The sequence below is a fragment of the Cryptomeria japonica genome, chromosome 8 (genome assembly GCF_030272615.1).
Source record: "Cryptomeria japonica chromosome 8, Sugi_1.0, whole genome shotgun sequence".
In the NCBI taxonomy this organism is placed as follows: Eukaryota; Viridiplantae; Streptophyta; class Pinopsida; order Cupressales; family Cupressaceae; genus Cryptomeria; species Cryptomeria japonica.
Genome location: NC_081412.1, coordinates 710,528,249 through 710,594,456, shown reverse-complemented (window position 1 = coordinate 710,594,456; position 66,208 = coordinate 710,528,249). Strand labels below are relative to the sequence as shown.

Below are 66,208 nucleotides of genomic sequence, written 5' to 3'. Positions count from 1 at the left end.
ATGACAATGAAGAGAAAACAATATTTTTTTATTAAGCATTCTTGCATCCATAACTTTGCTCATATAAAACGATAATGTCCTTAAATAAAAATAAATAAATAAAAATTGGAAGTACCTAACAAATATGAAATAAGAATCATTCCTATGATGCATCTAGGAACAATGTCTATGTTTGACCATAAACTTGTCTTGTTTGCATTTAAATTGTGTTGCCTTATGGAACACAGTTGTAGCTACAACTCTAATGAATGGACCCGACCATAATATCTACTGCAAAATAACTCATCATTTCAAGCAATGGTCTTAACAAAAATTAAAAGAAAAAAATCATTACAATGGAAGCTTCTTCATCTTACATGGTCTTCTCAATATTTGTTATGACCATAAATAATAGCTACTCTAAAGATCTTAGCAAGGTTGATACTTGTACTGGTAATTGGAATGGTTGTCAAATGAACTAGGAATACTATGAATATTATTGAGAGGGGAGCCAATACACTGAAACAAAGGTTTGACTATAGTACACCTCTAAATCATAGCCCCAACATTTTGTCTTTGTTCTTCTATGTGCAAATTTGTTGAAGGGAAGCATTGCATTGGATGGAAGCTTCACTAGTTGGACCCCTTGTGAATTTCTTCCCCTTCTTCATATTTTTGTTGTTTATTTTTATTTGGTTATCTTTTTGTTGTCATTTTATCTTATTAAATACTTAAACCCTGGTATCTAGTCACTTTTGCATTTTCTAGTACGACCTCTTCATCTCGTCCATACAGGATGCCACCACATTGCATTGTTGTCTTTAACCTGCGCATGCATCCTAGACAGAGAGCTCGTGGAGTTCACCAGACAATCTCTATGACTAGGTCTTTCATGTTTTGTTGTTAAAATGTTTTTATCTATCAACAACTTAATTAGTTTTGTGCTTTTCATTTTACTAATATAGTGAGTAAACTTAGATATCAAAGGGCTTCGAAGGTTGCTCCCAAAGGAGAGGAGGTTAGTGAGTCCTCGAGAGGTTTGACCACGTTTCATAGCAGTTCACTTTTCTTACCCTATAGAATGTCTAAATTTATGCTTTATTAGTTGCTCTCACAACGAAGTCATTTCATGGATGTGATACTTTCTTACCTCTTCTTATGACACTTCATCACTCTCCTAAATATCCTCCTATCTATAAGGACATGTTGAGGCAAAAGGATGATTATTCTAGCACATTTCTCAATTCTCTCCCTTCTAAGGATGAAGTATTGATGAATCATGCTTATCCCTCTCCCAAAATTTGTCCTAGTCATAAGGATATTTTGGTGCAAGAGGAGGATATCACTAGAAATGTTTGCAATGCTCTATCTCCTAAAGATGAAGTTTAGTGGATAAAGAGCCCAATCAATTCAATGTTATTCATGTATATTTAAGTCACGAGAAGCCTAAAAATGTTCTCCATCTTCGTCAAGATGGCCATCATCCTCAAAAGAAACGTGTGATCATTGCTAAAGGTGTTAAGAATCCAACTAGACCTCCCAACTACATCTTGAACTATGCAAAACAACTCACCCAATGAGATAGGATGAATCATAAACCCGATTATCATGTAGTAGGTCACGCATATAACACTTGAAACAAAAAACAAGATTCATATGTTCTTCCTACTTCTCAAACTTTTCTTCCTCCACCCCCTTGTCTTTCACAACATGTTGGTAAGGAGTATGATCTTGTTGAGTAGCTTTGTGATAATCCAACTAAGATCTCCCTTTGGTATTTGATTCAAAATTCACTTGCATACCATGAGATGCTCCAAGAAGCCTTACAGAAGGTGGTTGTCTCACCTTCTTCTAGACCAAATGATGTAGCGGCCTTACTTGATTGTGTGCATGAAACAAATCTAGATATTGTGTTCAAACAATGTGAGTTGCCACCTTTGGAAGTTCAAAATCAATATGATCCCCTCTTGATTAGGGTGCTCATCAATAGTAATAAAATAATACATACACTAGTTGATAATGACTCGGGTCTTTTTTAATAGCATTAACTTATTAAATAAGATCAAAGTGGATACCTCCCCATTCAACCTGATTCACTTTGTATTTGTGAATTTGATAATGTTGGTAGATAGTCATTAGGTACAATTGTGTTGCCTATTAAGGTAGGTCCCATGATTTTACCCAGAATTATCAATGTCATGCCCAATACCCTCACATGCAATCTTCCATAAGGTAGACCATGGCTCCATGCTATACAATCAGTCCCTTCTACTCTTCATCGCACACTCAAATCCATTCATGCAATAACAAAATGTACACCCTAGAAGTTGATAAAAACTTGAATAGTGAAAATGTTGAAAAAGGAGGAGGATGCATATCTTCCCTTAACACTGTGGTTCCCTCTAAAACATATCTTCTATTCATGATGCTTTATGGTTCCCTCTACAACATAGTCTTCTATTCATGATGCTTTTTTAAAATATAATTGGGGTCCTTAGACTTCACACCCTCCTTTTGTGCAGATTACAAAGTCCCCAAATTTAAAATTGAATCCTCGAATGAGCTTAGTGTGTCATTTATCCAAGCTTCTTCTAAATCCATTCCAGCTTCTTCTTATAACACATGCCTTGAAGATGATTGTGGCTCTTTGCACTTCAACCCAGTTGAAACTAATAGTGAGCCCTCTCCTCCTAGCATTCTAACACCCATTAAAACTCCTACATTTGGTTTGGAAAAACATTATTGATTTATTTTCAAAATCCTTTCTAAACATGGATACAATTGAAATGGTTTAGGATGTATGCAACAAAGTATTGAGACTCGTGAGAAATCTACATCACACTTTTTTAAAGAAGGTTTAAGTTTCCAACCTCCTCCTTTGTTGACATCACCTCCCCATTGTCTAATGCATCTATGTCTTCTCCTAAATTTTCATCTAAACAAGAGAGTATTTTGTTCAAACTTCTTCAAGCCAACTTGATCAATCTCCCTTGGAAAAATCAAAGAAAAAAACATAAACAAATCAAGGAAATCCTTCTTTTTGTATGTATCATCATATTCATGCCCACTCCACTAATGAATGTTAATATTTGAAGTGTAAAATTCAACAACTCATCGTAAATGGTATCATTTGTATCACAAGTGACAACAAGTGACGCCTTTGTCATGTCCCCTCTAAATAATATTTTTTTCATATTATGTTGCTCATCATTATGTGACACTTGTAGCTTGCCTTTTGGGTGCTCATTGTCATTCATGGCGGTACAATTTCATGTACAATTATACTTGGGTAGAAACATAATAGCCTAATTATTTTTGTCCCTATACTAGGGGGAAATAATAGTTTTCAAACATCTCTCCTTCATTGGGATCCACTTTATCTTTGTAGAGTTGTATCTTTTCTAACATTTTTTCTTTCTTGCATAGAATTGGTTGTCCTTAATGATAATCGTATCCTTGTTTGGAGGTGTGTATTCCTCAATTAAGACCTCTTCCTTGCTTGAAAGTATATATCTTTAAATAATATCTCCTTGGTGTTGAAAGTGTGCAATCCTTCATCAAGAATTCTCTATCCTAGCATTTGGGAAGGTGTGTATTCTTGGCCTTTTTACCCTTTCTTAATTTTGAAGATGGTGTCTTTATTAAAGATCTCTTCTCTTTTTGGAGGTAGATATCTTTAGGCAAAGATCTCTTCGTCCCCCTTTGATAGTTATGTATCCTTTATAAGGATATTTTTACACTTGTTGAAAGATATCTCCTTTACACTATTTGTTCTTTGCTTTGTAAATTGTATCCTTTGTAAGGACTTTCTTCCTAGCTTGGAACACATGCATTTTTGTTGAGGATATCTCCTTAGTGTTCAATTTATTTTATCCTTGATGTGGATCTCTATCTTCCTTAAGATATCAACATGACAATATGTTGACATCTTAAGGGGGCCATACAAGGCCTCCTTGTTGCTCATAACCTTTGTTTTGATCATCTAGATTAATGTAGCTTACTAGTTTGAGGCCTTGACAAGCATATTTTACACTTTCTATGGTGTTGCTCAACTAGCATAGTGTGGCTTACTATTTTTATCGTTGTTGTTGTTTTGCACTTCCTCAAGTGTGGGTAACCTTAGTGTGAATTTTTAGTGTGATTGTTATTGTTTACACCTCCTCAGGTGGTGATTACCTCGTATAGCGTGGCTTGCTAGTGTAATTGATTTGTTGCGCTACATGAAACACCCAACGTAACATACCTCATTAGCTAGTAGAATTCATGCCTTCTCCTCTCATTAATCAATGTATGCTCTCGTCTCTTTCTATAAGTTTACTTGTACTCTTGCAATAACATGTCGAGAATGATATTAGCAGTTGAGACATTTTTGGCATTGAGGTCTCTTCAACTAGTTAGCTCGAAACCTTTTGTTTGATTTACTACTAACATTGTTTGTTATGTGTATATTTGAAAGTGTATGCATGGATTGATAGGATCATAGCTTGGGGGTTTGATCATCCCTCAAAATTAGTGTTATTCTATCCCTAGATTGTCTTGCTCTTAGTTGCTCTTCTCTTCATCTCTACTTTACCATGAGTATGAGCATAAGTTCATACTCTTTCTAAAGTGAGGGCTAACTGTAGTGTTGAATTGTAACCTCTTACAATTTCACACTCCTTTTTGGGCCCTTGTTTTAGTGTGCCTCCTTGTGGCCTCCTTCTAGGTCATTTTCAACCTATTATGACCTTTTTTGATCTAAACTATTGTCATGTGTTCATAATAGGACCTGATCCAGTGTCCTAATCTTGTGCACTCTTGAACAACCCTCAATTCGCCCTTTTTTTAGTGGACTAGGGAACCTACTAGCATAGTCCCTCCAAAAGGGGCCCAAATTCAAACATGTCGAAGTGCCAATTCTAGCCATTTGTGATCCAATCCTGATATTCTAATATGACCATTGTAAGTTGACCTAAATGTAAAAAATACCTTAAGTGTTAGAGAATTTTATCTAAAGTTATCATTTTTCATCTAGAGTCGTCCTTTTTTAGCTTAAGTTCACTTAGTCTATCTTTAGTTGAGCTTTTGGTTGAGTTTAAGTTAACTCCTCGTGCTTTTTCTTTAGTTTTCATAATTATATATTATCTCTTGCTTTCTATAAAGCAAGTCATTATGCATTGTAATCTTCATTTTGTAATCTTTTCTTCAAATAAATATAGCATATCTTTCTTGCTACTCTCATTTATGCAAAATGTTCTTGTTTGTTGTTTGATATTGCAGACTTGTGTTGCAAAATTCAACATGGTATAGCAAACCCCTTCTCAAACTTTAAGGGTTCCTTTTCTTAGAAGCATTGTAGCATCACTAGGTCTGACTTCTTGCGTGGATCTAGAAGTGGACACATTCATCGAGGCAAGTTTTGGAGGTCAACAAAATATTTCGTCACTTTGGAAAGAGAAAAATCGAGGTCATCATCGCACTCCAAAGGCTTGAAAACCCTAAGATCTCCTGTCAAATTGTCAAAATCGGAGTTCAAAAACTTTTTGCATTTTTTTTAGGGTGTGAACTTTTATCTTGTAGTCTAAAGCATGCTTCATTTAATATGGGTTCATGATTTTATCTAGTGGTCTAAAAGGTGCTTTATAGGGTTCATCCTTTTATCCAATGGCTCAAAGCATGTTTTGTCTGATTTGGGTTCACCCTTTATCCAGGAATCCAAAACGTGTTGTCGGATTTGGGTTTACCTTTTATCTAGTAGTTTGAAAGGTGATTTGCACGGTTCGGCCTTTTATCTAGCGATCCAAAGTGTGCTATGTATGATCTAGGTTCACCCTTTTATCTAATGGTTTGAAGCATGTTGCATCTAATATGGATTCACCCTTTTATCCAACAATTTGAAGTGTTTTGTGTTCAATCTAGGTTCACCCATTTATCTAGCATATGGATAGCTTGTGCATACCCTCCAAGCCCTATAGTTTGCATTTTGACCTGCAATTGGTTTTTTGGTCATAACTTGGTCATATGAACTCAAAATTGCACAAACAAGATATTGTCGAAAAACTGATTCCAACCCCAATCTAATAGTGTAAGTTTGGATTGTTGATCTTGCTCTAGTTTTTTGTACTAGATTGTTGGAGTTGGATCTTCTCTTTTGCACTTCTAGGGCCATATCTTGCACATATAGACTCTATTTTTGGCAAACAAGTAGGCATTGGAAAGGTAGTTCAATGCTCTTTCCAAATCTACTAGTATTTTTTCTAGATTTTGCCCTAGGTATTTTTATTCAATCTTTTGTGTTTTCACTTTATGGTTGATTACTTGGCCATTTTGGTTCTCAGAAACTTTCTGTTTGCATTGGATGGATTCCCTTGAGCTTTTCTACATGTATTTCTAGGACTATGTCCTATTTGGGCATTTTGAGCATATTTTTCATGCACTTCTTTGTTTATACACGTTGAGGTAAAGTGTCACTCTTGTATATGGTTTTTGGGGATTTTGCACATTCTCTTGTGCCTTATTTTGTATATGCACTATATTATGAAGTGTCATGGAGGGTTCTATATTGCTTTTTTTTTTGTCATCACACTTTTGTCTAGTGAGTGTCCCTCCACAATGACATTGAATCCTAGAGATTCTTGTCACATGTGTGTGTGCATTAGTTGCATGCCCTTTTTCCAGTTGCAAATACTTTCTTGTGCACATTTAGATATTTGTTCTCCTTCATGCACTACTTGGTGATACACAGTTTTCGTGGACTTGTCATCTCTCTTAAATGTCAGCATTATGGGGGGATTTCTACTATTGGTGCTAATGCTTCCTTGGTTTCTCTTTGGAGTGAGCTATGTATTCGGTATTTGTTCCCATGTACTAGTTGGATGTAGTGGTTGTATTTCGGTGAGAATTTTTTTTTACCATATAGACACTCACATTCTAGTTTTGTGTAGGTGACTAATCCTTAGTTTATCAATTTTGTGGAGGTGACTTAACAAATGTTTAGTTCATTTAATGTTGGAGAATGTGCATGGTGGAATAGACATTCATGTGCAAACTTTGATTCATAAGAAATCAAGCTAAAAGATAATTTTCTAACTTCTATAGTGAATTTGCTAGAACTTGCCAAGAAATGAACAAGAAGTTTGCCCTAACAAACTTGTCTTAAGTGGCAAATTTTTTCCCTACTAAGGTGGCAAAGTCATTCTAAGTGATTCTATGTCTTTTGGTATTTTAAAACTTATTTTTTAGCTTCTTTTTGTATGGTGGTTGTTTCAATTTCCAAATTTTATAGAAATCTATGTATATCATATTAGAGTGGGGTCATGTATTGGTAAAAATCGAATTTTGAGCCATGTATCTCTTACATTTGAGAGCATTGGTGATTTTGAATGTGTTGGATTAAACTTGATACGTGATCCAAGTCATTCCAATGAATAGGCGAGTCTTGTATGCATGTTTAATATGTGTTTGTGCTTGGTATACATTTGTATTTGGTGTGTTTTTTGTGTAGATTTATTTGATGGTGTATTACTTGTATTAACTACACTGGAAATTTTGTAAGTGAATACATGATCTATTTAAACTAGTAAGATTTAATCTACTTAATGAAACCAATGATATTGTTAGACCATGGACTAATGATTTGACCATTTTAAGCTAAGTTGATGATTGAGTAGATCCAATTTCTATCAATGGTGAATTCATGTTACCTACCTCACACCACATGTACCTAGGCAAGTGGAAGACAACACTTAGCATGTTTCCATTGGTATTGTACTTGCACTTGCATAAGATCATTGATTTTACTATAATTTATGGAACGTCATAACCATTTGGTAAATTGACTAGTAATATAGGATTGTGATGATTCATAACTAGAATAGAATTCTTAAATACATTTGTCTTAAAAAATGTTGAGAGATATATGTCTCGAGGCCCCTATATTTAAATTATTATTAAGAATAGATAGGTGCCCCAAGACTGATATTTCTCAACGTTTTTTTAGATAGATGTATTTAAGATATCTACACTAGTAGCATTTGCAATGCAACATACAAAATGTTAATTTTGTATCCCTTTCTTATGTCTATGTAAAATATTATTATCCTTTGCAAATAAAGACCTTTTGCTTATTCATTTAAATATTTAATATAAATTCCATTTATTGAATATTATTGAAGCATTTCATGTTTTTTCCAAATATGCAATCAATATTTTAAAAGACAATTAGTGAGACATTTCATATTCATCCATAAATATGATATTTATATTTAGAGAGTATAAATTACATGATTATTATATTTTCACATATTTGAGTCTCTCTTCCTCAACTTTCCTCTTGGAAAATTTATTTGTTGTTTTCAATTTTCATAATGACTATATGAAAATGGTGGTGAGATTCTAATTCTAGCCAAGGACTTTCCCCACCTTCTTGAGGACAATTGGGACTTGCCTTACATTGAATTTTCTCATTCATGAGTGGGGGAGGCGATGTTTGCCCCATCTCCACACCCATGTGCATATCCCTATATCCTTACCAACACATTCTCTATCTTATTCTTTGGGTGGGGAAGTAACCCAGTCCCCCTCGACCCCCATACATATTTCTACAACACTTGTGGTCATCCAATTTAAGCTACCTTGAGTTTTCATGACTTTAAACATGGCCTCCTTCCACTCTTCAATAGATTTGTTAATTGGTAAGAAATAGATTGGGTTCTATGTTAAGGAATCATTGGGATTCTACTCTCTAAAAACCCATATTTTGATCCTTAAATTCCTATTCTCTTCTTTAGCAATAAACCTTTTGGTAGTATGTCCTATCTTTCGATACTTGAACCATCTAACAGGCAAGCACTCATATTTAAATTTGTAAATCCAATCCCATAGAGATGATATTAACCTTTAAAGAGTGTTAATATGTTTTCTTAACTTTCACATAGATCCTAGAATAGGTGACAATTTTCTTCCTTCTACGGCACAAGATCTACACAAATTCCTCAAGTGCGTGCGTTATTGATCTAATATATCCTCTATCCAAAAACCTTACAATAATTTATACAATGAATCTAAAGGGAGGTTTCCTTAATCATTTTTGTGTGGGGATCAAATCTTGGCATCCATGTTCTTAAGAATAAATTCCTATTTCCTCCCTTAAGGAAATTATCATTCAACTTCAAATTGGAAGACCGTTTGTAAAAGTCCTAAGGTCAAAAAAACTCACCTCTGGATTGAGGCCAAACCCATCATGCCTTATCCTTGCCTTGAACCATAGAAATCCATATCCCAATAAATTTAACAATAACAATATTTTTCCTTATTTTTTCCACCTTGGACATAAGGAGTTCATATCGGATATAAATAATTAGAGTCTCCTCCAAGATCTCCACATTAACATTGTCAACAAATATTCACTTTCACTTCTTGTCCCCCCTTCTTGCTTCATCTACCTCTAAAAAAATCATTCTCATGTCTTGTACTCCTATGTACCTCCACATCAATCTCCCACACTTCTTTGCCTTTGATCACAATAGACCTTCTTGACTTGCAAGATTCATCCTACCTTTTGTCACCCATTGTTGCCCCATAACATTTACTTTTAAGAACAAGAAGAAAAAGTGAAAATTAATGGTTCAAATACACTTGCTCTTCGAATATTAATGACTAAGACATTAATATTAATATTTTGTTTTTGATATTAAAAGGAGCAAAACAAGGACATGTTGACCATGTATACAAACAATCCAAAGGTAGCATAAAAGAAAAGGCAACAAAACAAGGGTGTTAATCTCATACAAACTCAAGTCAAATAGGCCATTAACAGTGGGCCTGAAGACCACTGTTAAAAGGCCAAACAAACCATCAACAACATAATAGTAGAAAGTTAAGATCCCAACTCAAGAGTGTGAAGAATCACCCACAACTCGATTCAAAAGAGTTTGCGAGGGGAGAAGAATTACCTTTTTGCCTAGGACAAACAATAGTCCAGGCAATACTACTATTAGGCACATCATTGTAAGTGAGATGAAGAGGGGAAATCCCCTCAGAGTGTTTGCTCGTGCCTGGAGCAAACTGTTCTTGGAGAATGGGAGCAACAAGAGTAAAAACCTCATGGTCATAGGGGGTCACATTAGTAGGAGTAAGATCTAGGGGGCAACAAAGCCCACAACAACAGTAAGAAGCACAACCTCGTCTCGAGAGGAGTCATTATCAACATGTGAAGAGTCATAAAAATTGGAAGAATCGGCAGTCAAATTATTAACATTCACATCTTTCGACCAAGTTGCAGTAACTTTATGGCACGAGAGAGAACAATTTGTAGATAAGTGACCAATTGAGAAGCATCTATGACAACCAAAGGGGAGACCCTCGTGATCTTTTGTTGATTCAATTACTCTTGAAGTATATTTTTATAATTCATGAATTATATTAATTTTAATTTGAAAATATTTTTTTTGCTTGAAGAGTTATTTATTGACTTTTAAAAAATATATATATATTTTTAAATATATTACGATTATATTTTGATTTTTATATACACCTCCTAACGAAGACCTCTCAATTAATAAAATAAATATAATTATACTTTTACCATACCATAATTTAACTTAAAGTATTCCCTTGCCATATTTTACCCACATGGTTGTTAATGGGCCTTGATGGGTTAAACCATCTAATAAAGAGAATGTAGAAGTTGTATTGGAACCATCAGACGAGGGGTGAGTCAAAATTAATTTTGATGGGGCCTCCAAAGGAAACCTAAGACCATCAGGGGCTAGATGTATTGCTTGAGATTGGCACAGTAACACTTCAACAGGGAGCACTCAAAGGCTTCTGAGGGGACAAATAATGAGGCAGAAACGAAAGCGACCTTGCTCGTCGTCAAACTTGGAAGTAAATTGTTAGTGAATTGTTACACCCCATTGTGATATTACTATTTACTGCTATTTGTTTTAGTTAAAATTCTTTAGCACATGAATATGCTTTGAATATATTTATCTTGATTAGAAATTCAATGATTGAATATGCAATCAATGTGATATTTTGAATATTTAAGACGAAATATATGATATTAATAACAGCTGACTGTTGTTGTGATGTGCTAAGTTGGATGCAGGAAATGAACAAGCCTTTGGACGGAAGGAAGAGTATCACTCAAGAGAGGAATTTGGTTCGGTAATCTTATATATGTGCCTTATTGAGCTATCACACACTCACGATTTTAGTGGTCGAGTTGAGTTAAATTAGTGGGCATAATGATAAGTTACCTCATGTCAACTATTGATGTTCTGTAATGTTTTGGTTTGAATACCCTTGTTTGGAATGTTGGATTGAATCTCTATGATAGGTTTAAATCTTTATGCTTTCATATCTATCTATATATTAATCGATATATATATATATATATATATATATATATATATATATATATATATATATATATATATATATATATATATATATATATATATATATATATAGTTTAGATTAAATACTTTATCAATCACACACACACGGTTGCATATGGTTTGATAGCATACCAAGTAGCGGTAATGCTAGTAATTACTTTTAATTATTAAAAGTATCGAGTTGCTTTTTAATAACAAGCTATCATCTTAATTACACCACATAGTGGTGACAACCTCTATGCCACAATACCTACGTGGAAGGAGGGAGGAGGATGGGAGGGGTGCCCACCATAAAAGGTGGTGCACCCTACTCCAAAGGGGGGGGGCGATGGTAATTAAACCCGCCACCCTTAAGAAATACTTGGGAGGGAAATCTGAATGTCGTGGAAGAAATATAACACCATGCGCACCCTATCAATTTGGATACAAGTACTCCCTATCAACCATGTGGATTTTGACTAGGTTGGGCCACTTTGCAAGCTTAGCAAGTGGAATAAATATAATGCAAATTCTATTCTTTGATTTTAATAAGAGTTATAAACCTATTTGTTTAGGTAATTTATAGGTATGACTAATCATATTTGACTTAGTAAATTTGAGTGATTCGTAGTAGAACTCTGTAGGACTATTTATGTGTCAACTTTGTAGTTTGAAGAGAAGCCACATAGTATTAGTGGTGGCGATGGGAGAGAGAGTGGTGGCAATTAAGAGAACTTAATTATAGCATTAAGTCTCTCAAACTTATGTATAAATAGAGGAGCTCTCTTGGAGCATAGATCATCTCATCTCATCTTTTCGTCTCCATATTCTCTTTTCATTTTGCTTATTGTTCATTGTTTTTCATTGAGAGAAAGAGAATACTTCAAGTATTGAAAGGAAGTAGGCTAGTTGATATCATTGAGAGCTTGTGAATATCTATGTTAGTGGATAAGTTGTGAAGCTAGTGCGATTGTGAGAAGGAATCGATATTGCGTGGAATCTATAAACCAGGCATGAGGATTCTATCTTTCCATTTATATTGAGATATGTATGTATATAGAATAAGTTATTGTAGAAGCTTAATTAAAGCAATGATTGAGATTGTGTTACTTGTAGAATATGTATTCTTGAGTTGATAGAAACTCGATAATCTTAATGAATAGATTTGCATACATGTATGTAATAGCTAAGCTAGTGCTATGTTATGATATGCTTCTTTAGTAAATAGAAATGATTGATTTGGTTAATTCTGGCCTGTTAGGTCAATCCGTGGATGGGAATAACCTAGTTAGTCATTTATTTATTAACCTTATGGGAATGATATGGTAATAGAATAAATGGTCAATTTACCAAATAGAGCAATGGAGTGGGTGGACATACGACTCACACTCGAAGTACTGGGTAATGAATTCTTTGGCCAAAGTAGTGTAGGTTGCCATTGTCTACACTGTCGGTTCACTGTGATCCAAATTTACATACTAGACAAGGAACATCATACATGTAGGTTGTAGCCACTGTATGGTAGCTCTAGTTATGTAGGACACAACACTATGCTCATAAGGCTAATATTATGTGGTCACCAAACCAAACTCTTCATCGAAGAGTCAAGTTGCTTCTATTAGAAGAGGCACGAGGGACTGTAAAGTCTTGGTTGGGTGGAAAAGCGCTTGAGTGATGCTCTTCCTCATGCAGTTGGCAGCCGATATTGGAGGATGCATGCCAACAAGGACATCTAGACCATTTGTTTCTCTTATGTTTCATTAAGCTCATAGAAGCTTTGTATGTGTTCAAATATTTTTAAAGTAAATTGAAATTTGAAAAGGAAAATGTAAATACTTTCATATGTTTATAAATATGATATTGTATTTTCTTTATGATGAAATGAAAAAATTGAAATGGGAATTATTTCAAATATGTATACAATTTATGAAATGGAAAAAGGAAAATTTTTATTTCTTGTATGTTGGAAGTTTATTTCTTTCACTTGTGGGATAAAAATTAGTAAATTGTATGGATAGAACAATGGGCATGTTACAAGAACAATATTCACCTGGAAAGCAACTCTTAAATTATAGTCAATGCTTTAATTAAAGAGGAGATTTTTTTTGTGAAAATTAAATAAAGTTATTTATATTATTAAATGTCATCTTTCCACCTTTCAAAATTTTAAAATTGCTCATATTAAATGGGTGGGAAACACAAAAGTCGACATTTTGTCCAAGTGGGTGGCAGGCCTTGCGTTGGGTAGAGGGCAGGAAATTTGGGACAATCTTAGGGATGTCCCTTAGGAAAATGATGACGTACAAAGTGCAAAGCCATTAATATGAAAGAATGAGAGTAGTAAATGTTGCACAACCCAAGTTGATTACCGTGTGAGGAGTTAATATGAGGAGTTGGTGGGTATTTTTTCATCCCAATGACAGTCAACAAACAAACTTAGCAGGACAACAATGATAGTAGAACCATGGAAGACAACTTTTTGTTGCAGACAACAAAATAAATGATTTCTTTCTAGGGAAGGATCTTGGACGAGAGGCTATGCAGTATCTTCAAGATAGAGGATCCCATGTTCCTACAAATGGTCAAAACGATGCTCGATGATAAAGTTTTGAAAGCAAAATGCAAGTATCAATCCAATATTGACATTGCATCCATATTTCTTGTCTAGTACCTTGAATTAGGCAACAAAAAGACATCCACTAGTTGATGAATTGGTGTGTCAAGGATGAGTGTTGTTGGGGAGGGAGTTGGCACCTTTGTTGCAATTGCTAGGCCAGGGGATGGTTTCATCGCTCTAGGAGGCAACTGGCTTCATGTGGTGAAGCGATAAAAGGTGACTAGGAAGTGCTTAAAGTTTGGAAGGCGACATTACTGGAATGGAAGCATGACGGAGAAGAATAAGGAGAAAGTTGGATTCATGTGGTGAAGCGATAAAGGTGACTAGGAAGTGCTTAAAGTTTGGAAAGCGAGATTACTGGAATGGAAGCATGAAGGAGAAGAACAAGGAGAAAGTCGGATAGAGTCCTCGACGGTGTATGTGTGTGTGGGTGTGTGTGTGTGCACTCATGTGAATACTATTATATTACACTTATATTTTGAAATTTTATATACGCCTCTTATGAAGGCCTCCCATAAAATAAAATACAAATTAATTAATAAATCTTATTTGTTTATAATGTATAACTTAACCCTTATAATTTTAAAAAAAAAAGAGTTCAATTCATTTTTTTAATAAAATAGAAAGTAAAATTCTATTTATAAGTTATTTTTTAGATTTTCCTTTTTTACTCTTAATTTTTTTTTCTTTTAAATAATACATTCAAAAAAAATATTTATAAGTTATTTTTTAGATGTTCCTTTTTAACTCTTTAAAAAACGATTTAAAAATTTATGTTGGAGGTATTAAAATTTATTCATAGATTACATTTTAGATTTTCTCTTTGTAACTATAAAAAATAAAAATAAATCTTTGAAGTATTAAAATGAGTAAAACTGACGTTTTTTACCTTTCAAAATTAATTGTTAAAAAACATTACAATGTCAGTATTAAAATTTGCTATAAAATTAAATTTTAGATTTTCTCTTTGTAATTGCAAAAACATTTATTTTTTTAATCTTTGAAGTATAAAAACTTGTTGCACCTTTTTTTTTTTCACCCTTCCATTTTTTTTTTATAGTTTTTGTATTCCAATTCGAAATTATTTTCTTCTCCAGCTTCATCCACTCTCAAATTATATAATTGTTCTTTTAAAAAGTATGAACTGATTCATATATGCATCTTTTAATTGTTAATATTTTTTTTGTCATCCATGTATTCTTTATATATCTTTTCATTATTAATTTAAAAAATTGATTTGTAAATTGTTTTTGTTAACACAGCTCACATTCCACTCCACCCGTGCTGCCATAGGTTACGCTATGCCTCTCAGTTAATAAACTGTTGTATTGAAATGAATTGTGTTGTATTCATCGTTCTTGAGCTGCACTCACTCTATATTGTATACTTATTCCTAATGGGTTACATTGCCGGGGTTATAATATGATGTGCTTATATATCCCCTCCAAGATGAGGTCTATTCGCATTGTCTTGGGTATAAAATTGTTGACATCTTCGTTGATGTTACCCACCATGTGGAGGACTACAGGAATATCTTACGTTTATTGAGTTTTTTGAGGTTTGGGTGAACTTTGGTTTCGTGGTGATCCCTGTCCATGCACCGAAGTGTGTAAATATACCTTTTTCCCAGACAGGGCTACTCGTAGAACTTTTTAACCCTGTCCATGCAGCGAAGTGTGTAAATATGCCTTTTTCCCAGACAAGGCTACTCGTAGAACTTTCTAACTCGGTTTTTGTAACTATGATCTTCAGTTATTAAAAATGACATTTAGCCTCACTGAAAAATCAAATCATCTTAAGAATGTTCAAGGATGTGTATCATTAAGACTGAAAACCTGGTAAGCAAGCCCAGGAATCCTAGACATCAATCAGCATGAAAGAGGAGACTGTTTGAGGATGCTAGCTTCTGCACAAGCATATGGCAGAGCAATCTCCACCTTCCAAGTTACCAGAGGTCATCAGCACACAGTGAATCGTGAATCGCTATTCTTGTCACATGGCTCCAAGCCCATTTGCTTATTGTTTCATCAAAGCTTAAAAGTTAAATCCTTGGCTTGAGCCTGCATTAATAACCTGCCAAATGTCACATGTAATTAATTTTCCTCAAAGTCTGGTTACGAATAGTTTGGGCAGATGATTGTAAAAAATCAGTGATAATAAATCACCGGAATGACAAACATAAAAAACCACACAAATGAACCTCCAATTAAGGCCAATGTGAATGATAAAAAACAATTGTAAATGAGGTAGTCAATTGCTTTTAACATATAAAATTACTATTAACATGGAAACAACATTCTACACCATCCCTTGACATCAGTCAGATTTATTTCTGTGTTTTTTGGGGACTCAAACATACTAGGTGAATGAATTATTTTCAGGAACCATTCTTCCTTCTCACGATAATGTTGAATCCAATTGAAGAGATCTATTTGCTTGGTACAACTTCCCCGACTGTACATCTTTCAGATAAAATTGCACATAGGGACAGACGATATTCAGCTGTAGTAAATACTCATAAGGCATGGAAGCTTTCAATTTCTGATGAACACCTTATTCCCTAGATTTCATAGCTCCAAACATTTAACTTTTTATGTGAGCAAAGCCCAAAATTATGAAGCTTATTCTCACTTCTAATCTCTCAGCAAAATAAAATATATTTACACAAAAGACCCCTTTAATGCTATATCTAAAGATTCTCTTCAATTCAAGGATTCAGTTTAATGTTTTTCTGAGATGAGGAGTCTGATTCACTTCTATTCTGGATAATGCGTGTAAACTATGAATGTTCTACAACAGTTGCCGAACCCTGTAATCATTTTGTTTGGCAGTGAAGTAACAAGAAAGTATATGCATTCTAATTTTACAGTGATTATCAGAGAAATTTGGACTGAGTGCATAACCACCATCATTTGTGATTAAGATAGCTAATTTAAAATGTACCTTGATCAACCAATGGTCTTACTTAAACAAACGATGTAATTGTAAAGAGAAGATGATATCTGCTCTAAATGTCAAATGGGAAGACTTCTTATGAAATGGCATTCATATGCCATCATGTTACGATTGATTTAAATTCAAGTGCCTTTGAAATGGTATTGACTGGTTCAAGTAATTCAAATACATGATAGTCTCAACCTCTCTACATCCATGTCAAATTTTTGGGAATGGTTATTAATGAATTTAAATATTAGAAAGAATAGCAAAATCAACAAGGAAAAAAAAAGAGAGAAAATAACCCCTTAAAAATATAAATGTACGCAGATGGCAAACTGGATACACCAAAGGTAGACTACTCTTAAATGCAAAGTGAAATTTTTACATAATATATTAATGCTACATATTCCACGCTATGGTCAAACCAAGCTTACCATAAATTTGGAAATGGCAATGACCCACATAAAATACTGTTAGCCTTACTGGCTAATTGATGGAAGTGTCAACAACTCCAGTGAGCGCTTAAGATGATCAACTGCAGTTGGTACATCATCAAATGCAAGTGCTCCAACTGCAAATCTTGCTGCTTTGTGTGCCTCAGCAATTTTTGCAGGGGGTGGCTGGTAACTGCTGTCATAGAAATATGCAGCTGCTGGGGCAAATGTTGGCACACTAGTGGCATGCTCGAGTGGTGTTGACTCAACATATGCTGCATTTATGCCAGCAACAGAATTGTATGCAAATTGGATTGGAATTCTGGATTTGGAGAGGAATTTACATGATAAGGGATTGAACTAGGATCATTTCCATTTACATTTTGATGATAAGATGGATTGGAAGGATATGAGATATGGCTCAGGGTTTGAGAATCTAAATTTCCTTCATGCACTGTTGAATAAGATTGATAATTTAAGTTATGAGACTGGGAAGCATTTATAGTGTCATGTGATGAAGAGGACGAATACCCTGCACCCAATTGACCACCAGGGGCATCTTGAGGTCTTCCTTGCACAGAGTAGTAGGATGAGCAGTGGACAGCTGGGTGGCTTTGGGAAAAATCTTGTGGAGCCTGAGAATGAGAACCCACTCCCTGATAATCTGGTCCAGAAAAGGATGCAGGTGGTTCCATCTTATCTGCAGAATAATGTTGAAGGTTTCTTAGAAACTGCGATGAAGGTTCTGGTTTTGTTCCCTCATCTGGCATTGATCTTGCGGAAGCTTTTAGGCTTGCCTGAGAATTTTCTTGTCTTAACTGTCCTGGAGGACTCTGACAATCAAAAAAGTTCACCATTAATATCACAAATAGGTAAATGTCATCCACTCTACGCTTTGAACTATAAAATCTTTTACTAAAGCTTAATGTGCAATCTTCAACAAAGGCAGATCCAAGAATAACAATGTCACAGGGAAAATGATATCCAAGTTTGACAATAGGACAAAAACCAAGCAAATAATATTTGTGGGCACTCATGAGGTATCATATGACAATAGGGAAAAAACAAACAAATAATATTTGTAAATGCTTATGAGGCATCATATGCCAATATCTCCAGTTTAACTAGAAACCTTAAAGATACCAAAAGTTCAAAAACATAAGAAACATATACTGATAAGAAGCATTAATTTCCACTAATTCAGAGATATATGCATTAAGTAAATCTGGAGGCATCGGGTGCTCTTCCTTTATCTTCCTGATTTTAATGCTCCTAAAAATTTTGCAGGTTTTCCAAATCGGTTAAAATTTTAATAAAAGCAGAAAATTCAATATACCTACATTTCCCTCCCATGATGAATCCATAGGTCCTGACAGATCTTGGTCCCCACCAGGAGGGCCTGGTTCCGGTCTCCTTCCTTCTTTTATTGCTTTACGAATATCTGCAGCCTTCCAGATAGCATATTTTTGTTTCTGCTCAATCTGCAAAAAGCATTGTCTAGAAAATCAGAGAACCTCTTCAACGTCATATTATAAAATAAAATTTGGTTATAATACGCAATCTAAATTGCAGATAATCTAATTCTTAGAGAACAAAATCTGATAAGATGGATACTTGCAGTAAAAAGTGAGGCAAAGGACTGAAACCATCAAAAAGTTGAATACAAGAATTAAAGATAATCTCTACTTCTATTTCAGTATAGCAATGAGCCCAGGAGAGAACTTGAAATGGTTCTGACGTCCTGAAGAGTTTCGGTGGCATAATATAATATTATAAACAACCATGAAGGTAAACTATGAGCACAAGGAAAGAACTACTCACTTCTGGTTGTACTTCACCAAACTGGCTGAGGATTTCAAAAAATATACTTGCTGCATAAAAAGTCTTTGCAGTGGTTCTGAAATACACACAGAATATTGTCAAATGCCAGGACCAGTTCCTTTAAAATTCCACATTGTCATATTTTACATATCATGGTCATATTAATTATCTAAAACAAGTTTTGGTTTTACAGCTGATTCAAAGCAAAGCAGTTTATATATTGATGTGTTGTTAAATTGAACATTCAAACAACTGTCATCAAAAACATCATAACCAACAAGAATTGCAATATCAATTGGTAAATCTAATTCAGATGGTTTGAATGATCATACAAGTCTGCCCTTCCAGCTCTATCTTGTTTATCAGCTTTTGCAAAAACATTTGAAGCAAATCCCTCCAGATAAAGATTGTCTTCAGGACCTAATGTCAAAGACTTCTTATCCTACAAATCAAAACCAGAAACAAATTCTAAAACCACAATCACAGAAACTATTATATTTCTTTTAACAGGATGATTAAAATTTGAATTGGTCTTCAATAAACAATACAAGACATTGATGTACATTCAATTTTAACAAGTAGCTTCAATTTACTTTATCTAACATAAATTTTAAAATCACAAGTGATATCATGAAACCCATAATATGGGGTTACAACAATCTTGGAAAGACAAATACCTTTATGATCTATTCTGTATCCCTATTGTACAGATTAGAAAAAATGATATTCCTTTTAACAAGTATCTAGCTCCGAGTGCTATTTCAGACCTGAGACCAACATACAACTGGACCAGATATTCATATTTGCCAATAGCAATATATCCCTAATGTTTCCATCAGAAATTTTCCATCCTGAGATAGAACACATTGGAGTGGATGCATATAAGCATACATCAGGCTAACATTTTTATGGGCCTAAGCTAGTTTCAGTTAATTGTGTAACACATTTTTCAAGTATTTTATTAGTTACTCACTACTTCAGATTTTGCAAGAGTTTATTTTCCATTTTGGGGATCTTTCAACTGTTTCAACTATATTGTCAGATCCTTAAAGAAATATATCTCCTGATTCTGTACAAAATACTGTTTGTTTTTTGGTCCCTTAAGAAGTAAACTGTTTCTCTAACATTGTTTTCCTTGCAAATGGAGCGTTTAACCAAGATGTTAAAAGCTTCCTGTACTTTATGCTCCTGATGAAGCCCCACTATCTGATCTGCAGCATTTGCCCAAGATTTCATTCAAAGCCAGGGTGTGAATGTGCTTGGTAGCAGTTAACAAACCACTTCAGAAATAGAAATCAAAATCAAGCCAAACATGGAAAAACAAAAAATCAAATCCAAAAAAATAGAGGGGTAACAGACTACAGTGGAGTAAAACACAAGATCTAAAGTGGAGTAAAACCCAATGTGGGAAACCTCTTTGTGGAGATAAGAAAATAAATGAATCAATACTATCTCCATATGCTGAACAAATTCCAAGACTCTGAATTGATCTTTTCCTTTCCCATCTTCACACATCAGTCTTTTGCACAAGATGTGCTGATTCTGTTTTGGGTTCACAAGCTGGTCCAGCTCAGCACATATAAACTGAAATTACTCAGCTTCCTCTCCCTGCTATGTTTCTAGCCAATGTGTTTGGCTTGGAAGGGTAGTTCATTTATATTTATTTGACCTGATCATGATCCTACCCTGTCTATGCGAAACCCAGTTGCATTTAAACAAAAAACTATCCAGCAAACACACCTTATTTAAACTGCTCTTATCTTATACTCAATAATATGATATAGGCGCTAGGCAGAGAAACAAAGCTTCAAGTAAATAATGATTTGCAAGATAGCAATACAATACAAAGCATGTTGATAAAACCAATCAATAACTACACAGCCATTTACTTACCACACTTCTCCTATACCTGTTCTTTGAGCCTCAAATGACCATATTCAAAGCATATTCACTTTTACTTGAGTCCCAAACTTTCCTGCCATGCATATGAACCTGTAGTTATGGTACACCTATGAAGGTAATACTGTAGTAAATGACAATCACCCTGTGTCACACCTGGAATCTGTACTCTACACGCATATTCAATCAGTGTTACCCAAGATTACCAACCTTCTATCCACTGAACTAGGCCTATATATGTGTTGAAAAATCTATTTCTACAGAAAATATTGAGGCTACACTTAAAGTAAAAACCTGCCATCATCATCACCCAGCATTGATAAGTCTCTTGTATCAGTTGGCTATTGAGTTTTCATATCAGTAAATATCATTTGGCTGAAACTGAAGGCTTCCCAACAAGTTACAAAACCTCATGTTCCAAACCAAGTCGCTACTTTAAATGTGTGTTCTAATACTTCAGTCAGTAAGAATACACATAATTCTCAGCAGAGCAACCTAAACCGTAAAAATCATAGACAGCTGAAGCCAGCAGAAGATCATAAATGCAAACTTATAGTTGAATGTTCCAACGATCTGGAAAAGTTGGTAAGTGAAGAATTATGAAATTGTGCATGGGAAAGATTTATATGGAATCAAAGAGTTGAATGAGAAGCAATATAATTGTTTTCATTCACCCGTTGATCAATTCATGAGCGTTATATGGCTAAATAAAAAATGTTGAATTAAATCTAAACTAGGGTTAGAAAATATAGAAATTCACAATTGCATTTACCGATTTTAATATTGTTTACTGTCTTATTTTATTTTGTTTCCTTTGCTTATGGTTTGTGTTGGCGTTTACTAGGGTCAAAATGGAATTAGGGTTGGGTAAGTAAGCGTGTACCTTTTCCAGCTGCTTCATCAAGGAAACCAGCAGAGCGCTGGTTGTTTCGGTTCGTTCCTTTGCGGGGATCTTCAGCCCTCGCTCCATTGCATATAAGCGGCCTTCAAAAAAACACACAAAGCTTGTGTTTGGTAAAACGATGGTTCAGGTGTTCGATTCCCGTAGCGGTAATGTTGAAATCAAATTAACCAATACTTACAGTAATAAGCGACGAGAGGTTCGTGCTTCTGAAGCATTTTGCAGGCTCCGTGTCATTCACCATTGTTTTTTCCTGGTGGTGATGATGATCACAGTACGTTGATGATAATGGAACTCGGAAGAAAATGAACAGTATGATAGTTATGTACACAGTAAATTGAGAGAACTTCGAATCGAAGCAATGGGAAATTTGGAACCAACCAGGGGTGAAGGACGTAGCAGTCGAGCTCGAATAGTCCTCGTTCTTTTTTCTATTTTTCTTTTTCTTTTTCCCTTCTAATCTTCTTAGTCCTTTGTGATTACGGTTCACATATGGTGTAAAAATGTCTTGAGACGTTTGATTTGATATTTTCTCTCTCACACACACACATAAAATTAGTTTTTAGTTTGATATTATTATTTCTTAAAAATATATATATTAAAAAATATATATTGAGCTCGAGAAGGGACAGAGAGCACAAAGGTTTGCAACTAGGGTTTCGTCGACGTGGACCGCCCTTCCAGGCTTGACGGCAGGGTCCCTCCTGCAAGTGGAGGAGGTGGTAAGGCTTCCTCCATGGTGGTAAGGCCCTCAATTTTCCCTCCTACCTACATTCATTCTTCCACATTTATTGTGTTTGGTTTTACTTTGGTTTCTGCCATATTATACATGTTGCCCTATGGGCGAGCAATCAATAGGGTCGGGCATTAATTCGCTCAAGCCATCAGTTTCTACGGTCGAGGCTGATGGATTTAACGGGAAATCTTTTAGAGATGTCATTGTTGGCTCGGCGTTGCAGGTTCTGGATGAAGCGAGGTTTATACTGGTAAGTGATTCCGAACCAGGGAGCGATGGCGGTGGAGGAAACCACGGTAAGGACCCTCCCTCTCCTTTGTCTACCTTGTCCATTTCGCCTAATGAATCGATGGCTAAGGCTATTGACTTAGAAAAAACTAGGTTGCAAGATATTGCTATTTTTTTCGTTGCTACAGACATTGATAGATGCCCGGCTAGGAAGTTCTTGGATGATTGGATGAGAAATGTGTGGATAAATAAATTAGGGTTTAAATTTTCTTTCTGCATAATGGTTCAGAAAGGTTTGTTAGTTATTTTCTTTAATGACAATAAATCTCAGGCGGAAATTCTTAAGAAGCAATTTTGGGTTGTGGGGAAAATCATATTTAGGGCTCTTAAATAGTCTTTTGACGCTAACAATGAGGAAATCCTAGCTCTATCTAGCCCTCATTGGATACAAATTAAGAATATTCCTCTTGTTTTTTGGAACTTCATTCCTCAAATTGTGGAACCAATTGGCAGAATGATTAGGGTAGACCACACGTTGAACCCGGTTCCTCACCTGGATGCCCGCATTCTTGTCTCCGTTAACCCTAGTGTCAATATTCCTAGATTTTTAAACATTAATCTTGGTGTTGATCGATTTACTTGTCTTGTTGAAACCCTAGGTGGTCTTAATGCTTTTTTTTGTGTAAGAAGGAAGGGCACATTAGAAGATCTTGCCCTATTATTAATTCCAAGAAGAAGAACTCCAAAAACCCTGTCGAGGTTGCTTCTAAACCTGATGATTCCCCTTCCTCTTCGGCCCTCAATCTAGGTGGCATCTCTCCCTTAGTAGGCAAGCTTGACTCTCTTAATGGTGCTATTAATATAGTCATTTATGGCTTCCCGAGTGAGAAAGATGTAGCTCTCCCTTCTATTAATGGTTATGCTATCTTTGGCACCTTCAAAGTTGACCCTCCTCCTCATTATGTTGTATCAGAAGCCATCTTGCAGTTGGAGGAATCGAAAGATATGGGCTTCTAGGTGGTTACTAAGAAAGACAAGAGGTCTAGGAGAAAGAATGCACAACAGCTCGCGCTGGAAAAAATTAGGGCATGTGAACATGTGCAGAAATGCCCCTTTGTGTCACGCATGGAGGAAGATGTTCTTGAAACTTCGCCTGAGCATAACTTGTCTGATAAAAATGGTAGGCAATCTCTGGTAAAAACTATCATTAGGAATTTTGAGGGGGTTGATCGGGGTATCTTTGGCTTGGGGAAGACGGAGACAATCAGCTCTCCTCCCGGCAATGACCCCATTTTACAAGAGTCCAATCAATTTCAAATTCTTGATTCTCAGTCTGGGCCAATTAAGGATTTGATTGATCAGGTGGACTCCCAAGAGGAGGGAGATTGCCCTCGCCTTTATCATGACACTGATGCTGCGATATTTTCCCCCCCTATGTTTAGAAAGTTGATTGACCTTGACAATGTGGTCTAGACCATCCATGTTGATCCTCTAGTTGGCAGGTCAAATCCTAACGATTCCCCTACACTTGCCCAAGTTGGCATAATTGAGAATGATAACCTGCAGGATGGTTTCTCGCTGGGCAACCATGAGTCTGAAGTTGAGATAAACCTAGTTTCCAACTATTCGGTCACGAGTGGTGAGGGGGTCCAGGAGAGAGGAGTGTTGGATGAGGATATTTCTAAAATAGAGGCTAATGCAAGGAGGAAAAGAGGTAGACCTCCAGGATTAAAAATAAAAAATCTCCATTACACAAGAAGTCTAACCGTAAATCTAGCATGCCCAAGTGTTTTAGTAGCTTCCAAGCTGCTAAGGAAGAAAATTAAGTAGTTGTTGAGTATGAAGTGCATGTCATGGAATGTCTGGGGGTTGGAAACTCCCAACATGAAATATATTGTCAGAAGATTGATTAACCAACATAGAGAATTGCATATTGTTATGCTTCAAGAAGTCAAGGCAAGTAGTTTTACATTGGATGTTAGTCTAAACTTTGTCTGGAAAGATGCTTTAAAGTTTTGTACCAAACATGAAAAAGGGAAAGGGGAAGTCGTGATCCTAGTCAACTCAAAATGGAGAGATGCAATTGTGTGCTCCGGTGTATCCCCTTGTAACAGAGTAGTCTGGATTTCTATTAAAAGTGGTGACAACACATTTGGTATTTGTACAGTCTATGCCCCTATTGATTATAGGGAGAGAGCTAAGTTATGGCAGCGGCTTGCTTCCTTACCTGACATCCCATGGATCTTAGGAGGAGACTTTAACATGATTGAGCAACAGGAGGATAAGAGGGGAGGTTTCAAAGTGGATTGGAAAGGAGGAGAGAAAATGATATGGGACAGATTGAAAGGTATGAAGAGATTGTATGACCCATTAGAGGGTACGAGATCTGCCCACAAAGGTATCTGGTTTACCTGGTACAATTACCAAAAAGGATGAAGTAGGATTTATTCTAGACTAGACATATTTTATGCCAATAAAGACTTCTTTTCCTTTGCTCATGATTCTAATGGTTGTCCAGTGAGAGTTTGGCCCTCCTCTCTCTCTCTGACCATCACCGCATTATTGCCCAATTCACACTCAAAGACGGTTTCAAAGGACAGACAAAGGGCAGTAGCAAATTTATTCTAAATACAAAGTTGTTAGTTAACCGGGATGTCCTTGCTGCCCTCCACATTGTTAGGCTTTTTAACAGATGGAACTCTCACTCTAGTTCCCATATTGCTAGATGGAACGCCTCTGTAGTCGGTTGGCAAAACGTTCTTAAGACCATGGGCAAAAGGAAAGCCAAGGATGGAAGACATATTGAACTTATCCTCACATCCAACCTACAAGAGCTCGAAGAGCATATCCAATCTAACCCAAATAATGTGGTCCTTACCTAGTCGATGGCTTTGGCTAGAGATGAACTCAGGAAGCTGCAACATGATAGGTCTTTAGGAGCAAGGGCTAGAGCCATAATACAATGGCTACAACAGGGAGATTCAGGTTCTAAATTTTTCTTTAAGTATCTTAAGCAAAAGCAAACAAGGGACAAAAGTGATAAGTTGTGGGTTGAAGATAGAGAGATCTCTAGTGAGGGTGGTATCATGGCAAAATTCCTTTCCGTTTATAAAAAGCTCTTCACTTCTGAGGACTCACCCATCTCCATCATTGCCTGCAAGAGATGTTGTTCTCTCACCCCTAAGCTCCTTTCACCCGAAGATAACCAAAGGTTAAGCCAATATTTTTTCCATGGAGGAAATCAAAAGTACCATTAATTCACTACACAATGATAAGGCCCCAGGCTCATATGGGTTATCCATTGAATTCTACAAAGCCAATGTCAGTTGGATTGCTTGTGACTTGCTGGAAGTGTATAAGGAAGCCACTAGAAAAGGTTCTCTCGGGGCCGAGATTAATATAGGACATATTTTATTTATTCCTAAAGACGGGGATAAGGCCCTCATAAAAAACAGGAGACCTATTACTCTACTCAACATCTCATATAAAATTCTAGCCAAAATGCTAGCCATTAGATTGGAAAATATTCTTCCTAGACTTATATGTAGCACTTAGACTGGCTTTATTAAAGGCAAATACATACTTGAAAATTTGATCCCTAGTTGGGAGGCAATGGAGCGGGCTAATAGTTTGAGTCAGAAGGCAGTTATGTTTCTTCTTGACTTTGAAACGACTTATGATAGGGTTGAGTGGAAGTTCATTACCAGGATACTTGAAGCTTTTGGTTTTCCTGAGGTATTTTGTCACCTTGTCCAGGTCCTACTCACGGACGCCCATGCACAAATTGAAATTAATGGCTCTATTTCACAGGCCTTTTAGCTTAGCAGATCCATTAGGCAAGATTGTCCTCTTGCCCCTGCCCTTTTTGTTATTGCTTCGGAAGCGCTATATTACCTGTTAAGAGATGACACCCTATCTCCTAGAATAAAAGGTGTCACTTTACTGGATAATTCTGACCTGCTTAATATTCAATTTGTAGATGATATTGCACTATTTTTAGAACTTGCTAAAATAAATATGGACTCCTTATCCCTTAAACTCAAGATCTTTTGTGAAGCATTTGGTGCAAAGATCTCTCAGGCCAAATCAACCTTGATCAGTTGGTTGGATCACCCTCCTGATTGGCTTGCTCCCTATGGGTTTCTGTGGGAGGATCCTGACAAGATTGTCAGATACCTTGGGATTTCATTCTCAGTTTCCCCGTGTCTCAAGGATATGTGGAATTGGATCAAAAGAAATATTGAAAGGAAGCTTAACAAATAGAATACCCAATACCTTTCACTTGTTGGGAGAATACAAGTTTGTCAAAAAATCCTCTTTTTATAGCATTTACTACGCATCAGTGTGGATGTTTAGTAACTACCAAATAAATGAGGTCCAAAAGATTATCAGGAATTTCCTATGGTTAGACGGAAAAGGGAATAGAAAAGCTCACTCAGTCAAGTGGCAGTGGTGTTGTATGGATAAGGCTATCGGAGGTTTGGGGCTGAAGGATCTTAAAATTCAAGGGATTGTCCTAGCAGCTAAATGGATTTTTCATGCATTGTAAGGAAATGAGCCATGTAAGCTGCTTATTAGGAATAATATTAAATTGGGTGTTCCCAAGACCGCTAAACCTAGAAATCTCTTCCTCTCAATGACCTCTTAGTTGGAAACTTCTCTGTCTCTACTGCGGGCTCATCGGTGTTCAAGTCCATTTGGAAGGCGTGGGAGAGTGTTAGGCATAACATATCCAACAATTGGGTCAGTAGGGATGATCTCATTTGTTGGGAAAGGTCTATATGGTGGAATTTATTCCACAATGGTAAACCCCTTGCCCTCACTCAAGGTTGCTCGACCAGAAGTTGGGCTAACAAAGGTATTTGTTGTTTTAAAGATATTTGGTTAAATGATTATCCAATCTCTTGGGATGATCTCTCTGGTAAGTATCATCTTCCTGCTTCCAATAAGAGAACTTATAATATAATGCTTAATGCTTGTGTTGCCTTGCAGCTCCCCAAAAGTTGTGTAACTATTGAAAACATGTTTGTTGACCTCTCTTGGTGTGACGACACTAAGTTATGTAAGTTGAATGCTATCTCAGTTTATAAATATCTTATGTACAATGATTGCATTCTCAATCATATTAACTCTCTTTGGTATAATGACTTGACGCCCATGCAATGGGGTAAGCTGTTTAAGTCAGTATGGAACATGTCGATTGCTCCCCAAAAGAAGATTTTTAGATGGTTACTACTTACTGATAAGCTTCCTATCAGATTTGACCATAATAGAGATGTGCTTTGTAACATATGTAAAGTTACTGAAACTACTAGACATATTTTCTTTGACTGTATTATTGCTAAGGAAATCTGGCTAATTTTTGGTTTCTCATTCCCATTGCATGTTACTCTTCTTGATATTGTTACCGGTTATATTAAAGGCATTAAAAAAGACAACAATTTATTTTGGAATCTGTTATCATGTGAAATTCTTTGGTATATATGGAAGATAAGAAATGAAGATAGGTTTCAAGGTAAAGAGAGGGTCCTTACTAAGTATTTTTGTAGACTCACACATTATTTCGTCTCTTCTCAGGAGGACTTAGTGATCCAGGTGAACAAGGAGAAGTTTCAAAGATTTTCGAGCAATGGCCATACCAGGATCTTTGTACACGAGCTCTCTCGCGACTACACATGACATGGGCTCAATGCTGAAGGTACACCATTTGTTAGTGCCCTGGATGCCTTCTTGGAGGAAATAAGAGGCAATAGAGCCCTAATTTACCAGCATATGATATACTCAGCCTGGATGAGAGATGACTAGAGGCTGGACTGGATGGAAGGCCCCATGGGTTGGGTTGCATGGATGTAATTTTTCAGTCACTGTACATAGTATCATATTTTTGTATCTAATGAGATATATAACACTTGTTAGTCCTTCGTAGTTAGGGATCTAGGAGGTTCAAACATTTACAATCAGTTATAGTAGCATGAGTTTTTGAGGTCGATAAGGCTATAAAACTTTCAATTTTGTACCTCTATTTTGTTAATCTATAATTAATATATATATTAAAAATGTATTGATTTAAATATATAATATATAATAGTATAATAATAATAATAATAATAATTTAGAAATGATTTTATTAAACATGGGGATTCAAAGTGTTTCCATGTATTTTTCAAGGATAACAAGATTTACAACGATAAATTATCCATAAAATGTGGTTTCAAGGTGTTGCCTCTCTTGCAACCTTGTGTGCTTATTTATCAAAAATAATATTTTTATTATTGCAAGGTTGAGACACCATTTTCCTAACAAATCTCCCACTTGTTAAACACCTTGAAAGAGCGACGAGAGGGGTACCGTCATCTTGTTTTAACTGCTAGAAGTCGAGAGGCCCATAGACTCCGAACACTGTCTGAACTTCTATGTGCTCACAATCTTAGTTAAAGAATTTGTAACATTCATCAGAGTGTTTACCTTAACTAGCTTCACCTTGCCATCCTCAACCATATCTCGAACAAAATAATATTGATCATCAATGTGCTTGGTTATGGAATGAAATGTTGGGTCCTTAGCTAAGCAGATCGCACTTTGACTGTCATTGTACCTTGTTTTATTCAAATATTTGAATATGCTCTCTTAAGCCAAATGGCTTCTTTACAAGTATGAGTAGTTGTACTATATTTTGCTTATATAATGGACAAAGAAACCACAACCCGTCACCTACTCATCCAAATAATTGCACCACTAAATAAAGTAAACACATAAGCACTAGTGGATCTTTAGCTACCAACATCACCTACCCAGTCTAAACCACATAACCACGAATATCAAGGGAAATCTCGTCTAAGATTATCAAATTACCATGATAGCACAAAGAATATTGTGAGGTTCCTTCAAATATCTAAAGATATCAAGGGAAATCTTGTCTAAGATTATCAAATTACCATGATAGCACAAAGAATATTTCGAGGTACCCTTCAAATATCTAAAGACTCCTTTAATTACATCCCAATTAACTCTACCAAGATTAGACATATATCTCGAAAGAACTCCCACTGTTTGGGCAATGTCTGGTTTAGTGCAAACAATAACATACATCAATTTTCCAACTGCACTTTGGTAAGGCATTGTGCTCATGTCTTCCATCTATGATGGGGATGCAGGACAATCTGAAACAAATGACTTCGTTCTAACTATAAAGGGAACACATAATGGTCTACAATCATGCATGTTAAACTTCTGAAAAAATAAATTCACATACTTACTATGACCTATCCATAGCTTTTTGTTTACTCTATCTCTTCTAATTTCCACCCCAAGAATGTGTTTAGTTGCACAAAGATATTTCATTTCAATTTTAGTAGCAAGTTGAGACTGTAGTTCTAAAATTATATATCTCCCTTTACCAACGAATAACATATTATCAACATGTAAGGCAATGTATAGGAAATGATCACCATTAGATTTATAATAATCACAGTGATCTAATTTAGAATGCTCACACCCTAAACTTAACACACATGTATCAAATTTCTAGTACTACATTTTAGGACTCTACTTGAGGCCATACAAGGTTTCTTCAATTTAAAAACCAAATTACATTTACATTTTACCACATAGTACTTTGGCTATGTCATATAAATATCCTCCTCCAAATCATCATGAAGGAAAATAGTTTTCATGTCCATTTTCTCAACCTTTAAATAAAATACAACAACAACAAAAAAAAATCTAATGAATGTCATTTTTGCAATAGAAGAAAATATCCCACCATAATCAACACATGTATACATATATGCATATGTATATGTATAATGTGTAGTGTGTGTGTGTGTGTGTGTGTGTGTGTGTGTGTGTGTGCGAGCGCAAAGAAACCAAATAACCTCTCTATAAGAAGAAGCACCACTAGGTCAAATCATGGGTGTGCAAGGAGAACATGGGATTCCTGTGTATCCACTTGGACTAGGAGCATCACTTGGATAAGAAACTAAGAGAGGAACAAATAAGGACAAAAATATGGGACTCAAGAACATATGTATCCCCATAAATTTGTCAAATGCATTGTCCAAAATTGCTCACTTAGCTCAGACTGAATTCCATCCAAAGTCATCATTCCTTCCTCGAAATCATTGTAAATCAGTCCTGACCTCATTGTAGATAAGAGCTCTATGTAATTAGGTATCCAACCCAAATCTTGATACTCCATAAAGCCCCCAATCAGAGAAGTCCTACTCGACATGGAGAATGAGCTAAGTTCTTCGAGCAGGCAATGTTGGGAGAAAATGTAAGGTTGGATGTATACCATTGTTAACTTCATCACCATCGCCACATCCTACAAAATGTCCATGCAATTGGAAAGAAAACATTTGGCAACTGTAGTAAACAAAGCACTTGAATTTCCTGCCAACCATTTCTTCCCCAAAACAACATGAATTTACACCTCGACATGATCCCCAATAAATATGAAGATTCGGCCTAGTTTCTCTGTGTCATAAGCTAACGAGTCTGAGTGCTCCCAAGGATTCACTGGCAAAAACACCCTCCAAATTCTATCCATGGACGACACAACAAAACAACAGCTAGGAGATGAGACTCTTTAAACAAATTGAAGCAGGCCAATGTAAAATTAATGAAAAACACCACAAAGACTAGATACATATATAGTGAGCCAAAATAATACCATACTGACCGAAAGAGGAACTTGCACAAGCGAGGTGATGCCACTGATGGCTAAGAATGAGGATTTGTATACAATCTACACCCTGTGAAAAGACAAACAAACATTAGAGAAATACATTTCAGGATTAAGCATAATCCACGACTAGGAAAAATGAAAGAAAGATCTGCATAAGCCCAATTATATGCCTCACCAGCGAGGGTCCACATCCAAAATAGCAAGAGATGAACACCTTCACCCAGCCTACAGAACTAAAAATACCTTCACCCAGCGTGCAGAATTAAAAGTTCATGTCCAAGCTCCATTTATCTTTTAAGGGCCCGATCAAAAAGAAAATATCGATTTGAAAGGATTTTTGACAATATTTCCATCAATGGCTTTATTAGCTAATAAATCAACACATCCATTAGCCTCCCCAAAGCAGTGCATCACCTGATAATGATCCAAAAGTTGGAGGAGAAATTATTTTCATTAAGGATATACTTAAGTTTCCACAAAGACATCGATTTATGAATAACCAACTGCATTGTCAACAATATTTCAAAATAATTATCGAGTTGTGAAAAAATTGGGGGAGAATATTTTTCTAGATTTTGTTCAAGATTTAAGATGATATATATCTTATCTCAACATAAAGTTTTGCATCTATTTTTATTCGCATGTTTGTTCATTACTCTTCTTGTTGGATGCCCTCCAAAAAAAAGTTATGAAGATTTAAATAAACTATTACGAATCAATTGAGATGAAAAAGTTGGTTTAAAATCCTTCTTCTCGCTTCATTATATACAACCTAAAAATAAGGGAGGATTGGGTTTTTTTTTTTGAGTCAAAGCTTCTTTTCTATTGCAATCTATATGGAAGGTTTGATAATTTGTCTATAATTTTTTTGAACTGGAGGAAGGAGTCCTTACAACATGGGTTTAACTTTGTAATTTCTCTATTTGGTGGAATAGGCTTGTTCAATATCATGGGCAACCACTTGTAGCAATCTTTTCTAAACATTCTCACTCTTTAATTTTAAAAAAGGGGGTTAAGCAATTTGATGACATTTGAGACTCTAATTCCCTTGATTGAGTTAGTTGGCAAATCTTTAAAAATTCTTTTAATTTAAATGACAAGATGTAGGGATTTATGTCTTTTATGAAAACATTGGTTCCTATGGAACTCCTTATGAAACTTCACCCTTCTTTACAATGCAACTTCTTCAAGGATTGGCGGTGGTTTGAAATTATCCTTTTTCATGTCTTCCTTTAAAGAAGATATATCTTATACTTCTTCTGACCTTGAATTTGAATCCTAGACTTAATAGCAAATGGATTTGTAGACTTCAAGAAAGGAAGTGGAAGAAGTTAAGTGTTCAAATATGGAAGTTCGAGGCTAAAGCAAATGCTCAAATTTTAGCCTAGAAAATCCTCCATCATAACCTTTCCGTAGAGGATAAAATAAGAATTTTGAAAATAAATTCAACCAAATGCCCCTTTTGCCAACATAGTGAAAGTTTAAATTTCTGGACTGCTATAGAACTAAAAGGAAATGAAAAACTACATTTGATCATTTTCTTGCCATTTTCAAGCATTCGTTAAGCTAGGAAGAAGCATTATTAGTCATTAAACTTCATAAAAATGTGATTGTTGATTGTACGACATTAAACTTCATAAAAATGTGATTGTTGATTGTACGACATTAAACTTCATAAAAATGTGATTGTTGATTGTACGACATTAAACTTCATAAAAATGTGATTATTGATTGTATGACATTAAACTTCATAAAAATGTGATTGTTGATTGTAAGAGACAATGTATTTTGCTGCATATATTTAAAAATAGATATTGAACGATGTTTTCTAATCATATTTTTGCTGTTCTTAGCTTGGAAAAATTTATAAAGATGTGGTTGAACAAAATAGCCAGGAAGAGATTAAACACTAGTTTTTGTAACTTCATGAAAGAGAGATTCGGTGCACTAGTCAACTTCAAAACTTTAAATTTGCTCCATAGTCCATAAGTTGTTAATTCCAGTTGATTTAGTAGTGTTTCTAATTGATATGGCTGATTTGTATCATCTGTTATATTGTGACATTGTTCTTATGTTGCTGTTAGAATCTAGCTGTTTTTTTGAGTCAGAGAATATTCTGGCCTGTTTCAACTGACTGATAGTTATTGTCTTTTCGTTTACTTCATTGCCGTCTTTCTTGGACTACATTCTATTTTATTTTATCATAATTGTTTCAGCTTAATTTAATTAAAAAATAAAATAAAAGCTAATGAATGATATAATATCCTAGAAGATTGGCCATTGCCTCGAATTGGTCATAAACTAATATTTTACGCGTCCCTAGAAGATTGGCCATTGCAGTAATTTGGGGTCCCTCCCGAGTCCCTTGATTCCCTAGTTTTTCTAATTATCCCTGACCGACATCCATAACCCCATCAAATACGGATTGCGTTTTCATCACTCCAAAGTCGTTCAGTAGTCTGCATTTTTCCCCTTGGAGATGTTATGCTCATTTCGAATAGTAGCCCACTTCTTTCACTTGTTTCCTTTGCTTGCATTTTGAGCGAATTATGCCTGCACAGGGTTCTTACCAGTTAAAACATCTAGAGAAAATGTATTTTTTGCAGTCCTCCAACGTGAGGGCTTCTTCCCCTCATCGTATGAAACAGTCTGAATGTTGGAATGGATTATAATATCACTATCGAAGTAACTGAAACGAAGTGAACTCAGATCCGAGCTGTGGGGGTTTTGAAGGGTTTTTGGTACTTGTAAGTATTAAGCTTGTGAACTGTAATATTTGCTGTGATTAGTTTTTTATTGGGTAGCTTTTTTCTGGGTAAAGTTTGTATCGAAAAGGAAATTTTTATTCTTTCTATCTAAATTGTTGAATTCTAATCAAAATGCAGTTAGTTGCAAATCTGGATCTGTGGTGATCGATTGGGGATTATCGATTTTATGGTTTCTTTTCTATATAAATTTTGTATCCAAATCAAAGTGCTTTAGTTGCAGATTTGGGTTTCTGATCGTTGTATGCAACTTATCATGATTATCTTTTAGTGGGTAGCTTATCTTTTTTAATGGAGACTTTGGACTTAAATGGAAGTTCATATCTTTGGCCGTAGATTGGGACTAGATTTGGAATTATTTTGATTATTTTAGTGAAATATACGCAAAATATATATTTAAATTGAAGTGCCTTTAGTTGCAGACTTGTGTCACTGGTTGCAGAATACACTTATATATCTATCTTCGTGATAGGTATTTTCCTAATTTTTAGATCAAAGTGTACCGATGGCAGCTTTAGATTTGTGGTTGTAGAAAGCAATTTTTTATAATTGATTTCAGCGACAACTTTTGTTTTTCATATGTAACTCTATCGAAATCCAAGTGTTTAGAACGTAGATTGGATTTATTGTTGTAGATTGCAATTTATTATTTTATAATGGGTATTTTTTTGAAGAGAAAATTTGAACTAGATCAAAGCGCATATAATTACTGAGTAGGATTTCTGCTTGTAGATTGCAATTTATCTGAATTATTCTAATGGTAAGCTGTTTTTTCCGTGTTAAAACTGTATTCAAATCAAATTTCACTTAGTTGCAGACATAGATTTCTGGCTGTAGATTGCAGTTTATTATTATTTTGTTTTAAATGATATATTTCCTACGTAAACTTTGTAGTCAAATAAAATTACATTTAATTGCAGGCTTGGATTTTCAATTATGGATTGCAATTAATTATATTTTAAAAATTGGAATGCTTTCTTTCTAAATAAAGTTTGTATAAAAAATCAAAGTATATCTAATTGATTTTTTTTTTTGAAGTCTAATCTAATTGTGAAGTTGTAATCATGTTGCTGAGGAGTGGCCAGCATTTGGTCAGTCTTCTCTGGACAATTTAGGTGTTGCAATATATCATTTTTTCTCCTGGTTAGAATTAGTTTCTGTCTTGTATATGTATCCAGAAGAGACTGCCTTTAAGGATTTTGCTTCTAGATTCAGATGGTTATTTGGATGAATAGTATCATTGTCTTATGCAAACATTTAGAATGGTGTACCTTCAAGGATTTTGCATCTAGACTCAGATGGTTCTTTGAAGGAATTGTGGATCTTTAGATGAATGTTATCTTGATTGATTGTAGGAGGTTTTCCCCTTTTTGATTATTATATGTGCTAATTAAAAGAAGTCTAAGTGCATTGGCAGAATTGCCTTTATGAATTGAATTTCGATTTTAACCATTTAGAGTCTTTTCTTATGGAAGGCAGTATCTCTTTTGTATTCTTTTGGTGGGCTTATTGAAGGTTATATTGTCATTGTATGTGCTAAAGATGTGCAATATATTTTCAATTTTGTGTAGGTTCGGGAGATATTTGACAAATATCAATTCCCTCTTCCAACCAACATCAGATCTGTGTCTTGAAGGAATGTAAGTTTTGTGTATCACATATTTATTTATTTACGCAGTTCTATAAATATTAGATTTAAGCTTTTGACTGGCTTGAAGGTTCATCAAATTTAATTTTACTATTATGTATTGCATATTTTTATTGCCCGTTTCTTCATTTATTACAACAAATATCAAATTTAAGCTTTTGGGTGGTTATTGAAGGTTCTTGAAATCTAATTCTATGCTAGATACTTTAACTACTTATTTTTTATTTTAGTAACAGCAAAGGGAACTGGTTAAACAATAATTAAATATAAGGATATTTATAGATGGAATTTTGTGTTCTTCATTTTTCATTCAGTGAGAGTGGTTTGAGGAGTTGATTTCATTAATTGATTGGTGTGTTCTTTTTTATTTTGGTTTGATTAGTACTTTTGGATATATGTCAGAGTGGATTGTCGAGTGTTCACCAAAAAATTGTTAAAAAATTTGCCTATGGATCTGTAAGTTCATTCCACTCACAGAGTCGTCATTTTGCATCATTTTGGACTATGCATTGTTGAGTTGTGGTGTTTGGGAACAAGAAATCCACTCTAGCAGCTTTTGAAAGGTTTGTAATAGTTAACACTAACACATTCTAGCATTTTTTGTTTTTGTGTTTCCATCCTAAATTTCTTGTGCTAGGGTTTAGTAACTTGTTATTTAATATTATTTATTTACTGCTAGGGTTTAGTAATTAGTTTGGTGCCTTCATTCTCAATGTTTTGTGCTAGGCTGTTAGGAATTTTTTGTTCTCATTTTGCTAGGGTTTATTTCCATTTTTTAGAAAGCAAAATGGCAATCCTCAAGTAGGAGAGGTGGCGGCAAGCCTAGGGACCTTACTTGGTATCATGGGATGATAGGTTCAATGCAGGGAATGACAGTCCTCAACTTTGTTGTACAAAAATGAGGGGACGTATAAATTCTTCAAATGCCAACTTGCATAGATTGCTTGCCAAGATGTGCCATGTATACAAAGTGGCTGAAGTGGTTGAGAATGAGGTGAAAGCTTGGCTTACATCTTATGATCAAAAGAGAGTAGAGAAGGAAATAGAGAATGGTAGAGGCATTGGTAGGTATTAGTTCTACAAAGCTAAAGGGAGATGTAGGGGCTTTTGCTTCTCCCATTGGGCCACAAATATGGGACTTAGGTAGGCAATCATAATTCCATCTATTTTAGCTCTTTGTACTACTCTCGGTTTGCAAATTGTTGGAAGGTATTGCATGGAATAGGAAATTGCAATATGAGGCCACGTTGGCATGTGCCAATTTTTGTAGTACAACACATATCTCATTCAATTTTGCAATGAGTCTCTATTGGGAGCATAGATTTAGGACTCTGCGAGTCTGGCGCAGACTCGGCCGAGTCCAGAGGCGGCTCGACTCGGCCGAGTCTAGAAGACTCTAGACTTGGATTCGGCTGAGTCTGCTCAGTCTTGCCGAGTCTGTCAAACTCGGCAGACTCGCCGAGTCTCGAGCCTCAGACTTTGCTGTAGCCAGCAAAAAATAAAAAACAAAAATAATAAAAAATGGTTTGTTTTAACTTGAACAAAAGGTGAATATAAAAAAATTAAAAACTCAGTTAGATGTGTTTAAAAACTAGAAGATTTTGCTAGTCTAAAAAATATATCCTGGGCACATAACGTAGCAGCCAAAAAAGTATATAATACAGAAGAGGTATCACATTTGAGTGTAATTTAGTTTCAATTTAGTAAATGGCAATTTTTTTGATTGTTTTTGTTAGTATTTTCAGTGGTGTGTATTTATGAGTTATTGCACTCAAGTTTGCAGTTACGATTGCCTTTTTGAATTCAGAATCTGCTTGCCATGGTCTGAAAATTAACATGATTTAGAGCACATTGACTGAAATCTTTTAGGTCCTTGCAGGGAGTGCAGCACTACATATTAGAGGGCATTGCTAAAGGATTCACTACTTATTTCAGTCTTAGAGAGTGTGACAGTCTAGAGGGCACTTCTAATTCTACACCTTGGAAGTGTAGATTGCAAATGCTATTGTACGAAGTTGACTGACTTTTTGTGGAAGCTAAGATTGCACCTCCTAACAATCTTGTTCAATTGTCGGAGCGTAACAAAAAGTTGGCTAAGGCAAAGAAAATCATCCTAGTTTTGGTGAAAGACCATTTGGTCCCCCACATTGCAGAGAAGACACTATCATGAATTTTTCCTGGAAGATGCTGCCAAAGAACAATCTTAGTGCCACCTACAAGAATGATACAAACATGATGGCTGTTACCTTATGAAGATCATTAAACATCGGATCAACTTGTGTTAATTTTAGGATCAGACTGATAAATTAGGATCAGACAGATGATAGCAATGACAGAAAATCAAAACAATGAACACAAGGAACACCAAAAAATGCCCTGGGAAAACCTCCCTCTTGGAGGTGAAAAACCCAGCTATAAATCTCAGATCTTACTATGCAACGATCAGACAGTATCTTTACAATTCGGCTTCAACACTTGAAGCCTTTAGAACCAGCAGGCTATGCACAGTAGTATTGTGTCTCCAAACTAGGGCATTCACAACAATGAAAAAAATTATCTGCAATACACTTATTTGGAGATCAAGAGAAGATGTTCGCTGCCACAAGGAAGTTCGGTGTCTCTTGAATGGAGTTTGCTGACCTTAAGGTGAAGTTCGCTGTCTCCAAAAGGAATTTGCTGTCTCCAAAAGCAGTTCGCTGTCTCTATAAGATGATTCGCTGCCCTTAGGTGTATTCACTGATCTTAGATGATGGTTCGCTAAACACTGCTGAAGAAGATCGCTGGATGAAGAAGATATTCGCTGAGTGTGTCATGTCCCCTCCCTAATCATTATATATATAAAACCTGAATTAAATAATTATTATTAATTTAATATTTATTAATGAAAGATTAATTGAAATTATTAAATAGTTGTTTATTTATTAGATATTATTATTTAATTAGTATTCATTAATAATAATATTCTGAAAATATTCAAATAGAGCAAAACAATATAATCATTATAAGCATTACATATTAATAAAAATATTAGTATTAAAACAATGTTATAATATTATATTATTAATAATATTATTGTTTACATTTCATAATTCTACTGTTGTTCTTAAAATACTCTTGGCATAGTAATTAGTAATAGGCAGCGGACCAATTATATGAGGCAACGATTAAGAAATGGATAATACGTTTCAAAAAGACTATAACCATTGTTAGACTATCCAAAAGGGGGTGATCTTTGCTATTCGTGTATGTTAGGGAAATGGCAACCAAACACTATGCAGAGGGATGCATTACGAAACCCATAAGACAGCAATCTCTAATTAACGAAAGAGAGGTGTAATGAAGAGTTTTGTTTGAGAAGAGGTACGTGTTGTAAAGGAACAAATACCTCTCTTGGAAGGTATAAGAGAGGGATAAAAAAAGAGAAGGGGGGAGGATGCAAGGAGATAAGATATTAGCATTTATAAGAGATTAAATATACAGCAGTTCGATTCAATTCTGCAGTTGTGATATGAGTTCCCCATACATGACATAATGATTACTATTTATGTCTGTATACTACTGACTAGTAACGTATTGCCGTTTATGATTGTTAAATATAGCATAATGAATGTTACTTCTATCTGTTCATTGCTGATACGCATTGTATTATTGCTTATGACTGTTTAACATATAAAGGTATAGGATAAGCAATACAAATGCACCAGAAATCAGAAAATAAAGAATGAAGTCTAGACTAAGTAAAGAACTTGTTTCAGATTTATATAAAGAATTTATGACAGACTTGTGAGAAGTCAGTGATTTGGTTTATGATAGATTTAAGAGGAGAAATAATGGATAAGGAAATAAGAAAAGACAAAGGCCTCTGCTTATTATATTGTCTGGGAATCACATTGAGTATGAATCTGAGAATATAATACTATTAACATAATATAGTATGATGCTGTTAACATAAAGTGATACTAATATGGTATGATGCAATTCAATACTATTAATATGACAAGGAAGTTACATAATCTAATACTATAATATAATATAATATAATATAATGATGCCAATATAACATAATGCTGGTAATATAATATAAAACTGTAATATAATATAAATTATATAATATAATAATGTTATTACATAATACAGATAACATAATACAATGTTGTTAATGAAATATAATATAATAATGTCATAATGATAGTTTAATAAATGCTTTCCTATAACTATAGTGTCCCTCTATTGTAATCACTATATATTTAAATTGTGATTCTAGGACACAATATTAGAGGGTCCCATTAAGGGACATTACAGAGTGTAGAATGAATTCGCTGAATTGTGTGTTGTTACAATGATTTAGACTTTGCATATATATGAGATTCAGCCACCTTAATCACCTTAGATCGGCTCATAGGAGAATCATTAAATAATAATACAATACCATCAATTAAGCGCCCATTATGGGGTTGACCTCACTCGCACGTTTCATGATTATTGCATATAGGGCGTGACTAAGGCCAATGGCCAATTAGTCACATATATGTGCTAGGTTGGCCCAAGAAGGGATCCGACCTAGCCATAACATCAACACTCCCTCTTAGCTAGGGAGGAGACCTTCTCAAGATCCGAGTCACATAGTGACAACCACCATGGCTACTCCCAGAGGGTGGGTCCATCATGGCTACACCCATAAATGGAAAACAAATGAATACAAGTGCCCATCATGTAATCGTGATGTCGTCATCTCAACATGAGGTTCGCCATAGCTACTCCCAGAGGGTGAATAAGCACAAGTGCTAGATCATGGAATTTCTTCCATGACATCCATCATACCTACTCGCAGAGGGTGGAACAAGGGCTTGCACCTCAAACTTCTCTTGTAGAGAAGAATGCATTAACAAGGGTTTGCACCTCAAACTTCTCTCGTAGAGAATAATGCATTAAGATACATCTCAAGAAATCAATGATGTTGAGGCTCCCTCTCAGCAAGGGCTTCATTCTCCACAATTCCAAGCTTGTCTCGAAAATGCGCAAACTTCACTTTGGCAAGGGGCTTGGTGAGAATGTCAGTTGTTTGCTCCTCAATGCAAATGTATCTCAACCAAAGAAACGGGACTCGGACTCGGCAAGGCCAACTCGGACTTGGACTCGGGACTCGGAGTTAGACTCCGCAAAGTGAAAAACTCAAGAAATATAGAGATTTTTAAAGATTTAAAACTTGTTTCATGCACCCTTTATTAAATACACCTTAAAGACACAATAACATCATCAAACTCGGCTCATTTGATTACATACACAAGTATACATCAATCACATAAGCATAAACACAAATTGTAGCTGAAGGAAATAACAAACATAGATATATAAATGTTGTCAAATGTATACAATATTACAAAACTCATGGATCCATGTCATCATATGATCATCATCAAATGTTCCATACAAATACCAAAGGTAAATACAACTACAAGCCTATGGCTCAGAAGAGTCTGCATCCCTCGGCCCTGACCTCGACCCCCTGCGAAGGCGTCTAAGGTAGGTCTTGGATGATTCAGCAGCCATAGCCTCTCCCTGTGACACCATGCCAACCTCACCAACATCAGGAATATCTATTACTATCTGCCTCTGGCTCTCCTGTCTCTGCTCCTCTGCCATGGCTACAGCCTCAGCCTCTACATCTACCTGGTCGACCCAATCAGTGGACAATAAAGCAAAAAAAAAAAAAACTTAAAAAAACTTTTAAAAATGTATTTTTTGAATGCCTTTTTTCATGCCCAGCACTGGCTGAGTTTGCACGACGGGACTCGCGAGTTTGGGCGATTTTGGGGCTAAATCTTTGAGTTGGCGAGTGGGTGAGTTTGCCCCCTGGACTCGACTGAGTCCGAGTTCAAGTTTGTTGAACTCGTGGGGGGTGACTTGGACTCGGAGTCGCCGAGTTTGGGCGATTCCAAGTGATTTTTTCGTTTCTTTGATCTCAACTGAACAACATTCCTTGTACCATATCTTTGATGTAGTGGTACTGAATCTCAACATGTTTTGATCTGTCATGGAACACTGGAACTTTGATTATCACAATGAATAGTAGTAGGCTCCAACGATTGTCTGAACAATTCTGCAAGGAGCTTTTGAAGCCACACTACTTTGCGAGTTGCCACACATGCTGCAATGTATTCTGCTTCTGCAGTGCTCAATGCTACTGAGGATTGCTTCCTGTTGCACCAGGAAATCATAGTCGAACCCAAACTGAAGCAACAACCGGAGGTACTCTTCTGATCAGTAACACTTCCTGCCCAATCAAAATTAGAGTAGCCTTCTAAACTCAGGTTCACACCGGAAGAGTATTTCAAGCCATATCCAACTGTGCCACACAAGTATCTCAAGATATGCTTGGCTGCAACTAGATGTATCTGTCTTGGTTCACACATGAACTGACTAAGTGCACTCACAACATAGCAAATATCCGGTCTAGTGTTAACTAGATACATCAAGGATCCAATCAACCGCCTGTACATAGTAGGATCCACAAGATCTGAACTAGCTGCAACTTCCCTCAATTTCTTCAGGTTAGTTTCCATCGGAGTAGGCATAGATTTGCAATCTAACATTCCAAACCTCTTCAACATATCAATGGTGTATTTCCCTTGACTTAGGATAATCCATGAACTTCATCATCCATCTCCATGCATGAACCTCTGGATTTGCTGAAAGCAACATCTTCCTCAAATGTAACATCTCTACTAACCTCAATATACTTCTATTTGGAATGTAGATTCTGTAGGCTTTGGAGGTTTCGTTGTAGCCCACAAATATTCCTATTTTGCTATATGGTTCTAACTTGGCTCTCTTGTCTTTGGGCACATGTACATATACTGGACACCCAAAGATCCTCAAGTGACTGATATCAGGCTTGATCTTTGAAAAGGCTTCTTCTGGGGTCATGTCATGCGAGATCTGATGAGGGCATCTATTCTGAATGTACACAACTGTTCTAGAGGCTTCAACCCATAGGAAGGTCTGCAAATCTTGATCATGAATCATAGCTTTTGCAGCTTCAACAATAGGTCGATTCTTTCTTTCTGCAACCCTATTTTGCTGTGGGTTGTAAGGAATGCAAAACTTCCTCTTAATCCCTGCCTCAACACATAAATCATGAAAGCTACTTGAGGTGTATTCACCTCCATTGTCAGACCATAAAACTTTAATTCTATTCCCATATAAGTTTTTAGCTAGGGCCTTAAATTCTTTGAATCTACCTAGGACTTCATTAGATTCCTTAGTCTTTAAGAAATAAATCCAAGTCTTCCTAGAGTAGTCATCTATGAAGATTACATAATACAAGAAACCACTTGGAGAAGCAATAGATATGGGTCCACATAAATCAGAATGTACAAGAGCTAATTTTTCTTTGGATCTACTTTCACTTTTATGAAATGGACTTTTAGTGTTTTTACCCATAGCACAGCCCTTACATGTATCATCATGAACATGACTAAGTTTAGGCATACCTTTAATCATCTTCTCCAAGGTTGGAAGAGCCCGGAAGTGTAGGTGACCAAGTCTTCTATGCCACAGTTTGCTTGAGCTGGAAATGTTATGTAGAAGAGCTTGAACCGGTCAAATGGAAAGCTTATACAGGCTATCATATCGATTCCCAATCACACGAGCAGATTTGATGCTGGATTTCTTAGGCCATGCAAGAACTCTTCCCTCAAAGAATGCCACTTGATAACCTTTATCCTCCAAGGCTGAAATGGAGATAAGGTTCCTCCTAATCCCTGGTACAAACAAGATATCGCTGAGATGAAGAGAGATTCCAGAATCAAGGTTGAGGGAAGTTGTGCCAAAACCCTTCACAGAATAGCGCACGTCATCTCTAATGATCACTTGGAGATTAGAATCATTGGAGATTAGACTCCCTCTCCACCAAATCTGAAAGATGCTCCCGATAGCTAGTGATGTGTCTAGAAGCTCCACTATCAATCAGCCAGGTATCACTATCCGTGGGAACATTGCTTGACAAGGCTGAAATGAAGAGGAATTCATTGGAGATGTCTTTTGCTTCCTTTTGATTTGAAACTTCATTAATGTTGGCCCCTTGTTGCATCGGCCTTGACAAGTAGTCTCTTGCGAAGTGACCAAACTTGTCACATCTAAAACACTAAATGCCGGAGAGATCTTTCTTTTTCTTCTTTGAATCAGGTGCAATTTCAGACCCTTGATCTCTATGCCTCTTGAAGTTGTCTTTCTTCCAATTTCCTCCTTTCTTCTTGACGGACTGTGTAGCAAGAACATGAGAGTCTTCACCATGAGAGCTCTTGATGATTCCTCTTGCAACCAATCTTGATTCCTCTTGAATGCAATCAGCACAGAGGCGGTCAAACTTGGGAAATTTGGATCTCCCACTTATGCCTGGGATAAATGGCTCCCAAGAGTGAGGAAGACCATTTAATGCAAGCATGACAAGATCCTTGTCCACAACTTCATCTCCAATGGCGTTGAGCTGATCTCTTAAATCTGAAATCTTCATGAAGTAGGTGATGACTGATTCTCCCTTTGCCATCTTGATTTGATGAAGTTGTTGCCTCAATGCAAGTGCTCTACTTGTGTTGTTGATCTCATACATCCCTTCCAATGCCTAGAACATATCTCTGGTTGAAGACATCTTGGAGATGATAGGAACAAGATGATCTTTCATGGAGTCAATCCGAATCTTCTTGGCTTTGACAGCATTCTTCTTGAACTGAAGTAATTCATCTTTATCTTTAGGCACATGTTGTTCCTTTACTTGCACGAACTCAAGAAGATCATTTTCTTCGAGGGTGACAAGGATTCTGAATTTCCGTTAAGTGAAATTCGAAGCTCCTTCAAGTCTGTCCTCAACTTTCAGGCCATACACCATCTTGAATGCAGGAAAATGGCGTGAAGAGGATGAAGTAGGAGCACTGCTATCACACAGTCTGATTACAACTAAGTCAACCTTAGCTCTGATACCATGTTAATTTTAGGATCAAACTGATAATTTAGGATCAGACAGATGATAGCAATGACAGAAAGTCAAAACAAGGAACACCAAAAAATACCCTGGGAAAACCTCCCTCTTGGAGGTGAAAAACCCAGCTATAAATCTCAGATCTTATTATGCAATGATCAGACAGTATCTTTACAATTCAGCTTCAACACTCGAAGCATTTAGAACCAGCAAGCTATGCACAATAGTATTGTGTCTCCAAACTAGGGCATACACAACAATGAAAGAACTTATCTGCAATACACTTATTTGGAGATTAAGAGAAGATGTTCGTTGCCACAAGGAAGTTCGGTGTCTCTTGAATGGAGTTTGCTGACCTTAAGGTGAAGTTCGCTGTCTTCAAAAGCAATTCGCTGTCTCCAAAAGCAGTTCGCTGTCTCTATAAGATGATTCGCTGCCCTTAGGTGTATTCGCTGATCTTTGATGATGGTTCACTAAACACTGCTGAAGAAGATTGCTGGATGATGAAGATATTCACTGAGTGTAGAATGAATTCGCTGAATTGTGTGTTGTTACAATGATTTAGACTTTGCATAGATATGAGATTCAGCCACCTTAATCACCTTAGGTCGGCTCGTAGGAGAATCATTAAATAATAATACAGTACCATCAATTAAGCACCCATTATGGGGTTGACCTCATTCACACGTTTCATGATTATTGCATATAGGGCGTGACTAAGGCCAATGGTCAATTAGTCACACATACATGCTAGGTCGGCCCATCACATATACATGCTAGGTCGGCCCAAGAAGGGATCCGACCTAGCTATAACATCAACAACTTGTTGCTACAGTGGCAAAGGTCAATGATGATGAGTTGCTGCCCATAGCACAAAATGAATTCTTATCTTGGGATCCATTTGTTCAATCTGTTTGCTGTTGTGAGATGCTTACCACTTTTGAGAAGCTTTGGGATGATTTTATCCAATATGAGAACCTACCTTTAGTTTCACTTCAAATTAGCTTCTATTTGGTGAGATTATTGTGTCTTTAAGGTTTATTTATTAAAGGATGCATGAAACAAGTTTTAAGTGCTTAAAAATCTTTGAATTTCTCGGTTTTTCAATTTGCCGAGTCTTGGCTGAGTTTTTGCCGAGTTTGGGCACCGAGTCCGAGTGAAAAATCAGCTTGCTGGGTCCGAGTCTTGTAACTATGATTGGGAGTAGTTGGTCACCATGTTGACTTTGGCAAGTAAATGGTTCAAGGCATTGAGTTGTTATGAGTTGAGTGAGCCACTATTGTAGGATGCGATGAATAACAAAAATTTGCCAATAGATGAACAAAAAATAATTTGGAAAAAAAGGGCTGCAACATTTTATCCTATAGGTGGATGTATGGCAAGAATCGCACCTTAATCAACTTCCTTGTGGCTTTAGTAAGACAACTTATTTTTGAAGCTGTTTGGTGCTTTCAATAAGGTAAAAAAATGTTGAGACCTTGTGTAAGTTGTTGGATTAGGTGGTGATGGAAATGGGACTGGAGATTGTTTTCTAGATAGTGATAGACAATGTAGTTGTGTATGTGTTGCTAAGTAAAATTTGTTGCTATGATAATTAGTTGAAACCGGGTTAACAATTTTCCTTTGTGTTTGAGAGGGGTGGCTCCCTTGTATGCTGGGATTTTTTGAGGTTTTTACATACTTTTAACCATAAAGTACAAAATGTTCCAAGACAGGCTCATATGAGACACTATTTAGGATTCTTTGAATGAGATTTAGGAAGATCAAAGGGGAAAGAAGAAACAATATGTAGCAGCTAGGACACATTGGCAAAAGTAAGAATGCTTGACGGTTTATCCCTTTAATGTACCAAGAAAATGAAAGGATTCAATTGCACAATAGACATATGAATAATTTGCAACAAATGAAGAATATAAAGATACAAAGTTCTGAAATAGTCTTCTTAGTCCTTCGATTTAGAGTGCAAACTCTTTGGTCTATTTTCTATTCAGCCAAACATGTAAGATAGGTACGAAGAAACAATTCACAAGTTTGACATATGGCAAGCCTACGACCAACAAAAAATTATTGATACAAACTTCAAGAAAATTCTTTAAATTTCTTTGAAAATGGAGCACAAAGTCTCCTTACAATTTTTCTATAAGATGTCAATGTTGAGGGGAGAAAAGCCTCTAAGAGGTGAAGAATCCCTTACAATGATATAGATTTTCCATAAATGGGAGAAAAAATAGTTATCTTTCTTGTAATTGCGTAATCACATCTTTTTGGACTTGATAAAATGTTTAAATAGCATATCCCAAGCTCACAAATGAGGTGTCTTATAAATCATTAAAATAAATCAATTTCGGACATTAATAAAATTGACTATATAATTAAAATTGAGCCTTCATTGAAATTTGACAGGTGTTTGATTGTTGTAGTACTCTATTGCATATGATCGAAATATTCTTTGAAAGACCTAAAGTTTTGCTTGATAGAGCATTAGTTTGATTCCCCATCTAGTTGCAACCTGTTCTGACAAAGTCAAAGCCACATAGTTGTGCTTGGTTCCATTGTAGACCAAATGTTGGAGCAAATCATATCAGTTATACAAGGATTTAATCATGTAGGGAAGCTTGATCATCAATAATCAAAATCAATATCATTTCCACCTTCCTCTCCACTACAACATATTCCCTCAAAATCTTCACCTTCCTTAGACATGTTTTAAAAGCAGAGAAGTTCTTTTTATTTGATAAAAAGTTTGCCCCAATGAAATGCAATGATGAAACTACAAGCTTGTAAATAGGGTGCAATGCTTCTAAGATGTTTGAAGCTCCACAAGCTCAATAATAATAGAAAAGATAGCTTCATATGTCACTCCTAAATGCAGTAAGGAAAAGCTATCTTAGTGCTTTGCTTTGCATCTTCTCCAAGTGATGAAAATGGATTGGATTTTGAGTAGTAGGAATGATCTAAAATTCAAATTTTCTTCTCCATAAACCATAAATGAGTACCTATGTAAAATGTATGGTACGAGGTACCATCCCTCCACCTTGAATTATCATTGAGAGTTTGTATTTGTCTACTTACAAGAACTAGTCCCTTACGCAATAGAGTTAATACAAGGAGCTTGGGGTAATCTTGTCATAATAACTAAATTTATTAGATAAAACTTAATTAACTCAACTTTTGCAATGTACAATTTGAAGTGAATTTGTACCAATTGGAAAAGATTTCTTCATGCATCTAACTCCACTTACGATAGTGAGGCATAACTCTAGGAACCATATCATAAGAAATTTCCTTTAGGCTATGCTTTAGATTTTCTCATAAGCTGACCTTCAATTCGTTGGCTTATATAAGCACTGAGAAGGTGAAAGGCCAACATACCAACCTAGACAACATCTATCTGAGACATACGTGATGCCCCTGGTTAGTTGTGTCAGTTGGCCCCAATATTTTGTTAATATTTTTCTAATAAATAAAGTCTAAATAGACTATAAAATCGAAAATTATAATAAATGAAATTATTAATAATTTTGTACAAGGCCAACTTGTTTGGTTTGGGCAGTTATTATTAAATAATTTTAAATAAGGCTGACCTGGTGGCAGTTACTTTCCTAGGCTGACGTTGAAAGAGATTTATATATATATGCTTGCTGTTCAATAAGGAAGGCGACACGAAAATTGGGATTTATTCTCTGGATTAAACAAATGCAATTTGCTCTCTCAGACGCAAACCTGAGAGGCCCCTGTAGTGGGACAAAAACCTTGCTACATCCATATCTTTCTGATTTGTTGTGATTGCCTTACGGAGGCCTGCTCAGACATTATACTCAGGGTTCCAGTAAGGAGTTTGACACCCAACAAGAAGGGGCGCTATCACACAAGTATGTTTACAGTTCAGATCTGAGTTGCATTGATATATCTGTTTATATGTATTCAGCTGTCAATGCATTAGGATGATTTATCTGCAAACATTATGGAAGTGTGCTAAACTAGTATGAAGATTATGAGGTGCTTTATATTGCGAATTCCAATGTTATGTATAAGCATAAAGTACATGAAGATTTTGCATTTAATGTTTTGTTTATCATGAAAACTTCAGTCTGAGATTGGAAACATTCGGTTCTTACTACTTAATGTTTGCAAACTTTATAAGCTGGTGTATTTCAGTGGTATCAAAGCCACTTTTCTTCCAGCCTGTGGTTGATGAGTGACAGGGATCAAAGATACAAGCAATGGGAAAAGAAGGCGGCAATGGGAGATTTTATTGGGGAGATCAGAGAGATTAATACCAGCATGAGGGATACCATGAGGGAAATGGTTCAACTTTTGAGAGGAATGAGCCAGCAATTAAATGCTGATAGGCCTGTTCAAAATGATGCAGAAGGCAACAGTTTGGGTGGAGGAAAAGCTCCAGCTGGTGGTGAAAAATTTTCAGCTAATGGTGGGAGAGCTTCAAGCAATACAATGACCTTCAGGGCTAAATTTCTTGAAAAAGAAATAGCTGAGGGCATGGGGGAAGAAAAACCTGATCTAGAGGAAGACACAACAAGATTTCGTGATGCGTACTATGCCCTAAGCCCTGTTATCCGTGCAGATTTGACTTTCAGGGACTATTATGAGATGAGGAAAACAATTGGGCAAGGGAGGAAAGGGTATGAAGAAAGGAAGGACATTCAACACCATTTGGGGAAGATAACCATCCCAATTTTTGATGGATTTGGAAGCTCATCAGCAAGAGCTTGGTTGCAAAAACTAGATACATATATCTCATAGAATCCAATGCTTGAAGAAGGGGCTTTCAAAATTGGCCACCTTGAATCTTGAAGGAGTGGCTCACGAATGGGGGTAGCATGGCATGGTAACCCAGGGGCACAATTCAATCACCACCGTGGATGACTTCAGCCAAAGATTGATGGAGAGTTTTGATAGGAAGGATCCAAAAATTAATTTTAGAGAGTTAACATAGCTGAAGCAAGAGGGTAAGATGGAAGGGTACGCAGCAGAATTTTAGAGGCTAGTAGTAACGATTTCTGATGTGTTAGAGAAAAGGCTTACAGTCTTCTTTATAGAAGGCCTGGCAGAACCCTTCAAAGGGTTAGTTTGAGCATTTAATCCAAGCACCTTACAAGAAGCCATCAATATGGCTTTGAGTTTTGAAGATTCAGTGACTAAAGATAAATGGAGTTTCAAACGAACATCTCCTATGCTTTCCAAGAAATCGCTTCATAAGAACACGATACCACCTATAAGACAAATATGGTGGAGACGTCTAAAAGTGAGTTGCAAAGAAAAATAGCTATGTTTTACATGCAGGGATCATGGCAACCAGGTCATAAGTGTTTGGGAAAAGGTCAGACACATTATATTGAGGTGATCTTCAATGAAGAAACGAAAGCAGCAACATGGGAAGATGTGGAAACCGGACAATCAAATCTGAAGTTGCTTGAGGGCAAGTGACATTTGGGACGGGCAGACTGTGATGTCCTCGATTGTGTTGGCTGGCTCCAATATTTTGTTAATATTTTTCTAATAAATAAAGTCTAGATTCTAAATAGACTATAAAATCGAAAATTATGATAAATGAAATTATAAATAATTTTGTGCAAGGCCGACTTGTTTGGTTTGGGCAGTTATTATTAAATAATTTTAAATAAGGCTGACATGGTAGCAGTTACTTTCCTAGGCCGATATATATATATATGCTTGCTGTTTGGTAAGGAAGGCATCACGAAAATTGGGAGTTATTCTCTGCATTTAATGAATGCAATCTGCTCTCTTAGGCACAAACCTGAGAGGCCCCTGTAGTGGGACGAAAACCCTGCTACATCCATATCTTTCTGATCTGTTGTGAATGCCTTACGGAGGTCTTCTGAGACGTCACACTCAGGGTTCCAGCAAGGAGTTTGACACCAGACAAGCAGGGACGCAGGTAAACAAGGGAAGTTTATTCAAATAGTTACAAACTTATAAGTTGTAACCATTGTCCTTGTAGTTTTGTGGGAAGATTTTGGTGCAAAACCGCAATTCTCAAAATCTTGCCATTTGCATTTTGTCTCCACTCTCCACCTTGTAGTGTTTGTAGTTGTAGGTGCAATTTGAGTGTGTTTGAGGTCATTCGCACAATGGAGCAATATAGGTTTCAATGTGCTTGAATGACCTTGCCCTTCGTAATACAACCTTTTATTGCATGCAAAGAAGGTAGAGGATTAGGAGATGTATCATGCTATTGACCTTGATGACATCTATCTATATTCAAATTGGGCTGCAAAGAATGTGGATATGTTGTTCATCGATGATGATTTTGGTACTTTGGAGAGGAAGTCAGAAGACATGGCAGAATTTGATATAAACAAGGCTAGTGAGCCATTAGTAGGGGTTTTGTTGTGTTCATACTTCATAGTGTGATCCAATGATTGAGGCTACTATTGGGGATGATATGGGTATACTATACAGTTTGAGGACACTCACACTGGCAACAGACTTTTTTGAGGTTTAGATGGAGAAGAAATTTATAGTTTATGAACATTAAAATTATAATTTATGATTTTTGTTTATATTGAAACTTGAAGTTGATATGTATTGAACTCTAATTTTGATCGATGTGTGAAGGAAATCAGTAATATGCTCCTTAAACTTAGTATTATGCATGCTTTTCAAGAATATATATTTACAAAGTTATGGGTTTTTAAATATTCAGAAATATCGAGTTATTTCTAATTTTTTGCCCGAGTTTTTGTTGCGACCAAGTTTGTGAAATTTTGGGGGTCAACTGAATTATTTCCAAGTCCGAGTTTTTCAACTATGGTTATGATCAAGTTCTCATTCCTGATTTTTCCATCTGACACTGTTACATAGAAATATAAAGGATTGAGGGTTATCTGATTGGATGGTCAAATTTATTTTATTAAGAAGTCACTTCAGAGTCATACAGCTTTTGTTGGAGAAATAGGCCTTCACTCATTGCTCCGATTGATCCCACCATTGGAGAATCTTATTCATGCAAACATATTGCCTAAAGCTTGTACCATCTAGGATGCTTCCATGGCTGTTTGTTGTCACCCTACCTGTAATCTCTTAAGACTATTGTAATGAAGCAACAGTGTTTGTGTCCGTTTTCTAACACAGTAGTCCTTGTATCTATTATGCAGACAGCCAGACACCATCAACTTTCTTATCATGAGTGAATTTTACATGGCCAAGTCTACTTGTAATGCATTCTGTAATGTTTCTTGTTTATGCCTGCGCTACCATGCATTTATCGAAGTTGAAAAAGCAGCATTCGGTAAAAAGTTTGCCAGTAGATAGCTGTTCCTTTTTACACGATAAAATGAGTTCTGGAGCTCCTTGATGAGCTGTCTGAACTTTTAATGAATCTCTGGCATTGGAAATTTCAGTGTATGGCTACAACAAGTATTTTTGAATCTGACATTGTCATGATCTTCAGTATTGTCATATAATACCTTCTTAAAGGCCATGCTTGATTTCTCTAGTTTAAACTTCAAGCTAAGTTATTGGCATTCCTCATGTCAAAATGTCTCAAAACCTGTAGATATTGTTCATGGACAACAGGGAATAGGGAGAAAAGAGCAGTGAATAAGATGGTCAACAAAGAACCTGTAATAGGCATAAGAAGGCAGCATCTCAGAATCACGAGAAGACTGTAATGGATGAAGAAGTAGCCCTTTTTATCAAGTTAATCAGGGGAATATAATGACAACTCAAAAAGCTAGAGGCTAATAGATAAGATTTTTATTTCTAAGTTTGTTGATTCTAGCAAAATGTAATGTCCCCTTTGGGATTGCCCTAAATCTTGCCGTTACTACTATCATGTCTGCTGGTTTCCTCTCTTTATTATTCTGAAATCAGTTATGAAGTTCGATATGTTGGAATCGTTTGCCATTGCGCCAAAAGCTCGAACTATCAACACCTGATACAAATGTCAGATTTAACCCGACCCACAGGAGGCAGTTAAGCCATGTCACGAGTCCCCAAGGAGGTGCTGACCACCAAGTCAACAATCTCCCCCTTAGCACCAACTGAGCCTTCAGCACCCACTGAAGGGAGACTCAAATCCGTGACTCAAGGCTCCGATACCAATTGTTGGAATCGTTTGCCATTGCGCCAAAAGCTCGAACTATCAACGCTCGATACAAACGTCGGATTTAACCCGAACCACGGGAGGCGGTTAAGCCATGTCACAAGTCGGTTCTGACCACCAAGTCAACACGATGCTCCCTTGAATGGATCGATTGATCTTCTTCTTGGTTCCATCCTTCTTCAAATGATGTCTCCTTCACTTATACCCTTCATGGAGAAAAAGGGTCACACCCTTTGGTTGTAAAAAGATACATCTGTTTGGCAATAACTGCTGCCCTCTCACCTCTTATTTAATCTTCACCTATCTCTCACTTCTCAAATCTGTCTCTACTGCTTTTCAAATCTGCATATATCCTATTTAAGATCTGTGTATCTTCTTCTTCTAGATTTGCATATCTTATTTTCTTTTTCCCTTCTTAAATCTTAATTGAGATCTCTCCATATACTTCTGCTCTAGATATCCTCTAATTCCACTTCATTCCCCTCCATTTCATTTGATCCTTCTTCCTCGTTATATCTTCCAGTGCGAGGGAGAGGTCACACCTCTTCACCATGTTTGTCTTTTGGCAAGAGTCACAACCTTTCACAATTAGCACCCTTTGAAAGAGTACAACTCTTCATAATTTCTGCCCTTTTGAAAGAGTCACTTATTTACTTCCCATTCTTTTCTTCTTCCTTTAATCCTTCCTTGATTCACATGCTCCATTCTTTCTTCCTTTCTTCATATCCTCCATTCAAATGAAGTTCTCTTCTCCCTTTTATATCTCATGTTTGAGGGAGTCCCAACGTTTCATTTCATGCCTTTTGACCATTCGTTAAACCTAACTAAATTTTAATTTTTTTTTTCTATTATATTTAAACATTTATTATTAGCATTTATTATTAAATCCTATTTCAAAATGGGGACATTACACAAAATTATAGAGTTGAGACTTGAGAGGTTGGATAGGCAACCTGTCCCATTTTGGACATAACCTTGTTGAGGATTACAAAAGAATCGGTTCACCACTTTCTATCCCGAATGCCCATCAATTGATTGATGGCAAATGATTGAATGAGAATGGGAAGACAGTAATGAGGAAGGCAACAAAAAAATCATATATAACTATTTGGAAACAACTTGTGAGTGGAATCTATCATGATTCATAACTTTGAGGTTTTTACCAAGAAACCATTCTTGTTGCCATGAGAATACAAGCTACTACAAAAATCTTTTTCATCTGTTACTTGAAACTTATTTTTCTGGACAGTCCAAAGGATGGATGGTAGACCTGCCATCGATGCTGATTTATGTTCAAAAAGGATATTTTAAATTCAAATAAGTTTAGTGTAGGGACACAAAGTTAAGATCTTCAAGAGGATCTACATGATGATCATAAAAATCTAACAGAAATAAAGGATGGAATCATGCATGTAGAGAATGAAGAACAACAACAAATTCCAACTCTCTCCGGTAATACAAAGCTGAGTATCATACAATGTCAGGCTTTAGTGTAAAATGCAAGGTGGAAGGGGGAATGGTGATGGCCTTCATTGATAAAGAAATTTATTTACTCAAAATTGCTGAGTCTTGTTAGGATTAAGTGATATCAACTTCACAATCCTAGGATGCTAGGACTGTGTACTTCAAATTAATATTTTAATAGTTGGGTAATATTTTATGTGCTTCCAAAAGTCAAGGAGAGGCCAAGTTGGATGCCCCATATGAGGTAGGTGGTTTCAATAATTAAATAATGTTCTCTTGTTGACTTGGAATATTTGTTGTAAGTTGGCATTGAGTGGGGAAGCTATTTTTGGCTGTATGACAGCAATTATGACAGTTATGACAGGTTGTAAGAGCATCTTTTATGTTATGACAGCTATGACAGATTCCATACTAAAATGAGATGCATTTGCCATTCCTGGGAATTTGACATGTTTGGGGGGTGTGCGAATTTGTGCTCACAGGTGAGAGCTCTATTTGGGTTTGAATGGGCATTTTGGGTGCCTAGTTTTTGCTTATGGTCTTAGTACATGATTTACAATACCATTTATGGTATGTGTGAGCTGTGTTTGGGTTTTAATGGGCATTTTGGGAGCCTAATTTTAGCTCATGATATTAGTACTTGGTTTATGATATTATTTATGGCATCATGTATTGTATTTGTCTACATATTGAGGCCTTGAGATAATGGTATGTGAGTTTGGCGAGTGGTAGTGTATGTTGCTGGAATACTTTTGGACTGAAGGAGAAGTTGTGTTGATTTCCTCCTTTTAAGATAATGCAACCCCACTCTCACTGGTGGAGTTTTTACTCAGAAGGTTTTTCTTTTTGTATTGGTGTTATTGTGGTTTGCTAATCCTTTTGCTGCATTATCTCTATATGTATTTATGTACTATCATTGTTTATAAATTTATTGACACTTAAGATCAATAGTTTCTACTACTAATTGTACTGGTTTTATCAACAAGTTCTACAGGCCTAAGATTTGCCCCATTGCAAGGTTTTAACTGTTTATGGCAAATGACTTGATGGAATGCAAGGGGATAACCAAATTGTTGAGGTGTCACAGAGCTACTAAATGTGTTACAATTTTTATGTTGTAGGTTGTGCAGGGATGGATATCATCATGGATATAGGTCCATTCGGTGAAGTTTGCTTGAATCTTGATTAGTCACATATCAAATTGCGGAGAGGGCTGCAATGGATTATGGTTAAAAGGGTGGTAGCCATATGGAATGAAACTGATCTAACTCACTGAATTTTGCTAAATTTTTCAATCCGACTCTGAAGAGTTTGCATGTGAAGGTGAAGACACAGATTTCATCAAAGAAAATGAAGTTGACGTGTTATTGATGAAAGTGCGGATATTTTCCACTTGTAACACATTGACTGCTACCAGATAAGGAGAGTGAACACATCATGATTTATCATCCTTCCTTATGGGAACCATAACTATTCACGTATGGAAATGAAAAGTTTGTCCATGAGTGATTGAATGCAGGGCATATGGTACTTATCTAAAGCTCTTTTGCATCTGTATTGGTGTTGAGAAGAAAGGAAGATTTGTTTTACATGCACATCAGCTACCAAGTTGGTGTTGGGAAGAAAGGAAGATTTATTTTACATGTGCATCAGCTACCAAGAAATCGAATATGAGAGTTATTAAAAATAGGTATTCCATTTCACATGAAAATGAGCTACTTACTGAATTGTATGGTGCAGTAGCATTTAACAAGATTGATATGTCATTTGGTTCTCATCATACTAGGGCCTGGCAAGGCAACTGAGACAACCTTTCAAATTCATCACAACTACTATGAATTTTGAGAAGTATTTTCAGGCTAATTGATTCTCCAACCACCTTTCAAGATACATTTCAAAGAAGATTTCCAAGCCCTATTTGAGGGAGTTTCTGATACTATTGTACGGAAGAACTAAAGAGGATCATCAGAAACTGTCGAATTTTTTTTTTGCAAACAAATCAAAATGTGATTTTGCAAAGATCTAGCTTGTGTACTTGTAAGAGAAGTCAAAATGTATGTGGCTGAATTTCAAGTCATGCCTGACCGGTCTATTTTGAAGATTGTGACACAATTTGGGAGGCTTTTATAGGATATGTAGTTTTTACGGAAAAGGTTACAATGGTTTTGGAGGCTTCACAGCAACCCCTATTGATCCTGTAAAGAAGGAACAATTCAAATGGATAGAGGCTACCTTGCAACAAACGAAATAGAATGATTTTCAATGCTTTACATGCACTTCCTGATTCTAAGTAACCATTTGTAGTGGATTGTGATACCTCATGCAAAGTCAGCTCTCCTGATCATATTGAAAGGAGAAAATGAAATAAAAAAAGAATTTATCATGCATTTATGTTTAAAAATGCTTGCTCTCATGCATGTTTTAGAAAAGTTCAACCAGCAGTTGGGTCAGCACTTTATTATCAGGACAAACTATCAAAGCCTTAAGAATTTCTCATCATGGAAGACCTTGACTAAATGATAAGCAATTTACACGGTGATTTTGAAATTCAATATGAGAAGGGCATAAATAATTTGTTGCAGTGTTGTTATTCCACAACCTTCATTGTGGAAAGGGCAGAGCCCTCCATATAACTGGAATGGCTTTCCTTGTGAGGTGCAGGATGCAGAATGGGTTGGATTTGATTGTTACATATAAATATTTCAACATGTTCCACTTGACTATCAGAAGGTGGAGTCACATGGAAGTTAAACCGTTTCAACTTCCTTAATAGTTCATCAGAGCTTTGTAATATATGTATACTTCTGTACTATCAGTTTTTATAGGATAAGCAAAGTCATAGCTTAGACAAAGCTAGTGGAAGACAAATAGCCATGCATCTCCATTGAGAGTATGCTGTGTACATAATGCACATGTTAATAAATTTTTCTATTCCAATTTTAAGGTCTCCTGTGCATCTTTCTCTGATCAATGCTGATCTCTAATTTATTATTAATGTTCCTTCTGCACAGATAACACATTTAGATACTTTTAGTATAGAGTGTTGTCTCCCAGATTTCTTCTGGGTTCTGGATCAATAGGTTAAATTTTATTGTTAATTTGACTGGTGCACATTCGGACTTTTGCAGTTTTTTCTGTTGGGACAGGTCTGGCTAAATTAATTGCTTTTGAAAGGCCTGTTTATCATTGATTCATCAACATATGGATTCTCATTAAGAACCCTGCAAGAACACCTTCAATGCACTGTTTTTCCTCCTCCAATGGGTGTACCTAACAATTAAGCAACGTTCACAACAATTGCAAAACAAATAAAACAGTATACAACAGAAATAAATCATACAAGAGAGACATTCACATGAACTAAGACAACAAGAGCACCCTGGAGATATATCCTGAAAACCATACTCAATTCATCAACATATGGATTCTCATTAAGAACCCTGCAAAAACATCTTCATCATACTGTTTTCCCTCCTCCAATGGGTGTACCTAACAATGAAACATGTTCACAACAATTGCAAAACAAATAAAACAGTAACCAACAGAAGTAAATCATACAACAGAGACATTCACGTGAACTAAGACGACAAGAGAACTCTGGAGATATATCCTGAAAGGGGATAAACTCCAGCAAGAGTGAGTATTTTGCTCCTCATTCCACTGTGCTCCAGTCCAATGTGGAATACGGCTGTGACAACAATTATACAGCTCCACAACATCTGAAATATGCCTCTATCACTATGGAACCCCTGCTCATACACTCACAACAGCACAAATGAACACATAATGCAGGTTACCAAGAGAAGCATCCTTTCCAACATATTTTACAATGAACTTATGCCTTTCCTATAACCTCATCAAACGTAAAAAACTAAAAAAGGTGAGCTGAAATGAGGAAACTCTTCAATTCCAATTCTGTCTGTACTGTGACAAATTCACCACTTCTACAGACTGGTGGTTTTGTTTTTGCCGCAGCATTTTTGGATCAAACATAGTCTTGTATGCATTTTTCTGGATTAGATTGTGTGAGCAATTTTTAACCATCAACGTTTCGAATCACACTCCGTGATTCATCAGGATGCAAGAGAGTTTAAGGAGTTGAAACATAGTCATTTTTAAATTAGGCCATTACCAGAAGGATTCTGGAAAGATTTGTTGACTATTCCGTGGAAAGTATTTATTGTGTATGGTTATACTCATTGTTAAAGCAAGCCATGCCCAAAGATTTCTGCAGACATTTGTTGATTAGTCTACAGAAAGTATTTATTCAGTTATATGCATGTGGAAAGTGGGTTCCATAGTTACCTGGAGACTTTGGGGTTATGGATATGGGGATGAGAATGAGGACAAGGCACCCTTAAAGATAAGGATATATAAATAAATGATTAAGGATACAGCTATATAATATACAAATGTAGCCATAAAAAAATTCGGGTAAGGGGATTGGGATGTTGTCCTCATTCATGCACTAGAGTTTCTTAGTAACTGTGGCTGGACCTCAGCAGGTAACCAAATATTTTTCTAGTTTTTTTGACTGGTAAATGGCTCCCATTTTAACCACGGTGGGGTGTCAGATAAGGTTCCACAACCGAGGGGTATTTATTTTGTCAAAATCATCCAAGACTTACTCTTGGGCTCTACTGATGAGGTTTTCTGTAGTTGGAATTGGATGTTATCATTATGTATCTTCAATAACATGTTTTCCAGGTCTTGCTGGAAAAGCCCCTGATTTCCACTTGATTGCAACCCAGTTGATGACCAAGTAATTAAGATTTTATGTAGAAATTATATTTTTTAGTAGAAAATGTTCCATTTAGCAATTTTAGTTCAGACTTTAAATGAAAGATAGTATGTGATTAAGGTTGGATGCCCGTGTTTTTTTGTTGATTTGCACTGCATTTAATTGTGATTTCTGTGAGTAAATTTCTGCCTTAAATTTGTTTTTGTGAAGAGAAAGGGAAATCAAATTTCTGTACATGATTTTATCTATCAATATGCTAATCAATGGTACGCCAGCAAAATCAAGCAACTTCAGCATGAAGGAATTCTGTTTGCCTGGATAAATTTGTTAATTTCTTTTGGCCCTTTAACATAATTTCAAATCAATCTGGTGAAATTTATGAGATTGCATATTGGATGCAACAATTGTTCATTTGCTTGTTTTGACAAATTATGTACAAGTATGGGTATTTTTAAACTTTTGTTAGGAAGAGAGACTATTTCTCAATCATTATTTTCTGTTTCAAAACTACCTACTTCTGTTATGTTACACGTATACCATTATGTTGAAAGGATGGGACAGAATTTATATAAGTTGTTAATGCCATGAGTCATTCTACAATGGCAGCAAGGGGTGGAGAGAAATGGCGTGTGTTAATGTTAACTTTTACCTTTTAGCTTAAATTTGATAACCATTCACATGTCAAAATATTAATATTGACTATTAACTTAATATTTTTAAAAGAAACACCATATAAAACAAAATATACCGTCATCAAAATGATAAGTTTTAGATACATATATAAATATAACATAAGAACAAAGATATTTAAAAAAATCTACCATTTCATAATTACACTATTCTTTAAAAAAAATATATTTTATAAATTTTTATTTTTAATGATTTATGTGAACAATGATAAGAAGTTTAAAATTTAAATATAAAAAAATAGATGACAATTATTGAATAAAAAATTTGTACCCATCAAAAAATAAACAATGTGAATACAATATAATTTAAATATTTTTATATGAAGTAAATATAATTTAAAGTGAAATAAAATAATTTTAAGGTAAATAAAATAGTTCCAATTGATATCTCTGGGTATTTTTCTAGATAGATGTATTTAAGATATCTATACTAGTCTTTAATGTGAAGATCTGTTACCTTTAAATTATTAGTTGAGTGACAGGAATTTAAAGTTTAGACCTGGCTTTACTGTTATGTAGCTTTTTATATTAAAATAATATAGTTATGTTAATTATTTCTATAAATTAACCTAAGTCCAAACTCATCATTTGTGGTTTAGTGATTGGAATAGCTTCACTAACAACATCATTTTTGCAGAATGTCAGAGCGAGGAAATTTCAAAGCAAGTGAAGCAATGCACGGTTATGAAAATTTGACAGGTTTGTCACTTTATAAATATAGTAGTGTGATAACAGAAGAGAACTCACAAATGCATGGTGGTTCTGAAAAGGAAATCCCATTTGTCACTGAGCACAAGCAAAATGAAGTATTGAATTTCAAAGATTGTCAAGAAAGCGACAGTTTTAAAAAAGACACAGGTAATTCTTTGATAGTGAGTGTGATTATAGAGAACAAAGGATATAGAGAGGAACCCTTAGATTCAGATGCAGAAGAATCTCCAACGGAGAACTCAAGACATGCACTCGAAGTGGACTCGCATTCAAACAGTGCTGATAAACAGGCCTTGTGCGACCACCTTCCTGAGATGGGCGCTGATTTGTCATGCAAAGACAAGAAGAAAAGGAGGAAAAAGCGCAAAGGACCTAACAAAAATCCAAGCCAGATATTTGCTTTTAAGGAAGAGGAACAAAAGAAAATAGAACTGAGCAAGCCATCCTTGGATACAAAAAAGGCAGTTATGTGCAGAACATTGTCTAAGAGTGCAACATTTCCAGGCTCTGCTCAGGATGCTTCATCTATTGAAGATGCACCAATTTTGGAGGTTGAGAAGATTGAGAGTGCAACTGAGAATGGCCATAGATGTGAATGTCGATGTTCTGATGGAAAGAATTCCTTTTACACTCAAACATTATCTTTTCCAGTAAGCCATTCCTTTTTCTTTGCATCTAATGCATATGACGTGCATTCTAGCTGTTACCACTGGAATCATGCTCTACACGCTGCTGGCAGCATTCCCTAAACCTGTTTATAACTCAGTTCACAATAGAAACTTAAAGGATTAAATATTTATGTTTCATGTGTGTTCGTGCCCTAGTGTACACTGTACCATGTTTACAACTTCAAATTATTTTCTCTGTTTTTCAAAAATGTGTTAGCATATAAACCCTCCAAATTTTGTTTAATATTTTCTCAGCCTGATATTTGTTTTTATAATTCACGGTTGTCTAGAACATTTGTCTGATCAGTTGCAGAAACGTGGCTTGTACAGTTTTACTTTTCCCTTTCTACATTCTTGAAGAAATTTGTAGCTGCTTAAGTTTGGGTATTATTTGAAATAGTTGCACCATTCTAATTTCCTTTTGTTGTTGTTCAGCCATCACTCAGATTAATACCTGCAATACGAGGAGGCCATGAAAAGAATGGATTGGGACCTAGACCAAAGTTTTGTGTGAAGTGGGCCCCAGATGTGCATGAACCTCCCTGCAGTTCTGTTTCCCATACAGTTAGAAACTATCACCTTTACCAGTCAAAAAAGAAATATAATAAGTGTAAGCAAAAGGGGAAATCAAGTCCTCGAACTGCAAGCGTAAAAAATGAGAAGCAGCTTATGCACAATTCAAATTGCAATTCCGAAGGTGATTATTCAAGGTGAGTCTGTTTTTCCATGTTCTAAATATTTTCCTTTGCATTTCTATTAGGTGGTTTGTTTCTATTGCACTAGGACATTTGAAGTTGGAATTGTAAAATATTACCTGCAGATTGCAGTCATCGTCAACACAAAATGATGGAAATAGAATGTTGTCAGATGCTCTGCCTTCCAGAGCCCTTGGATTAATGCCTGATGAGAGTCGCCTTACATCACTTAATTTGCAAATGGGACAGAATGGTATTCCACTTTATGCTGCAGAAATGCATTCAGACGAGTCTCATGAAAATGAGAAAAATGATTTGGAAGGGAAATGCATAGATGATTTGTTATTAGTAGGAAATAGTAACTTCCCAAGTTCTTCAGAAGCAGAATTTCCTTTCAGTCAAGATTCTAAATGTTGTACATCATTTCTACGTACTATTGAGAACAAGCAGCTTTCAATTGCAGAGGCTACACGATAATCATCATCATGTTGTCTGGTCTGATACATTTTGGATTCCTATTGTTCTATATTGTCTATAGAAGTTAAGTTTATTCGCTTAATGAGACAGAATATTTTGGGTTACAACTAAGATTGTAATAACATCTTACTGGCATTGTACATAAATCTGGCCTATACATTTTTCTTATTGATATTTGACCTGTGGTCAAAAACTTGTCTTGTTAGGTGCATAAGAGAAGTTCTCAGTTTTTTTGGGAGTTCAGTCTCTTCCAATTGGCATGCTCACAAATTAGAAGATAATTGTTGCACTGTGTTATCTATAGACCATTTCTTGTCAAAGAAAACTGAGTTGTTGCATTATGCTTGTCATGGATTTTCTTTTGGGGTGAACTCATTGGCAATATTCTTGTGCTTGTTTTTCACAAGTATCTTTTATGTTTGCTTCAGAACACAACACTAAATATGGTCTCTAATAATTTCAGCAAGCATTCTATGACTGTTATTTGAAGTAAATTCAAGCAAAACGATAGGGGTGTGGTTTGCAAATTTTTTTAGGTAGGTGTTTCTAAGAGTTAATAAATTAGATTGTTATTAACTCTTTGTTTGAAGATATTTTAGGTATTGTAGAGTAGTGGTTTTCTTAGCATGATGGTAGCCAGATTCAACAATGACAAATATTTCCTACTTCGTAATTCAAAGATCTCTAGAACAACGTAGAATCAATCTACAAGGAAGATTGTGGAAAACAGTGAAGACAATCTTGGCAAAAGAGTAGGCACTAAAAACATGGAAAGGTTGATAGCTCAAGATACTGTTTTGAAATAGCAAGAAGTCACAACTAGGAACCAAGCCCACAAGGGTATGCTAGTACATACTCTAGCCAAGAATTATGGTAATAGAAGAAGAGCACTCAAGGAAATGAAAAAGGAGTTGATGGGTGATGTGAAACGTTCAGAATCTAATGTAAAATAGGTCATGCTCATAAAGCGAAAACTAAAATGGAAATCGGGACTTCTGAAAAAGAAATAGAAGCTAAATTGCTAACTAAATGGACCAGACAACTGCGAACTTAGTGAGGCAAAACATCTTTTGTGCCTATCAAAATAGGACATGCCATACTTAGTGGGAAATGTATCTTGCATAGAGTGAAAAAGAAGCAGCCAATTGTATCTAGGTGGGATGGATTCAAAATTGGTACGGATTATAATGATATTGTGCATAAAAACTATTCATAATATCAGTGAGGCAAAACATCTTTTGTGCCTATCAAAATAGGACATGCCATACTTAGTGGGAAAGTTATCTTGCATATAATGAATTGTATCTAGATGGGATGGGCTCCAAATTGGTACGGATTATAGTGCTATTGTGCATAAAAACTATCATATGATAAAGTGGCGATGTTTTAGAAAAGGAAGTGAACAAAGCGAATGATCATACAAAATGCCTTAGGATACGGGCCTTGACATGGAGGATGAAGAAAACCAAATACAAGTCTTGAATAAGGAGACGGATCATAGCAAGCAAGCCAAAGGGACCTTAATGTAACATGTGTAGGTACCTTAATGGAGCATGTGTAGGTGTATTGCATTCGTTAGGTAAAGAAGCAAAGACAAGCAGAATCCTTAAAGAAAAATTAGTCTACAAGTCATCCTAAGAAAGAGCAAAATTTGAGCATTAGAGGTTTGGGTAGAAATTAAATAAGCTAAATCGATTTTTTTTACACATGATAATATTATGTTTCTATATGTTCATTTCATTCAAACATTCATATATTTATAGAATTTGTATATCTTATATTATAGGAAACCTCCTATAACGCCTCTCTTACATAGATAAGTATGAGATTAACAAATAAATAAACACAAATAATTACAAGACTAACAAATAAATGAACTTTTAATATAAACAAACACTCATAATAAATATTAATTGTTTGATACTAATATTCCCAACATACCCCCACATTATCATGTTTAACATATACAACTTTTAAAAGCATTATGATGTCGTTGTCTCCTCCTAATGGCTCTCCCGCTCAACAAACTTTGAATGATGTTGTTGTCTTCCCCTCTGTGTCTACTATGGGTGCCACGGTTGTTGTCCCTTTGTGTTCAGAGGCTACTGTTGCTTGGTCATTTCCTTTGCAGTTTATAGTTGTTGCACCCATTATTGCTAATATTAGCCTTGACCCTAGTTTGTTTGGGGCTACGGGCTTGCCCTCAACAGCGCCTCAGGCTGTGGGTGGGTCAGATGCTATTGTGGATGGTGGTAGGACTTCCTTTGGTGCTAGGGTCCCCCCTCATGGACCTTTTTGTATTGCTGGCGGGCAAAGCTTTGCTCGTGTGGTTAGATTTGTTGTTGCTCATCCTCCCAAAGGGAAACTTCGTTCCCTTTCTTGTGTCAAGACTTCCCCTGTGGTGGTTTGTGGCTAAGATGTGGTAGAAAACATTGGTTTCTACCAACGTTGTGGGTTGGTGTGCAAATTTGTTGGGTTATGGCCTTCTCTCCTTGTCCTCCATCATTGGGTGAGTGATTCTTGGAAGCCTTTGGTTGTTGGTAGCATTGAGCTTTACCCTTGTGCTAAAGGCTTTTTCATTGCTTCCTTTGCTTCTCCTGATGATCGTGACTTGGTGTTGGGTAAGTTGTGGGCTTGGGCAGTTAACTCTCTCTTGGTTAAGCCCTGAACACCCTCTTTTAACCCTCTTACTAAACCACTCAATGTGCGTTTGGTTTGGGTGTGTCTTCCCAACCTTCCCCTTCACTTTTGGGAGCATTCTTGTTATGAGGCCATTGGTAATGATATTTGCAGATTCTTGAAGGTCGATGATTTCACGTCCTCCATGGGTCATTCTTGTTACTTCCCATTTATGCCCTAGTTGTTTTTATGCTACATTACGCCATGTTGTTTGTGCCCTAGGTGTTTCATGTTATAATTGAGTGATGATGCCCTAGATGGTATTTGTGCTTGGTACAATGAAATGATGACCTACAACAAATTGATATTTTGATATTTAACATGATGATATTTAAGATTTTTTATTTTAGTTAATAATATTTTGAAATGTCAAAGAGTTATGACAAGATTTCAGGCTAATTGTTTGAATTGGTCAAGTGTGTGTAGGAGTTCGTCATCCTCCGAGAAGGGAAGGGAAGTATCATTGGGTCGGGAGGTGAGGAGAGGAAGAACTTATGCCATTTGGAAACTCTAACCCTGAGTCAGGTAGTATCATGTTGACCTTGATAAATTATGTCAGCCCGTCGCGTTAGGTAACCCTGCCTGGTTTGTATAGAGGTTTTAGGGTTTCATGACCCTAAGTTTTGATTGGTTTTCGAGTTAATTTGTTATTATTATTATTAATTATTTTATTAATAATTAAATTAAAATTTGCAGTGGCTCATGTTTAATAGCGTATATATATATATATATATATATATATATATATATATATATATATATATATATATATATATATATATATATATTATGCAAATACATGTATATGAGAATACGTATACATGACCGTATACGTGCTCCTATAGACATGCATACATAAGATGTATAGATTCATATATATGAATATATTATACTAATATTCTTGCGATATAAAGTCCCTTTGTGCAAACATTAGCCAATTCAATTATGGCTATTTTAAAACATAGCCTAGAAGTATAAAATTAAAGGGGGGCCTTGGTATTTAAATT

The 66,208-nt window shown here is 35.9% G+C and overlaps 1 protein-coding gene and 1 pseudogene across 1 annotated transcript; one reads left to right on the top strand and one right to left on the bottom strand.

Annotated features, from left to right (window-relative positions):
• Positions 1–17,225: 17,225 nt before the first annotated feature.
• Positions 17,226–22,419, bottom strand: LOC131071282 (protein HOMOLOG OF MAMMALIAN LYST-INTERACTING PROTEIN 5-like; annotated as a pseudogene).
• Positions 22,420–33,895: 11,476 nt separating this feature from the next.
• Positions 33,896–62,860, top strand: LOC131071283 (uncharacterized). The gene is made up of 5 exons (XM_058007067.2): positions 33,896–34,345; positions 35,935–36,003; positions 60,609–61,332; positions 61,786–62,060; positions 62,171–62,860. Exons 3-5 carry the CDS (start codon positions 60,610–60,612, stop codon positions 62,520–62,522), a joined length of 1,350 nt encoding a protein of 449 aa, XP_057863050.2. The 5' UTR covers positions 33,896–34,345; positions 35,935–36,003; position 60,609; the 3' UTR covers positions 62,523–62,860.
• The last annotated feature ends 3,348 nt before the right edge of the window (positions 62,861–66,208 follow it).

Excerpts from the sequence above, each read along its gene's own strand:
- LOC131071283 (XM_058007067.2), top strand. The coding sequence starts at position 60,610 with ATGTCAGAGCGAGGAAATTTCAAAGCAAGTGAAGCAATGCACGGTTAT. Across the intron at positions 61,333-61,785 it reads CTCAAACATTATCTTTTCCA|CCATCACTCAGATTAATACC; the intron begins GTAAGCCATTCC and ends GTTGTTGTTCAG. Across the intron at positions 62,061-62,170 it reads TCCGAAGGTGATTATTCAAG|ATTGCAGTCATCGTCAACAC; the intron begins GTGAGTCTGTTT and ends TATTACCTGCAG.